The following is a 71,436-nucleotide window of genomic DNA, read 5'->3' on the forward strand; positions in this document are numbered from 1 at the left end:
CATTCTCCTTCACCTTCTCCATCACCTTCTCCCTAGAAAATCTCATCCACATTAGTGGATTTGAGTATCACTTGTTCGGTTAGGATGCCTGTGACTTTAAGACCAATCAGTAGGTTTAGTGAGATGAGCCTCAAGTATAGGATAGCATCCATATTTCTTACCATGATCTACAGAACAGGAGTTGGTATGGGGAGGGAAGCTTGGCGTGCTGCAGTCCATGGGGCCGCAAAAAGTTGGACAGGACTGAGTGACTGAACTGAACTGAATAGAATTCCAGTTACAACCTGGTGACCTCTGTCCACCTTTCCTTTCCCATATGCCATCACTTCGTCCTTGGTTCATGAAGGGTCAGCTATGCTGTGTTCAGATTCATCAAGCTTATTTAATCTCATGGTCTTTGCAGTCACATTCACCCTCTCTGGAATATTCTTCCCTCTCTGAAATGTTTCTCGCCTGCATTTTTATATGGTTTAATCCTTCTCATCCTTTAGATCTCTGCCCAAGTATTATCTCCTAAAAGGTCCTTCCTTGACCATCTGACAAATCACATTGCATGTTTTACTGCATCTCTCCTGCATCAGTTTGTGATTTTCTCAACTCCGTTCCTAAACACCAGGCCCTTGTCTGGGACCTCTCCTGTCCTTTGTTGTTGTTTAGTCACTCAGTCGTGTCCGACTCTTTTGTAACCCCATGGACTATCGTCTGCCAGGAGCTCACCTGTTCTAGTCATCACTGAATCCCTGGTACATAGCCCAGTACCTAGTGCAAAGCAGGTTCTTAATACTTATTTGTTGAATGACTGAATGATTGTGGCCCTACAACACCTGGACATAGTCCATGTGTGGACCAATGAAAGAGTTTCTGGTGCTTCTGCCATGGGTGTTCCTGTTTTGGCTGCTCAACCTCCAAGCATCCTTCTTATTTTTTTAAAAAAATATTTATTTATTTGGCTACACTGGGTCTTAGTGGTAGCATGTGAACTCTTGGTTACAACATGTGGGATCTAGCATCCTAACCAGGGATTGAAACTGGGTACCTGCATTGAGAGTTTTGAGTCTTAGCCATTGGACCGCCAGGGAAGTTCTAAGCATCTTTCTTTTGAGGGAACCCAAATTAGGTGGTAGGTAGGATAGATGAAGGACCTTGCCCACTGTGGTGGGTTGAAGTGTGTCTCCCCCAAAAGTTATGTTGAAACTCAGACTCTTAGTACCTATGAATATGACCTGATTTGGAAATAGGGTCTTTGAAGATGTAAACAGTTGACATGAGGTTATATTGCAGTAGGGTGGGGATGTTATACTGGAGTAGAGTGGGCCTTTAATCTAATGAATGATATCATAAGAAGGCTGTGTGAAGAGACAGAGACATAGAGAGGTAAGACGGCTATGTGTAGAAAGAGGCATGGGCTGGAGTCATGCCTACAAGTTGAGGAATGCCAAAGCTTGCTGGAGGGCTTCCCTGGTGGCTCAGTGGCAAAGAATCCACCTGCCAATTCAGGACACACAAGTTCAATCCCTGGGCCGGGAAGATCTCCTGGAGAAGGAAATGGCAAGCCACTCCAGTGTTCTTGCTTGGGAATCCCATGAACAAGAGGAGCCTGGCAGGTGACAAACCATAGGGGTCGCAGAGTTGGACACAACTTACCAACGGAATGAGAACAATAACAAGGCTTGTTGGCAACTATTTAGAAGCTGGAAGAGGCAAGGAAGTTCCCCTCCTAGACCTTCTGTGGGGAGCATGACCCTGCCAAGCTTTTGGTTCAGAACTGCGAGAGGGTAAATTCCTATTCTTTTAAGCGACCCAGTTTGCGGTAATTTGTTATTGTAGCCCTAGAAGGCTAGTATAATGATATCTGTCCCTTTAAGTCTGGGGTCCCCTGCCTACTGCTGGCCTGTCTCTATGTAACATTTCCTATCCTTGTGCTCACTGGAAGGGAATCTGCCTGCCAATGTGGGAGTCACAAGAGACAAAGGTTCGATCCTTAGGTTGGGAAGATCCCCTGGAGGCAGAAATGGCAACCCACTCTAGTATTCTTGCCTGGGAAACCCCATGGACAGAGGAGCCCGGCAGGCTTTGCTCATGAGGTTGCAAAGAGTCAGACACGATTTAGTGACCACACACATGCACACACAAAATATACACAGCATAACATTTACCATTTTCACCATTTTTAAGTGTACAGTTCGGTGGCATAAGCACATTCACACTGTTGTGCAACTGTCACCACCATCCCTCTCCAGAACTGATTCATCTTCCCAAACTGAAACTGTCCCCATTAAACATGAAGTCCCCACTCCCCTCCCAGAGCCCCTGGCCCCCACTCTACCACTCTGTCTTTATGAATCTGACTGCTCTAGGGACTTCATATAAGTGGAATCATCAAATACTTGTCCTTTTGTCTCTGGTTTATTCACTTAGCATAGTGTCCTCAAGGTTCATCCACATTGTAACATGTAGGCATGATTCTAACTGTGAGCTAGGAAAAATATCCCCACTTCGAAAGTAATCCAAGAGCATTTTAATGGTGAGTATGAAGAGGATTTGGTGATTTTTTTTTTTGTTTCCTTCTAACCTTTCTGTATTTCCCCAATTTTTCTACAATGAATATGCATTATCTTGACAATAAAAAGGTCTTTAAAAAATTTACCCTCTGTTTATCTCTCCCTTTCTTGTGCTCCAAAGTCACTGTGGATGGTGACTGCAGCCATGAAATCAAAAGACGCTTGCTCTGTGGAAGGAAAGCTATGACAAACCCAGTGAAAGTGAAAGTCGCTCAATTGTGTCTGACTCTTTGCAACCCCATGGACTATAAAGTCTGTGGAATTCTCCAGGCCAGAATACTGGAGTGGGTAGCCTTTCCCTTCTCCAGCGGATCATCCCGACCCAGGAATCAAACTGGGATCTCCTGCATTGCAGACGGATTCTTTATGAACTGAGCTAATGACAAACCTAGACAACACATTGAAAAGCAGAGACATCACTTGGCTTACAAAGCTGTGGTTTTTCCACTAGTCATATATGGATATGAGATTTGGACCATAAGAAAGGCTGAGCGCTGAAAAATTGATGCTTTCAAGTTGTGGTGCTAGAGAAGACTCTTGAGAGTCCCTTGAACTGCAAGGAGATCAAACCAGTCAATCCTAAAGGAAATCAACCCTGATGCTGAAGCTCCAATACTTTGGCCACCTGATGCAAAGAGCCGACCCATTGGAAAAAACCCTGATGCTGGGAAAGATTGAAGGCAAAAAGAGAAGGGGGCAGCAAAGGATGAGATGGTTAGATGGCATCACTGACTCAGTAGACATGAATCTGAGCAAACTCTGGGTGATAGTGGAGGATACAGGGGCCTGGCGTGCTGCAGCCCCCGGGGTGGCAAAGAGTCAGACACGACTCGGTGACTGAACAACAGCAATAGTTCTGCTAGGGCTCCCCAGTTCCTGGATATACCACTGAAGGTAGTACTAGCTTCAGTCCACCCATTGCCCATTTATTTTTCTGTTGCTTCTTCTGAATATCTGTCTGAACAACAAGTCTCAGCAGGATGCAAATATACAAACTGGACAAGTTGAGGAGCGTTTGGTGAAGGTGTGGGAGGAGGGCTAGGAACCCACACTATCAAAGTCAGTTGCATCTGGGAGCAGTTATCCATACCTGGAAGAACATTCTGGAAAGAAGGGAGCAGTTACTTCTAGAATTTGGAAAGAGCTACCTGCCTGGACCTGTGTTCTACAGTCTAGGGGCACTGATATATGCAGTGAGCACGTGGGGAGGGACTTGAGGGAAAAACTACTGAGGTCTCACCCTCCACCCCCTGTCCTCCTGCAAGGGGCTCCCTTAGCCTGAACCCAACAAGAAGCCTCAGGTGGCACTACTGGTTAAGAACCTGCTTGCCAATGTAGGAGATGTAAGAGACATGGGTTCGATCCCTGGGTTGGGAAGATGCCCTGGAGGAGGGCACATCAACCCACTCCAGTATTCTTGCCTGGAGAATCTTATAGACAGAGGCGCCTGGTGGGCTACAGCCCATAGGATTGCAAAGAGCTGGACATGATCGAAGCTGCTCAGCATGCAACCTGAAGTCAGAGAGCAAAGGAACCTGTTGGTATGATCGATGAGGGTCAGCGTCCTAAGACCAGAATTAGAGGAGGATGGAGAGTGTCTCAGGAGGCTGTATGGAAGTTGTATGGTGCCGTTTCTCACTGAGATTGAGCTCTGAGTGCAGGACTGGACTTCCTTACCCAGTACAATGCTGGGCACCAAACAGGTGTTCACTGGACTTCCTGGTGGTCCAGTGGCTAAGACGCCACACTTCCAAAGCAGGGGGACTGGGTTTGATCGCTGGTCAGGGAACTAGATCTCACATGCCACAACTAAGAGTTTGCATTACATTCTGTATGCTGTAACAAAGACTGAAGATCCGGGTGCTGCAACTAAGACCCGGCATAGCCAAATAAATAAATAAATAAAAGTAAACATTAAAACAAACAAAATAAAACACCCAAAGGTGTTCATCAACATTGAATAAATAATCATGAACTACAAGGAGACTGGCTTTTTAATTGTAAAACACACAAGTTTTAACATTGTAACCACTTTTTCCATTTTTATTGACATATAATTGACATATAAGATTGTAGAAGTTTTGGCTTTCCAGGTGGCACTTGTGATAAAGAATCTGCCTGCTAATGCAGGAGATGCAAAAGACGTGGGTTTGATCCCATGGACAGAGGAGCCTGGTGGGCTACAGTTAATGGGGTTGTAAAGATTGGGACAGGACTGAGCAACTGAGTGAGCACGCATGTGTGCACGTGCTCACGCACACACACACATACACACACACAGTGGAAGTTTAAGGTGTACAATGTGTTGATTTGATACATATATTTGTTGCAAAATAATTTCCACCATAGCCGTTGTAACCATTTTAAAGGCATAAGTTAGTGATAAGTACACTCATGTTTTTTGTAGCTATCACCACTATCTAGCTCCAAAATTTTTTTGTCACCCCAAAAGGAAACCCCATACCCATAAAGCAATCAGTCCCCATCCCCTTCTTGCTCCAGCTCCTGGTAACCACTAATCTGCTTTCTTTCTCTACAGATTTACCTATTCTGAATATCTTTTATTATTATTTATCTATTTGGCTGCACTGGATCTTAGTTGTGGCATGTGGGATCTAGCTCCCTGACCAGGGATGGAACCTGGGCCTCCAGCATTGGGGACATAGAGTCTTACCCACTGGACCACCAGGGGAGTCCCAGATTTACCTACTCTGAATATCCTGTGTGAAAGTGTTAGTTGCTCAGTCGTATCCGACTGTTTGCGACTGCATGGACTGTAGCTCACCAGGCTCCTCTGTTCGTTGGATTCTCCAGGCTAGAATACTGGAGTGGGTTGCCATGTCCTTCTCCAGGGTATCTTTCTGACCCAGGGGTTGAACCCAGGTCTCCCATATTGTAGGTGGATTCTTTACCGTTTGAGCTATATGGGAAGCCAGATATCTTACATAAATATAAATGTTGACTGGATTTTGGAGGTAGGTAACTTATCCCTTCATTTCTGACTTTCTTCTTTGCTCCCCTGAAATTCTGCTTGTGGTTGCAGACACTTGGCTTGCTGAGCAGGCCACTCTGGTAAGGAGGGTGGGGTCGAAGGAAGGGGGGGCAGGGGGGGCTGGCCTTCCTCTTCCCCCTCCCAAGCTGCCAGCCGTAATGAGACACTCCCTCTCCCTTAATGACTCTGGGGGCTTCGGGGATGCCGCAGGCTAGCTCTGCCCTAATTAATTCATTGGCAGTGAGTGCTTCCTGCAGAGTAATTAGCCTCAATTCCTCCATCTCAAGCTCCTTGTGGCTCAGTCCCTGCTCAGGCCCTATCCCACCACTGGAGCAATCGTCTGGGACAACCTGGGGATGCTCTGTTTGGGTTGGCCTGGCTTCCTAATGCTGGGGCCAGAGCTGGTCAGGGTGGACCTGGGGTGGGCTCAAACTCTGGCTGCACCATTTATTAACAATGCCTCCTGTGACTTGACTTCTTTGAGCCCACTTTCCCACTACAAATGGGAGCCAGTAGCCTTTCCCTTCTTGAAAGAATGAAAGAGGGACTTCCCTGGGGATCCAGTGGCTAAGACTCTGTGCTCCCAATGCAGAGGGCCAGGGGTTTGATCCCTGGTCAGGGAACTAGATCCCATATACTGAAACTAAAGATCCTGAGTGCTGCAACTAAGACCTGGAGTACACACACACACACACAAACGAAAAAAGGATGGAAGAGATACTCACAGGGACAGGGCAAGAGTGAGGAAAACGAGGCACTTGTCTGTAAAATGTGGTGTGTTTGCATGCTCAGTCGCCCAGTTGTGTCCGACTATTTCCGACCTCATGGACTGTAGCCCACCAGGCTCCTCTGTCCATGAAATTTTCCAGGTAAGAACACTGGAGTAGGGTGCCATTTCCTTCTTAGGGGATCTTTCCCACCCAGGGATCAAACCTCGTCTCTTGCATCTCCTGTATTGGCAGGCAGATTCTTTATCACTGGGACACCCGGGAAGTCCAACTTGTTAGGGGGATCCAAGAAAACCTCTGTAATTAAGAAAAATCATATCAGAATATTATTACTGGAATATTAACTTTGAGAAGTGATAGATATGTTTATGGCCCTGATGGTGGTGATAGTTTCATGGGTCTCTGTTGAAGTTGTTTAGTTCAGATTTTTACCTGTTGTTATACCTCAATAAAATAGTTAAGAGAAATGAACAGGGCAATGAATCACAAGGGGAGTCTGTGTGTATCTGTAACTTTGAAATACTGAAATAAGTCAGATTTTTTTTCTTTACAAATTATTCTTTGAAAATCTAAAAAGAGTACTTATATGTATATGTATAATTGATTATTTCTGCTGTATACCTGAAACTAATACAACATTGTAAATCAACTACTTTCCAATAAAATGATTTAAAAAAATTTTAAAATAATTTAAAAATTATTCTTTGAAGATATGGTTATGTTATCGTTTCCCCATTCAGAGATAATAGGAGTGTTCTCTGATAGAAAAATAATATTCCAATTTTAATAATTAAAAAGTCACACAGGGACTTACCTGGTGGTCCAGCGGTTAAGATTCTGCACTTCCCATGCAGGGGGCCCAGTTTCAATCTCTGGTCAGGGAGCTAGATCCTGCATGCCACGAGTAAGAGCCTGCATGCCTTAACTAAAGCTCTCGTGTGCTGTGACTAAAACTGGGTGCGGTAAAAAAAAGTCACACAAAATTAATGCAAAAGTCCATGGTAAGCAAAATATCAAAATGTTTATTTTAAAGACAGAATCAGTACGGAGTGTTGAGTTGAGCTATATGGAAGTCTGAAGCACAAGGAAAAATCAGGAATTCTGATCTTGTCTTTATTTGAAATGCTGATAACTTGTTCATTGTGGAATTTTTGCATTAATTTGATTTTTAAAAACACTGCATTGAAATACTCTTGAGTTTTTCTGGGCATTTCTTTACTTTTCCTTAAATTAAGGTGAAATTCAAGCAACATGAAATTAACCATTTGAAAGAGTACAATTCAACTGCTCAGCCATAAAAAAGGATGAAATAATGCCATTTGCAATATTATTTGACTGCAACTAAAGATTATCATACTAAGTGAAATAAGTTAGGAAGAGAGAGGCTACATTTTCACAAAAGTGAAAGAAAGAGTCTGTAGCATCAAGGAAAACAGTGCTTGTTGTCCATGATAAAATCTGGACTTTTAAAGGAAAATTAGAATTTTGAAAAATTTGTATTTACTACTGTAATCTCGACAGCGTGCCAACACTTAAAGACTTTTCTGATGAGATTGGTAGTCATATTAACAAATGTTACTTTTTGATACTGAATAATGAAATGTGTTAACACTTGGATGATCTGTGTAATTCAGGTGACTCGTGAATGATGTTTCAAAATCATCCATAGGTAAAAAGATGCACTCCATGGATTGTAATGTTAATAGAGTAGTAAAGATTCAGTGACGGTTTCAGATTCTGCTTTGCAACTATCCTTTAAAACATGTCAAGCCTCGGTACAGTCTCAAAGAATAGGCCTAATAACCTAAAAAGCTGATTAAAATACTCCTCTTTTCCAATCATCTGGGTGTTTCTGCTTAGAGACACATTATTTGATACATATTGTTGATTCATTAACACTGAATTCACAGCCAACAGCACTGTAACTCACAACTGAATGAAGTTTATCTAACACATAGATTTTCTCCATGAAGCACAACGCAGTCTTTTTATGCTAAAGAACATTAGACAGCATTTTTGCACTAGGCCTGGGGCCATTCCAAACAGCAAAATCAACAAAAAGCACAACAATTGGAAAAATGCGGCACTAAACAGATAGTGGAAAGGACATTTTTTACAGTATGACGCTTGAAATAAGAAGGCAGAGGGTTGCCTTGTTTGACTTTAGCTATATATTTGACCTCAGCATGTCAACCAGTTCAAATTTTCCATCACTCTGTGCATGACCATGAAAGTGCCATGGATATTGATTTTAGGGTACATAAAAATTTTAGCAGGTCAGTGAATTTACAAATATGGAATTCTCACACAAGGAGGGTCAATTGTATGAGAATCTTGTTTTCTTTTTTTTTTTTTAAAGGTTTTAAAAATAACATTTATTTCTTAAAAGTTAACATGTGCATGATAGGAAACCAAAAAACACAAGAAGCAAAAAACAGTCACTCACAATCACAGGCTTTTTTGATTTGTCCTTCTAGGTCTCATTTGTGTATTTTCATAACTAAGCATCCATTATTATGTAATTAAAATCATGCAGTTATGTATCATGCTGTTTCACACATCATAAATATTTATCATTTCAAAGTCTCAAAACCATAAGCATTTCATAACCAAGAATACACTACACCAACTCAATCTGGAAGGAAAAAAAGGTAATCCTGCCTTTCTTGGTGACAAAAATTTCAGAAAAGACAAAAATGGCAAAAAGCCTCTAGATAAAGATATTGGCAGAGTTATGATTAAAATACTGGTGGTGGTGGTTTAGTCACTAAGTCGTGTCCAACTCTTGTGACCCCCAAAGACTATATCCTGCCAGGCTCCTCTGTCCATGAGATTCTCCAGGTGAGAATACTGGAGTGGGTTGCTACTTCCTTCTCCAGGGTATCTTCCCAGGAATCAAACCTGGGTCTCCTGCTCTGCAGGAAGATTCTTTACCGACTGAGCTACAAGGGAAGCCCTTTGTAAAATACTACCTTCCCTTAATGTTCAATTAAAAATGAGACATAAAATGGTTGAGTACACAAATTATAATGCTTGCTTTCTTTTTATTAAGCTAGACATTAAAGCAATTTGTAAAAGTGTAAAATATTTCTACTCTCATAGCTTTTTCCTTGTTTTGGAAAATATAGTTATTTTTCACAAAAATCTGCTATTTATGTTAACATGTAATGAGTTTATTTTTATCCTAAAATGAATATTTGAGCACGTTCAGTTTTAATTTCTAACACAGTAAAGATTAGTAAGTATAACATATAGACAAAAACTCTTTTGAATCCTCCATAATTTTTTTAGCTCTTTTTTTTAATAAAGACTTTTTGTTTTTTAATGTGGACCATTTAAAAAGTTTTTGTTGAATGTGTCACTATACTGCTTCTGTTTTATGTTTTGGTGTTTTGGCCACTAAGCAAGTGGGATCTTAACTCCCCAACCAGGGATTGAGCCTGTACCCCCTTCACTGGAAAGCAAAGTCTTAACCTTTGGACCACCAGGGAAGTACTCCTCTCCGTGATTTTTTTAATCAGTTGACAAAATTTCTTAGGATAGTTTTAGATTTACAGAAAAACTGAAAAGAGTGCAGCCGCTGCTGCCGCTGCTAAGTCACTTCAGTCGTTTCTGACTCTGTGCGACCCTATGGACAGCAGCCCACCAGGCTCTTCTGTCCACAGGATTCTCTAGGCAAGAATACTGGAGTGGGTTGCCATTTCCTTCTCCAAAAAGAGTGCAGAGAATTTCCATATCCTCTCACTAACCCACCCACCCCCAAATTTCCCCTATTATTATTCCCCTACTATTAATACCTCTCAGGTGGCTCCATGGTAAAGAATCCACCTGCCAATGCAGGAGACCTGTGTTCAATCCCTAAGTCCAGAAGATCCCCTGGAGAAGGAAATGGCAACTCATTCCAGTATTCTTGCCTGGGAAATACCATGAACAGAGGTGCCTGGAGGGCTATAATCCAAAGGGTTGAAAAGAGTCAGACATGACTGAACCACTGAGCACACAGGTATAAAAGTGGGCTTCCTTGGTGGCTCAGAAGTAAAGAATTTGCCTGCCATTGCAGGAGATGTGGGTTCCATCCCTGGGCCAGGGAAGATCCCCTGAAGAAGGAAATGGCAGTCCACTCAGTATTCTTGCCTGAAAAATCCCACAGAGAGAGGAGCCTGATGGACTACAGTCCATGGGGTCACAAAAGAGCTGGACACGACTGAGGGACTAAACAACAACTGGTGATTCTAAGGTACAGCTAAGTTTGAGAACTGCTTATCGATTAATAGAAGGTGCTGTGTCAAGAAGGAAAGTGGGGGCTATATGCACAGAGTTGGAACTGGCTTGACTGCTTGCTGGCTGTGTGATCTTGGTCCAGTTGCTGAACCTCTCTGAGAGCCTGTTCCCTCATCTGCAAATTGAGGGTAGTGATAGCTACTACATAGGAATGTGAAGATTAAATACGTGTAAAAGAGCCTGGTTAGACTAGGAGGTGGCCATAAACAATTGCTCGGGAATAATAATAGCAAACACATATTGGGGTTTTAATCATATGCCAAGCTCTGTGCTCAGCTCTTAAAAAATGGCAATTAGTAGGAGATATTGGAAGGGACCAAATCAGGGCCATTTGGGAAGAAAAGCAAAATGAACACTGCCCGGGGTATCCAAGAGAGCAAAGAATAATATTAATTACAAGGCTACCAGCAGTGATTTGCCTCCCACTTGCACAAGGCTTCATGCTGCACGGAGGATTTCCAGGCTCACGCGCACTTTAATTTTCTCAGCTTTAATCTTCTGTGGGGTTGGCAGAGTCACCTCCATTGTTTAAATGAGGAGACCAGGCTCAGAGAGGGAGAGGGGCTGACCCAAGCTCACACAGCGGCCAACTGGCCAAAGATGGAGCGTGCACCCGGAGGGAGAAGCCGGGCAGCCGAGTCCACGCCGCGCCTTCCCTAGACCTGCGCTGAGGATGCGGGCGCGGGCCCAGTGATGCCGAGGCCTGGTCCCCGCGCTCTCCAGGGATGGTCGGGAGTCTGGAGGGCTCGGGAGGCGGCGGGAGGCCGGGGCTCGGAGGCGCGGCTCCGAGCTGGGGGCGGGGGCTAGACGCGAGAGAGGCCACTCACCCCTCCCCAAACACGCGATGCCCTTTCTCCCGCGCGGCTGCGGAACCTGGGCTGGGCGCGGGGGAGGCGGGGGTTATCCCGGAGGGGATCCCGCCCCCCCCCCACCTCCAACTGCCCGGCGCCCCCACACCCACGTGAACGCGGGGCCGGCGCGGATCCCACCAGCTGCACAGCGCGTCGCGGCTCCGCGCCGGTACCTCGGCCTTTTTGGTTCTGGAGCGGGCGCTGCGCGGTCTCTGGCGGGTCCCCGCTGCCCGGGCCGGGCGCTTCGCTGGGCTCCGGCACCTGCATCCCCGCGCAGCGCGCAGGCGGACGCGCGGGCAGGCCGCCCCCGCCGCTCCCGGCGCTGGTGAGTGCGAGCCCCGCGGCTCCGCGAGGGCGGGGGCTCTGAGATTTTGGGCAGGCGGGATCCGGGGCCGGCTGGGCCTATCATGGGGGCAGGCGGGTGGGGCCCCCCTTTCGCCCATGTTCTCATCTGTCGGCTGCTCTTTGTCTCAGCTGCTCCCTGCCCCGTGGAGTCGTAGCCTCCGCTCCTCTCCTGTAGCCTTGGTGAGTTTCCTGTCTCCTTGGTTACCCATCTCCGCTGTTGCCCATCCTGTCCCTCTTATCCGTGGCCTCTACCCGTGGCCACGTTTCCGTCTTTGCCTGGTGCCTGGTCCCTTTCCAAGGCTTGGTTCCCTTCCCCATCAGGGGGTTTATTCCTCCAATCCGGAGGGACCTGGCTGTGACTGAGACGTTGGCCACCGCTGCGGGGGGACTGGGTCCGAATTTGTATGAGAGGTGGTGGTGGTGATGGTGTGTGAGACCGAATTTTGAGTAGGAGTGCCAACCCACAGAGATGTGTGAGGCTGAATGTTTAAATGTGGGGAGGAATTTCGATGTCTGAAGTTTTGTGTCTTGTGTCCCAAGTTGTGTGTGTGTGTGTGTGTGTGTGTTATGCATCTGTCTGTATAGAGCTTCATTTACAAGGGGAGTTGTGCAAGATCCTGAAGGGGTGTGTGTGTGTGTGTGTGTATGGAGCTGTGTGTCTGGGGAGGACTGTGGGGTTTTGTGTCTGATGGCATGCATGAATGTCAAGTGTGTGTATGTTTGTGTGTGTAGGAATTGTATGACATGTTGCATGAATAGGGCTGCATTTCTTTTTTTTTTTTTAAATTGAAGTAAAGCTGATGTACAATATTACATAAATTACAGGTATACAATACAGTAGGGGCTTCCCAGGTGGCGCAGTGGTAAAGAATCTGCCTGCCAAACTGGAGATGCGGGTTTGATCCCTGGGTCAGGAAGAACCGCAGGAGAAGGAAGTGAATCTGCTCCAGTATTTTTGCCTGGAAAATCCCATGGACAGAGGAGCCTGGTGGGTTACAGTCCATGGGGTCGCAAAGAGTTGGGAACAACTGAGTGACTGAGCACCCATACAATATAGTGATTCACAATTTTTAAAGATTTACTTCATTCATAGTTATTACGAAGTGTTGGCTATATTCCCTATGTTGTACAATATATCCTTATGTCCTATTTTATACACAATAGTTTGTACATATAACTTCCTACCCCTGAGTTGCGGCTCCCCCCTTCGCTCTCCCCACTGGTAACCACTGATTTGTCCTCTATACCTGTGAGTCTGTCTCTCTAGTTTGTTGTGTTTTCTAGATTCCACATGTAAGTAATATGCAGTGTTTGTCTTTCTCTGTCTGACATATTTCACTTAGTAAAATGCCTGGAGTTGCATTTCGGAAGTTGTGTGTGTTGCCTGTCGAACAGTTCTGTGTGTGTGAGACTGTGTGTCTTTGTGCAGTTGTGTATATGCCAGTTGTACACAAGACGTGTGTGAGGTTGTGTGTTCAAGTGCGTGTGTGTAATGTATGTGATTTCCTCCTTCTCCTTCTCTCCCTTCACTCACTCACTCAGGCTAGCAGAGTATTGAGATAAAATGTATGGAAAGCATCCTCGTTTGCCCACTGTAGTTTGCTTCAGCTTTAGAATGTAGAAGCTCCTTCTTCTCCTCCTTGGTTCTGAGAGAAGGGTGGCTTTCACATCTCATCACATCTGAAAGTCTGGAGGTTGGGGGAAACAGGTGGGGCCCTTGTCTTTGAACTCCTGCAGATACTGGGGACACTGGGAGGGTCATTTCCTTATCAGGAGCCTAAGAAGCAGGGCCAAGAGAAGGCCCAGGACCAGGAAAGACTAGGCAAGAGAGAACAGATTGTGAGGGGAGAAGCCCCCAGGGGTCCAAGAGAGACTGAGAAGGGGCCAAGTGGAGGCCAAATTCCTGGGAAAAACCAGTTCAAGTCAAGTATTGCTTGGCAAGTAATGCAGTTAGGACTGAGCAAGACTGATGAGAAGACTCTCTTTCCTGTCAATGTTTTTCTCTGTCTTCAGTCATATGTCTGTTGCATTGATGCTTTTTATTAACCGTGGTTGTCATCTGTTTCATGCTCACTAGGTGCTCTTCTAAGTGTCACATGAATCGAGTCATCAAATCACATAGAAAGTGACCAGGTCCTGTAAGGTGGAGTTGGATTTGAAACAAAGAGCTCATGTGTGTTCTTCCTTTACAGCAGGGTTCTGCAAAAATTTTCAGTAAAGGACCAAAAACAGTATATGGACATCCATAAGATCTCTTTTGTCCAAACAACCCAACTCCACCACTGTAGCATGAAAGTAGCTGTAGAGAATAAAGAAATGAGCATGGCTATGTGCCAATAAAACTTTATTTACAAAAACAAGCAGCGGGCCAGAGTTGACCCTTGGACAATGGCTTGTCCATCCCTGCTGTTTCTCTTAAGGAAGACACAGGAAATAGACAAACTGACTGGATTTTTTTGTGATGAGTTCACATCTCAGCCGAATAATTCCTTTCAACCCATGGGCAAACATCACAATACTTCTTGGTGACTGGGAACATGCATCTTAGAGATGAGGGAGTAATCACACATTTGGTTTCCTGTCTGGGATTTTTCACAGCCAGCTGAAAAACACCATCGTGATTTCAAGATCCTTTGGAGCAAGATCCCAACTGGGGTTTGACTTTGGAACTAGGACTTAGAGCTGAAGGAAGCAGAGCCTGGAAAGCTGAGGCAGTTACCCTATCCCTGGGATATGCGGGCTGCATAAGAGGACAAGAAAGGCAGTGATCTCAGAAGTAGCTGCTCAGCCAGTGGCTTCACCGCTCCCCGCAACCCCGAAAAAAGTTCAGGAAACCACCTACTGGCCTATCTCTGATAGTTTCCCACTTGATCTGGATGGATTCAGGCACTGGGGTTGGGATTAGCGCTTGGGGAAAGGATGGCGAGGAGAAGAATCTGAAACCATGATCAGAGAGTAGCTGAGGAAAGCCAAGTTCTACAGTCATCCAGGCAACCCGAATATGCACAGCTCAGCACAGGATACAATATTTACTGCCTTCCTTTGGTTTGGAGACTTTTTTTTCCCTCTAGGAGTCAGATGAATCTAGTGTGCCTGTCAGGAAACTGACAGCACACTCGAAAAGGGGAGTTGAAAATTAAGGACTATTTACAAGGTTAAACCAGTAAAGTTGGTGCAACACTCAGGGAACAGCAAGAATATGGGAGTGGCAGGGAGGGAGCAAGAGGGAGACCTGGAGAGAGCTGTGGCTATAACAAAAATAGTCTTTATTATTTTTTAAATTGAAATACATATTGATATATAACATTGGATACATTTAAGATGTACACCTTGTTGTTTTGATATATTTATATGCTGTATAATATTGGTTTGGTCTGAAAAGTTCCTTTGGGTTTTCCCATATAACGTTATGGAAAAATCTGAGTGAACTTTTTGGCCAACACAGAAATATGATTGCCACTATAGCAAGAGCATTTTTATCATGCCAAGGGAGCTACAAACCCTCAGTGGGAAAAGATACTCTCTTTAACAAATGATGTTGGGAAAGCTGGTTAAACACGTGCAGAATAATAAAATCTGACCCCATTTTATACTGGGCTTCCCTGGTGGCTCAGGGGTAAATAATCTGCCTGCCAATGCAGGAGATGTAGGTTTGATGCCTGGGTTGGGAAGATCACTTCGAGAAGGAAATGGCAACCCATTCCAGGATTCTTGTCTGGGAAATCCTATGGACAGAGGAGCCTGGTGGGCTACAGTCCGTGGAGTCACAAAAGAGTTGAACGTGAATTAGTGACTAAACAACAATTTTATGCCACTTACAAAAGTTAACTTGAAAATGGGTTCAGTTCAATTCAGTCACTCAGTTGTGTCCGACTCTTTGTGACCCCATGGACTGCAGCACGCCAGGCCTCCCTGTCCATCACCAACTCCTGGAGTTTACTCAAACTCATGTCCATTGAGTCGGTGATGCCATCCAACCATCTCATCCTCTGTCGTCCGCTTTTCCTCCTGCCTTCAATCTTTCCCAGAATCAGGATCTTTTCCAGTTAGTCAGTTCTTTGCATCAGGTGGCCGAAGGATTGGAGTTTCAGCTTCAGCATCAGTCCTTCTGATGAACATTCAGGACTGATTTCCTTTAGGATGGACTGGTTGGATCTCCTTGTGGAGTCTTCTCCAACACCACAGTTCAAAAGCATCAATTCTTCTGTGCTCAGCTTTCTTTTTAGTTCAACTCTCACATCCATACATGACTATTGGAAAAACCATAGCTTTGACTAGATGGACCTTTGTTGGAAAGGTAATGTCTCTGCTCTGCTTTTTAATATAGGTTGGTCATAGCTTTTCTTCCAAGGAGCAAGCATCTTTTAGTTTCATGGCTGCAGTCACCATCTGCAGTGATTTTGGAGCCCCCCAAAATAAAGTCCCTCACTGTTTCCCCATCTATTTGCCATGAAGCAATGGGACCGGATGGATTGATTGAATGGATATAAGACTTAAATATATGACCTGAAACCATAAAACTGTTAGAAGAAAATGTTAGAAAGAAGTTCCCCTACACTGGTCCCATCAATGAGGTTTTTTTTTTTTTTTTTTTTTGATATGACAGCAAAAACACAAACAAAAGCAAAAATCAACAAGTGGTACTACATCAAACTTAAAAGCTTCTGTATGCAAAAAAACCAAAACCAAAACAACAGCAAAATGAAAAGGCAATCTACAGAAGGGGAGAAAAACTTTGTAGATCATACATTGGATAGGGGTTAATATCCAAAATATATAAAGATCTCATACAACTCAATAAGAAAAATCAATCTGAAAAATGGGTAGAGGAACTAGATAGTCATTTTCCAAAGAAGATGTCCAAATGTCCGACAGCTGCAGAATATTGTCTGATGGGAGCTGTGGCCTTATGTCAAGGAATATGTGCCTGTGTATGTGCTCACTTGTGTCCAACTCTTTGCTGCCCCATGGACTGTAGCCTGCCAGGCTCCTCTGTATAGGGGATTTTCCAGGCAAGATTACTGGAGTGGGTTGCCATTTCCTCTTCCAGGGGATCTTCCTGACCCAAGGATCGAATCCACATCTCTTGCATCTCCTGCATTGGCAGGTGGGTTCCTCACTACTGCATGACCTGGGAAGCCAGTCACTGCCAAACATGAGGCTGGCAGGGGGAGCTGGAAGAATGTTCCATCTCCATCTTTTCCCACTTTCCATTCTGCTGTTTTCCACTGGCCTGACTGAAATGGCAAGGGAGCCAGGGCAATGCTATCTCTAGTGGTTAGCCTTTTGCCTGGGAATGAATCTAGAGGGTTAACAGAATTTCCAGTATGCCTATGATAGGGCCACTGCCATTTGCTGTGAGGTCATATAGGCAAGTCTGCTTATCTTTCCAGATTAGGAGGTGTCCAGGGCCCACAATACTTTTAGGGACCATGCAAATGTTTATGCTTATTTTTTTTATTTTTATTTTTGCTGAGCCTCATGGCATGTGGGATCTTAGTTCCTTGACCAGAGAACAAACCCATGCTCCCCAAAAAGTGGAAGGCAGAATCTTAACCACTGAACCACCAGGGAAATTCCTGTTTGTGCTTCTTTTAAAATTACAATAAAGAATTTAACTTTCCAGGTTGAAGAAAATCTTTTAATATATAATCTTAATATATTCATTTAAAAAACTGGAGTGAAATGTACACAGAACAACTATCCATTTTAAAATGGCATTCAGGGGCATTTAGTTCATTTGCAACATTGTACAGCAATCACCTTTATCAAGCTCCAAAATAATATATTCACTTTTATACCAATGCAGTTGTAAAATATTTTTTAGAAGTTTATTTATTTTTAATTAAAGGATAATTGCAATATTGTGTTGGTTTCTGCCATACATCAACATGAATCGGCCATAGGTATACATATGTGCCCTCCCTATTGAACCTCCTTTCAACCTCCCACCCACCCCATCACACCCCTGTAGGTTAATTTTGATGTATGTTTTAATGGAGGAAGGGACTACAAAGGCAAATGTTCCTCAGACTCATGAAAGTCACAATTTCCAGGCTGCCCTGTGCATAAATGGTATTGGTAAAAGGATAGGTAAGTTTTAATTTCTATATGCATTTTATTTAATGTGTATTAAAATATAATCAGCATTTCAGTGCTCGCTTTGGCAGCACATATACTAAAATTGGAACGATACAGAGAAGATTAGCATGGCCCCTGCGCAAGGATGACACGCAAATTCATGAAGCGTTCCATATTTTTCCAGATCTGAAAGAGACACGTGCACCCCAGTGTTCACTGCAGCACTGTTTATAATAGCCAGGACATGGAAGCAACCTAGATGCCCATCGGCAGACGAATGGATAAGGAAGCTGTGGTATATATACACCATGGAATATTACTCAGCCATTAAAAAGAATTCATTTGAATCAGTTCTAATGAGATGGATGAAACTGGAGCCCATTATACAGAGTGAAGTAAGCCAGAAAGATAAAGACCAATACAGTATACTAACACATATATATGGAATTTAGAAAGATGGTAACGATAACCCTATATGCAAAACAGAAAAAGAGACACAGATGTACAGAACAGACTTTTGGACTCTGTGGGAGAAGGCGAGGGTGGGATGTTTCAAGAGAACAGCATCGAAACATGTATATTATCTAGGGTGAAACAGATCACCAGCCCAGGCTGGATGCATGAGACAAGTGCTCGGGCCTGGTGCACTGGGAAGACCCAGAGGAATCGGGTGGAGAGGGAGGTGGGAGGGGGGATCGGGATGGGGAATACATGTGAATCCATGGCTGATTCATGTCAATGTATGGCAAAACCCACTACAATATTGTAAAGTAATTAGCCTCCAACTAGTAAAAATAAATGGAAAAAAAAATTAAAAAAATATAATCAGCATTTCAAGTAATAATCTAAGTTTTCCAGTTTACATTTATTTGTTTTCTTTTTAACTTTTAATTTTGTATTGGAGTATAGCCAATTAACAATGTTGTGATAGTTTCAGGTGAAGAGCAAAGGGACTCAGCCATCCATGTATTCATTCTTCCCCAAACTCCCCTCCCGTCCAGGCTACTGCATAACATTGAGCAGAGTTCCCTGTGCTATACAGTAGGGCCTTGTTGGTTATCCATTTTAAATATAGCAGAGTGTACATGTCCATCCCAAACTCCCTAACTATCCCTTCTCCCCAACTTTCCCCAGCGGCACCTGTACGTTTGTTCTCTGTCTGTGAGCCTTTCTGTTTTGTGAGTTCCCTTGTAGATTTATTAGATAGTAAAATGACATGTGCTCAGTCGTGTCCGGCTCTTTGCGATCCTATGGACCATAGCCCGCCAGGCTCCTCTGTCTATGGGATTCTCCAGGCAAGAATACTGGAGTGGGTTGCCGTGCCCTCCTCCAGGCGATCTTCCCAACGCAGGGATCAAACCCACGTCTCCTGCATTAGCAGATGGGTTCTTTACCACTAGCGCCACCTGGGAAGTGACATGGATTTGGCTGAATGTAAAGTGAAGATATGGAAATCTAAAGTTTGGGAAACAGTATCTGGCACTCCAGAGTGACTCTGAACTTCCCATTTTTGTTAGAAAAAGGATCCTGAGGAGGCGCTGGGGTCACGAAAGATCACCATTTTCATCCCATGGGACTCTCCCTCTCCCTGTTGCCCACTTGGGCATTCACGCAGAGGAGCTCCGTTTATTGGGCACCAATAAATGCAGGCATCTGCTGATTCTGTCGTGGAAAGCCCGTTTGGTGGCACCTCTCATGCTTCCCAGGTGACTCAGTGGTAAAGAATCTGCCTGCAGTGCTGGAGATGCAGGAGACATGGGTTCGATCCCTGGGTCAAGAAGATCCCCGGAGCAGGAAATGGCAACCCACTCCAGTATTCTTGCCTGGGGGATCCCATGGACGAGGCTACAGTGCATGGGGTGGCAAAGAGTCGGACATGGCTGAGCACAGCAAAGCAACTAGGCCAAACATGAAATCGCGTTAATTTGGGGTGCTAGCCCCAAAGTACCTTATTTAAGGCTCTTTGTGAAACTGGTGCTTGGCAGAGGCTTCTTAGTTTGGTTTGTGAGCCGGGGAAGCTCCCAATTACTTGTAACGATCTCGTAAGAAGGTAAAGAGTCTGCCTGCAATTTGGTAGACCCAGGTTCGATGGGTTGGGAAGATCGTCCCTGGGTCAGGAAGATTGCCTGAAGGAGGAAATGACAACCCACTCCAGTATTTTTGCCTGGAGAACTCCTTGGACAGAGGAGCTTGGTGGGCTACAGTCCATCTGGTCTCAAAGAGTTGGACAGGACTGAGCCATTAACACTTTCACTTTTCATGAACTAAGGAGGGGGCCAGAGATACAGAATGGCAAAATCGTCCCTGAAATTGTGATCAGCTTCTTTTTCTCTCCCACCCATGCCTGGGAGTGGTTCTGGAGATCTTGATCCTTGAACTCCAGACGGTGTTCTCAGGCAGCCCAGCATGGGCACATCCCCCTGGTCCCGCTGTCTCCCGGAGTTCCTCACCAGCTTCTTCTGCCCTTCCCTTTCTACCCACATTCGCCTTCTGTCTCATCCCTCACCAGGCCTGCTCCCTCTGTCCCCCACAGATAGACGATGAGCAGCCATGGCAACAGCCTCTTTCTGCGGGAGAGTGGCCAGCGGCTGGGCCGGGTGGGCTGGCTGCAGCGGCTGCAGGAGAGCCTGCAGCAGAGAGCGCTGCGCACGCGCCTGCGCCTCCAGACCATGACGCGCGAGCACGTGCTCCGGTTCCTGTGCAGGAATGCCTTCATCCTGCTGACCGTCAGTGCCGTGGTCATTGGTGAGTCACGGGAGGGGCGGGCTCTGCCCTTGGAGGCAGAGGACTCGAGGGATACCCCCTGCACTCACGTTTCTTCCCTCCACTTACTTATTCTCACCTGCACGCGTGCCCAAGTCCACCATTCCGCCTCCCCATGATATACACAAGTGGGTACACACTCCTGCAAACACGGCTGTGTATGCAATGTCTCATGGATATGCAAGTGTACGCACATGCATAAATATACACTATGCAAATGCACACTTTCTGCATATGAACACACAACGTATACTTTCTGCATGTGAACACAGACACGAACACATTTTTATGCATGTACAAAATTTACGGGTGCAAACACATAAACTCACATACTTGTACACCTATAGTAGAACTTACAAACATGTTCACACACACATATGCGTTATTCTGCTCACACATGGGCTCACTGGAAAGCTTAAATACATGTATACCCCCATGCTTGAAAACAGTAACACACACATATGTCACACCTAGGTGCACACGTAGGAAAAACATGCACGTCTCATGTATGTGGGCCCTCACATACAGGCACAGATACATATGCACAAGTGACATGGTGTTTAGCTGCTAAGTCATGTCCAACTCTTCTGTGACCCCATGTACTGTAGCCTGCCAGACTCCTCTGTCCATGGAATTTCCCAGGCAAGAACACTGGAGTGGGTTGCCATTTCCTTCTCCAGGGGATCTTCCCGACCCAGGGATCGAACCCGAATGTCCTGCACTGGCAGGTGGAATTCTTTACCACTGAGTCACCAAGGAAGCCAACACATACAAGTAACACCTATACGCACACATAGGAAAGACATGTACATGTCATGTACATGGGCCCTCATATACAGGCACAGATACATGTGCACAAGTGAGCATACACTGTCACATATGTGTACATAGGTACACAGGAGTGTGTAGACATACACACACATGCCAAAGCAGTAGCACATAAATTCATTCATTCCACAATGTACACACCAACACACACTCATCAAATGTTTCTCTTTTCTTTTATCTCCATCCGCACACACACAGACCCTTCTTGGGACGGATGGCCCCTCCTTGGGGCTCAGTGACCAAATTCAACTCTATGCATCCTTCATTCTGGCCCTAGGGGTCAGCCTGGCCTTTGCCCTGCGCCCATACCAGCTCAGCTACCGCCAGATCAAGTACTTCTCTTTCCCTGGAGAGCTCCTCATGAGGATGCTGCAGATGCTGGTGCTGCCCCTCATTGTCTCCAGCCTGGTCACAGGTGAGAGAACCCAGGCTGGGGCTGGCCTCCAAGACCCATCTGAGTCCAGCCTCACACCTTGAGCCAAGGCTGTTCCAAGCATGGGACCACCTCCCCAACTCAGGACCTCAAACATGGAGCATGCACCTCTCTCTGAGTCCTTGACCAAAGCCCCAGTCCCAATCAGAGCTGGGTTCTAGAACCTGTATGACCTAGATGACTTGTCTCAGTAATGTTCCTGTACTTTTCCTTGGAGGTAAAATACCAGCCTGTTGGGGGCTTAGAGGTGAAGGGAAGGCTGTTGTGGGGCCGCCAGGAAAGGTACCTGGGATATGGTGTGGATGGTCATGGAGTGGGCTGTAGATGAAGGTGTTTGAGACGGAGGTTACAAAATAGTGGGTGGAGAAAGTGAAAGTGAAAGTCGCTCAGTTGTGTCTGACTGCTTGTGACCACACGGACTATACAGTCCTTGGGATTCTCCAGGCCAGAATACTGGAGTGGGTAGCCTTTCCTTTCTCGAGGGGATCTTCCCAGCCCAGGGATCGAACCCAGGTCTCCTTCACTGCAGGTGGATTCTTTACAAACTGAGCCACAAGGGAAGCCCTGGTGGGTGGAGGGTAGGATGGAAGTATAGACGGCCTATGCAGGGCTTGGTAAACTGTTTCTATGAAGGGCCAGGGAGAGCACATTTTCAGTTTCAAGGGCCATGTGGTCTCTGTTGCAACTCTTCACCTCTCTTGTGCAAAAGCAGCAGCAGATTAGTAAGTAAACAAATGGACATTGTTGTGTTCCAATAAAACTTTATTTACAGATATAGGCAGCAGGCCATATTTGGCCCATGAGTGGTCAGTGCCCAAGCACCAGCTTTGGGGGGTGGGGTGGTGATGCTAAAGGCATAGAAGAATGATTTCTTGGATTGGGTTTCCCTAGCCACAGAGCCTGAGATGGGGATGTTTGCACAAGTGATTTATTGAGGGATAAAATAGTTTTCAAGAGAAACCTATGAGGAAGTGAGATGAGCAGGATGGGGTGGATAAAGAAGCTAAGCAGACATAGCTTCAGAGGAAAGCAGGTCTCTCAGCCTGATCCCATGGGGAGCTCTGGAGAAGGTTTAACACTACAGAATCGTTCTCCACAACTCTGCCTCCCTCTAAATCAAAGGAGCTGAGGTTTTGAATCCCTGTACCAATCAGTCATTTCTCCCAGCCTCCCCTGGGGCCTTTGTGGGTGAGTAACTCCTGCTGTGCTGAGAGCAATATTCAAGAGAAGGGGCAAGCATGAGTCGTTAGCAGCCAGCATGCTCAGCTGTGGAAAGATCAGTGTATCAGCCTGGTAAAGGGTGTCTGGATGGGGTACCAAGCGTATATACTACATACAGATAGTGTATAGTGAGGTGGGTTGAAGGGAGGTATGATTCTTGGGGTGGATAGTAGGATAAAGTGAGGAATGCAAATGAAGTTATGGTGCAAAATAGGGGTAATTAGAGGATGGAGTAGGGGTTGAAAATGTTGGCTTGGAGTAGAAGGAAGGTTAGTGAAGTGGTGCTTGGGATAAAGGATGGAGTGGAAGGTGTATTTGGAACACAGAATGGGAGTTGGAGGATGGCGATGTGGGTGGAAGGATGGGGGTGGGTCATGGGAGGAGGGTTGGGTCACGGGAGGAGGGTTGGTTGTGGCAGTATGGGGACTGAGGAGCAAGAGGATGGGAGAGCGGGTGGTGGGGTGTGGATGGGGATCCTTGGGGCTGCATCACCTGTCCTCCAGGTATGGCGTCCCTGGATAACAAGGCAACAGGGCGGATGGGGATGCGGGCAGCTGTGTACTACATGGTGACTACGGTCATCGCGGTCTTCATCGGCATTCTCATGGTCACCATCATCCACCCTGGGAAGGGCTCCAAGGAGGGGCTGCACCGAGAGGGTCGGATCGAGACCATCCCCACGGCTGATGCCTTCATGGACCTGGTCAGGTGACGTCCTTTCTAATGTTGATGGGAATTCCAGCCCTACGTGTAACAACCTTTACTCATGGGGAGACCTGTGGGGAGACAGGCGGACCCAGTCAGGAAATACAACACCCAAGTTGAGCCTAGTTTTAGAATAATAGTGCATGCTCAGTCATGTCCAACTCTTTTTGTGAGTTCCTGGCCTGTAGGTAGCCTGCCAAGCTCCTCTGGCCATGGAATATTTCAGGCAAGAATACTGGAGTGGGTTGCTGTTTCCTTCTCCTGGGGATCTTACCGACCTAGGGATCGAACCTACATCTCTTATGTCTCCTGCATTGGCAGGCAGATTCTTTACCACTGGTGCCCACCTGGGTTTTCTTGGCACCCAATTTTTGTCCTGGGCGGTGGTAGTGGTTTAGTCACCAAGTTGTGTCTGACTCTTTGGCGACCCTGTGAACTATAGCTCACTATAGTGAGGCTCTCAGAACTATAGGCTCTTCTGTCCATGGAATTTCCCAGGCAAGAATACTGGAGTGGGTTGCCATTTCCTTCTCCAGGGAATCTTCTCAACTCAGGGATGGAACCTGGGTCTCCTGCATTGCAGGTGGATTCTTTGCTGACTGAACCACCAGGGAAGCCCACAAATCCCCTGAGATTGATTTTGCTTTCTTCCAGAATGTGGTCTTTTGATCCTTAGGCTCAGAAAGCTGTAGTTGCACCTTCTTGGTATGGACTCAGGACAAATGGTTTTTGTTTGGTATTCCAGAGATGCACTGGAAGGTGAATAATTCTCTTGGAGTAGCAAGATTTTGCCTGCCAGTGTCAAGACTGGCCACAGGTCTCCCCTAGTGACTTAATTTGGGGAAAGCTAGTGTTGGAAGAGTTCAGGAGCTTTCTGTGTTGTTTTGGAGACATCACTGTATGTGAAGTCCCTGAGATGGCATAGTGTCTTAACCTAGGGCTCAGACAGACTGCATTTGGGGTCCATCTACCCCTCCCCCCGAGTTAGCAGCTGTGTGGCGTTGGGTAACTTGCATAAGTCTTTTTTGCTTTGGTTTCTTTGTATGTAAAATGGGGGAGAATCAGTAATACTTTTAGGGTTGTGTGCATACATGCATGCTTAGTTGCTCGGTCATGTCTGAGTCTTTTTGACCCCATGGACTGTAGCCTGACAAGTTCCTCTGTCCATGTGATTCTCCAGGGTTAGTGTGATGTTTAAATCAGATCCTAGAGGTAAGGCACTTCGCTCAGTGTTCAAATGTTGTCTGCTGTTAATATTGTTGCTGTTATTATTATTGCTGTGATCACTCTAGATTCTTTTCCAAGGTCTAACCACGTCCATTTATCTGATGTTTTTCTGCAGAAACATGTTTCCGCCCAACCTTGTGGAGGCCTGCTTCAAACAGGTCAGGGGGAAAAGACATTGTCTGATCAAGGAGGTTTGGGGGGTTGGGGGAGCTTGCTGCTGAGTGAATGGTCCAGGAGTGAGGGATGGGAAGAAGGACAGGACAGAGTACTGTTCAGGGTTTTTGAAAGAGTCTGAAAGGAAGAATGTGCTTCCTAATGGTGTGGCGATCAAGGGAAGGTTAGAGACAAGGACTTAGGCCAACCCAAGGCTGCCTGGGGATGGTAATGGAGAAGGATCCAGGGCTTCTGATCATACACTGTTGAGGAGACAGGCCCCCAAAATCTGTCTGAACATTGCTCATGCAAAATCTATACTCATTCTCCCATGCACTGGTTGTTCACTTCCTCATTTATTTATTGATGCACTCAATCTACTATGCATTCATCTGTGGCCTGATATCTCCATATTTCAGTTTAAGACGCAGTACAGCACGAGGCTGGTTACCAGGACTGTCGTGAGGACAGACAATGGGTCTGAGCTGGGCACCTCTATGCCACCATTGTCCTCACTGGAGAATGGGACCGGCCTCCTGGAAAACGTCACGCGAGCCTTGGGCGCCCTGCAGGAGGTGCTGAGCTTTGAGGAGACCGTGCCTGTGCCTGGCTCAGCCAATGGCATCAACGCCTTGGGCCTTGTGGTCTTCTCAGTGGCCTTTGGGCTGGTCATTGGCGGCATGAAACACAAGGGCCGAGTCCTGCGGGACTTCTTCGACAGCCTCAATGAGGCTATTATGAGGCTGGTGGGCATCATTATCTGGTGAGTGCTGGGCTGTGATGGGGGCAGGGAGTGATGGTGACGGTACATGGGAAGGATGTCAGGACCGGGAAGTCAGGCTGTGGGTTAGCTACTGAAATGGTTGTGGGGAGCCTTTGGCCAAAGTCATCTGTATATGTGTTGGTTAATTCACTCAGCCACTCATTCCTTCACTCCTTTGTGCAATGGTTTATTCACTCATTCACTCCCCTATTCATCTATGTATTCACTCATCTATTCATTTGCACTCATGCTTCTGTGCATTGTTCATTCACTCCATCATTCATCTATTCATCTGCTCATTCTTCTGTGGATTAGCCACATTATCCATTCACTCATTTATTTATGTATCTTCATTCTTCTATGCATTGGTTTATTCATTTCCTCATTCATTTGTTCATTTTTCTGTGTATAAGTTAATTCACTCATTCATATATTCATTCACTAACTCATCCATGCATTAGTTAATCCATTAATTAATTGTTTGATTGATTTCCTCACTAAGTCATTTATTCATTCAGACTCATTCTTTGACTGACTTGTTCATCTCTACATTTGTTATTTTATCATTCAATCAAATATTCCCTGCATTCATTCATCTGTTTGCTTAACCCACTCATTCATTCACACACCCATCATTCATGTTTCATTTGCTCATTTTCTTATTCATTTATCCACTCTCTAATTATTCCTTAATTGACACATTCATTCATTCACTCTTTAAATCCCATCACTCTTTCAGCAGACATTTTCCCAGGCAGACTTTGTTTCGAACTCTGGAATACAGAGATAACTTGAATTCAGTCCTTGTCTTCAAAGAGCTCGCAAAGTCTTAGAGGAGACAGATGCATGTTAGATAAATATGATACAAGGTTGAAGGTTCTAGAGTCAAGAGACATTTAGAAAGTATAGGGAATATGATTGACAGAGCCATGGATAAAGAAGATGTGGTACTTACACACAATGGAATATTACTCAGCCATTAAAAAGAATGACATAATGCCATTTGCAGCAACATGAGACCTAGAGAATGTCATACTGAGTGAAGTCAGTCAGAGAAAGAGAAAAACATGACATCCCATATATGTGGAATCTAAAAAGAAATGATACAAATGATCTTACTTACAAAACAGAAAAAAACTCTCAGACTAAGAAAACGAAATTATGATTATCAGGGGACAGGATAGTAAGGGAGTTGGGGATGGACTTGTACACACTGCTGTATTGAAAGTGGATAACCAGCAAGGACCTCCTGTGGAGCACATGGAACTCTGCTCATTGTGACATGGCAGTCTGGGTGGGAGGGGAGTTTGGGATACATGGATACATGTATGTGTGTGGCTGAGTCCCTTTACCGTTCAGCTGAAACTACCACAGAATAGTTAATCGGCTAGAACCAGTACAAAATAAAAGCTTCAAAAGAAAAAAAATAGCATAAGGAATGCAGAAAAGTGAGCCGCCAGTGAAGTATATGCAGTGAACTCTGCCTGGGAGGGTGAGGAGAAAGTCATGGAGAAGTCCACCTCTTAGTTGGGTCTTGAAAGGTGAGTAGGAGTCCAACAGGACATGAAGAAGGAAGAGGTACTTCAAGTAGAGGGAACAGAACATGCAAAGCTTGAAGGAATCTGAGTTGTCTGGGGAATGGTGAGGAGTTCAAGAAGGTGGGAGCATACGTTGGGAATAGTGGTGGAAGATGTGAACAAGGCTGTCTTCCCAAATTGGGGAAGAGTTTGTCCGTCCTCCCAAATCAGGTGAAAGTGGCCGGGAGGGGCTTGGGGCTAAGTTGAGAGCTTGGGAAAGCATCAGGGTGCAGAGTGTCTATTTGTATCTTGAGCAAAGAAGCAAGGCCTGGGGATTGGGGTGGGGAGAGGGAGTGGCAGACAGTAACGAGTGCTCGCAGCATCTACTGTATCTTCACTATTCAGAACTTAGCACTAAAATATTTAAAGAAATTGATTTCAAATGAAAATTAAAGGGCAAATGTTAAAAAAATTTTTTTGATTAAAAACAAAAGTCATGGATACAGAGTGGTCTCCCCAGCCAGGCTCAAGGTGGTCTCTGCCTTGTAATTCAGTTGGCATTCTTTGAAAACAAATTATTTATTTTTGGCTGAGCTGGGTCTTTGTTGCTGTACACGGGCTTTCCCTAGTTGCGGCGAGTGGGGGCCACTCTGCAGCTGGGCACAGGCTTCTCACTGTGGTGGCTTCCTTTGTTGCAGAACATGGGCTCCAGGGCACGTTGAGCACCCTTCGGTAGTTGTGGCCCGCTGGGCTCAGTAGTTGCAGCCTGCGGTGTCTAGAGTGCAGGCTCATTACTTGTGGCCCATGGGCTCAGTTGCCCCGCAGCATGCGGGATCTTTCTAAATCAGGGACTGAACTGATGTCCCTTGAATTGCAAGGCAGATTTTTAACCACTGGACCACCAGGGAAGCCCTGGTTGTCACCCTTTTTCAAGTGCTGTTACTTCAAGAGGTTACGACAAAAAATAGACAAAGCAAAACCCAAGAGGAAAGCAAAACAGGACTGGAAGCAGGTACAAGAGAAGGAAGCAAAAAACTTACAACATAAATATATTAAAGTGAATCCAGGACTGAACCAGAAGACTCTTAGTATGTTTGTATGCATTGCACATAACCACTTTGTCATTAGGAACAAAAGTTTCAGAAGTGGAGGGGACGGGGACTGTGGGGCCAGTAAGCTCACTCCACTGTGTTCACAATTGGGCTTCTGAGGCTGCGCAGGAGGGAGAAGTCCCCCTCTCCCCTTTCTTACCCACTTGGGTCCAGTTAACCCCATGAGGTCCAATGCCCTGGAGCCCTCCAGCTGCTTTTCCAAGATCTCAACTTAGCTTGGAAGGGAAGCTTATCAAGGATAAGCAAGAAGATTGAAAAGAAGTATTGAAAACTCAACTGAATTGGGAACCGTGAGTTTTATAGTGGTATTTGGCATGTTTTGGAAAATATCCATATGTCACAATAGTAAAGAATCTGCCTGCCAATGCAGGAGATGCAGGAGTTGCAGGTTCAATCCCTGGGTTTGGAAGATCCCCTAGAGTAGGAAATGGCAACCCACTCCAGTATTCTAGCCTGGAAAATTTCATGGGTAGAGGAGCCTGGTGGGTTTCATTCCATGGGATCACAAAGAGTCAGACATGACTGAGCAAGCACGCACGTACACTATATGTGCCAGGTAGCTGAGTATGGAAGGAAAGAAATCATGTACAGTAGATCCAGATTTGAGGAATTTTGTAGAAGATGAGAAGGAAGGATGGAGGTGAGGAGTTTGGGAATATTCCTAGACACAGAGTTGGAGACAATTCAGCAATCACCCACCAGGGCTAACCTTGAGCTCAGAAATGTCTGAAGGTGTCTCCTGTATCCTTATTTCCACAGCCTAAGCTTGGGTCTCATCATTTCTGTTCTAAGCTGTTGCACCAACTTCCCAAGTGGTCCTCACCTCCTCTAGTACATCCTCCATGACAATGAACAAGTGTAGACTTCAATTTCTAAAGAGAGAATTAACAGAGGAAGCCAGGGGATGGGTTAATTAGGGCACTGTTGGCAGAAACTCATAAAACTAAGCAATGAGCTGATTTGAGGGGAAAACAGGTGAGCCCCTGTTGAACTTGCTTCTTCTGTCTCCTCCACTATCTTTTTCACTCACTGCTCCAGTCACACTGGTCTTCTCTCTGCTCCTCCTATACTCCTAGCTCACGTTCACCTCTGGGTCTTTGCACTGTTCCTGCAGTGCTTTCCCCTCAGATACGCATGGTTGCTTTTCATCATTCAGGTCTCAGTGCAAATGTCACCTCTTCCAAGAAGCCCTCCCTGACCACTCCTCCTTAGAGCCCCACTCAAAAGTGACTCTCTTTTGCAGCTATCACACACTGAGGTTTTTAAGGACATATTTCTCTGTGTGCTGCATATTTCACCCATTAGAATGTAAGTACCAAGAGGGCAGGGACCATGTGACTGGAACACAGTAGGTGCTCAATGGATATTTGCTGAGAAAATGAATAAATAGGTAATTTAATAAGACAGGTTGTTTATAGTTCATTTTTATTGGCATATAGTTGGTTTACAATGTTGTGTTAGTTTCAGATGTACAGCAGAGTGAGTCAGTTATATACAATATACATAGATATATCCACTCTTTTTTAGATTCTGTTACCATGTAGGTCATCACAGAGTATTGAACAGAGTTCCCTGTGCTATACAGTAGGTTTTTATTCAGTTCAGTTCAGTCGCTCAGTCGTGTCCGACTCTTGTCCATTTTATATATAGTAGTGTGCATATGTTAATCCCACTCTTCCAATTTATTCCTCCCTTTTCACTTTGGGAACCATAAGTTTGTTATTTACATCTGCAACACAATTTCTGTTTTGTAAATAGGTTCATTTGTACCATTTGTAAAGATCCCACATATATGTGATATCATAGGATATTTGAGAGAAACTGTTTTGAGATGTCTGTGGGAAATCCAGGTGAAATAGCTCAGGGCTGGTGAATGAGTGAGGATAAGCACTTTTAGGGAAGAGAATAGGGACATACGAGTTACAAATATGGGAAATGAGGGAAGTTAGAGGGTCAGAGATAGGGAGTATCTGGGCACAGCCTCAGGAAGAAGTCCTGAAGACAGCGATTATTGGGAGGTCTTTGAACTGGGGAGTGACTGAAGGAGAGCCCTTATGAGAATATATCTTGGAGTTGCAGGACTGAGGCTGAGCTGTGGATAAGCAGGAAGAAAAGAGGGGATATGTTCATGGAAACCTGCCCCATAGGTTATTGTGTGGGGGAGGTTGGAGGGGAGTCAGGTGCTGTATGGTGGGTGTTGCCTGGCTCCAGGGTCTATATGGGCTGCTAGTTCCAGGGGAGGTCATGAGGAAGGCCTGACAGGTGTCTGGCTTGGCCCAGGTATGCACCCGTGGGTATCCTGTTCCTGATTGCTGGCAAGATCTTAGAGATGGAAGACATGGCTGTCCTGGGGGGTCAGCTGGGCATGTACACCCTGACTGTCATCGTGGGTTTGTTCGTTCATGCCTGTGGTATCCTGCCTCTCATCTACTTCCTCATCACCCACCGGAACCCTTTCCCCTTCATTGGAGGAATACTGCAGGCTCTCATCACCGCCATGGGCACGTCTTCCAGGTATGACCTTGACCCCCACTGCTGGTGCCTTTCCTAGCTTCACTCTTTGTCTTTCCCAGGATCTCCTGGGAGTCCTGCCCTCTCTACCACTTCAGAACCTCGTCTGGGCTGTTGAGTAGTGTCAGCGGCTCTTTGAAGGTGGCTCAAGATCTCCTGGAGGAGGAAATGGCAATCCACTCCAGTATTATTGACTGAACAATCCCCTGGACAGAGGAGCCTGGCAGGCTACAGTCCATAGGGTCACAAAGAGTCAGACATGACTGAAGTGATTAGCACTCAACACCTGGGCACTGATCTTTGTCATGCGCTGGCTTTTGTGACTCTTTTTCCCTCTTTTTCTGTTTCTCTATTTAATATGGACAGAGAGCCAGCTACCAATTTTGAGGTTAGGACAAAGGTTCCAACATGCCTCCTGATCTCAGTCATTTTCTAGCTCATAGGGTCTTATCTTGCCTTGAGATGGCCTCTGGGAGATCTCTTGGCTTCTTTTATTTTGTGGTTTCAGGGGGTTCATAAGAAGCTCCCCTTTCTCTCATCAACCAAATTCAAAACAATCTGAGATGTATCACTAAAGCCAACCAGATGGAAGAAGAATATAATTTTTATTGCTTATACACTGAAGAATGTGCCTCTTGATCTGTGGTCGAGTAGGATTGGCTCGCTTGTACCCCCAGAGTTAAACTCACCAGGTTGCCACAGGCATGGATACCTAAACATCCTCTCTGTGGGTCCAAGCTTCTCTTTGCATGATATAAAGCTGACCAGACAGAGCACATGTTTTATGGATCAGCTGATTCCAAGTGGGGAGAAAGACTGAGAAGGCTAGTATAGCTGAGGTCAGTCCCCAAGTAAACACGGGAAGTGGGGAATAGGAGTCTTCTGTAATACCCTTCTCTTAGCCCTGAGAGGTGGTAACTTAGAAGACCTTTCCTCTTCTTTCTGGGAGTGGATAGTTAGAGTGAACTAGTGGCATGAACCAGTGACCTGAACTAGTGTGTAGTAAGTAGCCTTAAGCTATTGACTTTAGGTGGGTTAAGAGACCTGAGCCTGGGGGATGTCACTGCTGTGTGCTCCCTGTATCATGAAGAGTCCCTCTCCCCCATGCACAGTTATCAGCCCCTGAAATGTTATACATCTGCCATCTTCCCCTCACTCTAGTTCCCAGCCTGCCTCCCAACGTTCTCAAGGGGAGCCCTCCTTGGGCCCATGACTACCCCCTATCCTCAGCCCCTGGGGCTCTCTTCCCCAGCTCTGCGACACTGCCCATCACCTTCCGCTGTCTGGAGGAGGGCCTCGGTGTGGACCGCCGCATCACCAGGTTCGTACTGCCCGTGGGGGCCACCGTCAACATGGACGGCACCGCCCTCTATGAGGCCCTGGCCGCCATCTTCATCGCCCAAGTCAACAACTACGAGCTCAACCTGGGCCAGATCACAACTATCAGGTGAGTTGGCCTTGGCTGGAATCTGCCAACAGGTGAGACCTGAGAAGTCATTAGCTTGGCTACGCGGGGGGGGGGGGGGGGGGGGGGGGGGGAGGGCGGCGGGTGGGAGGTGGATGGTGTTGGAGGGAAGGGAGCCTTTGTATATTGGATGGGGGTGTGTGTTGGGGGCTGCAGGAAAAAATAAGACATGGTTCCTGCACTCAGGGAAGATCTAGTCTAAGGAAAAGACACTGATGATAGTAATGCTGATGACAGTGATGATGATGATGGTGTAGATTATGTTGGTGATAGTGGAGATGATGTGGATGGTGTTGATCATGGTGATGGTGGTGATAATGGTTTTGGTGGTGACGATGATGGCCAACATTTATGAAATTCTTGCCATGTACCATCTCAGTCACTCCATGGACTGTACCCCATGGACTGTAGCCTGCCAGGCTCCTCTGTCCATGGGATTCTCCATGGGATTCTCCAGGTAAGAATACTGGAGTGGGTTGCCATGCCCTCCGGGTGATCTTCCCAGGGATCGAGTCTGTATCTCTTACATCTACTGCATTGGCAGGTGGGTTCTTACCACTAACGCCACCTGGGAGACCCAGCAGCTTCTCACTAGCTGTCTTATTAACACCTGGTGGTGTGTATATATTGATGTTACTCTCTCAGTTCGTTAGCCTACTCTTGATTCAGTCTGACCCTCTACTTGGTGGTGGACCACCATCTCTTTCATTTTCTAGGTGTCATACATTTTAGTTTTCCTAAGCCATATACATGTAAGTGTATATGTTTTTTCACTCACTCAGTGCCATAGATGGTCTTCTTTTGACTCTAAATGTAGCCCACCTTCCAGAGTGTCCTTCCTGGAATCAGGACCTCTCTCTACTGACCCACCTACTTCTAGCACATGGGTGTGTGGGGGACTCAAGCTTCTGCTTCATGGCTGCTGCCCCGGTTGATTCTTCTGCCCTCTTCCAGCCCCCAGAGGCGGCTGGTTAAATCCTTGCTTTTACACCTAGGGAGACTAAAGGAGCAAAGAAAGAAACATTGAGGAAACTGCAGAGAGCATTGGGATCACCTCTCACATTGCTCTCTCTGGGTGAGGCACGGGGTGGCATGGGTTTGTTGTTGGTTAGTCGCTCAGTTATGTTTGACTCTTTGCGACACCCCTGGCCTGTAGCCCACCAGGCTCCTCTGTCCATAGGATTCTCCAGGCAAGAATACCGGAGTGGGTTGCCACTTCCTCCTCCAGGGGATCTTCCCGGCCCAGGGATCGAACCCATGTATCCTGCCTTGCAGGTGACTTCTTTACCACTGAACCACGAGGGAAGCAGGGTGGCATGGGTGTGACATCCCTAAACACTCATGCCATGCTGACTGCTTGCTTTCCTTTGCATCTGTGGACAAAAAATGTCACTGGTCTTTTCAGTAAACAAAGATTGTCACTCTGCCGTCAGCTATTGACCTCTGCAGCTGCCCCCAAAGGTGCCCCTTGGGGGCAATTCAGGATGGAGCAAAGCAGACTACTGGCCCTGAATAGTTCAGATGCACATCTGGAAATGATATCAATGGGCCAGACTCTCATATTGTCCCATACATAGAAAAGCACTCAAATCACTGACTTGAGATGTCTGGTGTTTTTAATTTAAATCTTAATTGGAGGATGATTTTTAAAATTGATTTTCAATTTTTATTGGAAGGATAATCGCTTTACAATGCTGTGTTGGTTTCTGCTGTATGACAGTGTGGACCAGCTATAAGTAAACGCAGATCCCCTCCATTGGAGCCCCCCTCCCACTCTCCCTCCCCCACCCCAGCCCTCTATGTCTCCACAGAGGCACTGAGCCGAGCTCCTTGTGGTACACGGCAGCTTCCCACTAGCTATCTGTGTCACACAGAGTAGTGTATATATGTCAGGGCTACTCTCTTGTTTTTTTTAATTTTTATTTTTGTGTTTAGCAGTAATCTGTTAGAGGTTTCCTGACAGGTTTTTATTTTTCTCTCTTTTTTTTTTTTCAACAAAAACTCCTTCCTCCTTAATCTCTTCAGAACCTTTCCTCAGAGGTACCAGAGTGGCTGTCACTCTGGGTCGGTAAGGTCCCGGAATAAAATGTAACTCTCAGCTTTGAGGGGTGTATCTGGTGGCTCCGTGGTGAAGAATCTGCCTGCCAATGCAGGAGATGGGGGTTTAATTCCTGGGTTGGGAAGATCCCCTGGAGAAGGAAATGGCAACTCACTCAAGTATTCTTGCCTGGGAAATACCATGGAGAGAGGAGCGTGGTGGGCAGCGGTCCATGGGGTTGCAAAGAGTCAGACACAACTGAGCAACTAAACAACAACAACAACAACAAAAACAACTCAGCTTAAAAAAAAAACCCACCTGCTCTTGCATCTGCAATATGAACTGTTTAAAACGTCCATCATTGGATGAAACTCCAGCCAGATCCCAATAAAAGACGAGGGTGTATGTCTGCACTGGCTTTCTATAAAAGTCGCTCTGGATTTGCTCTTCATTTTGGGGATCTGACGCCTTCCCTTCTTTTGTGTCTCTCCTAACTCTCCCTCATTTCTCCCTTCCCCCTGCCTGCATCCCTGTGTCCTCTCTCCCCCTGCAGTATCACAGCTACTGCAGCCAGCGTTGGGGCTGCTGGCATCCCCCAGGCAGGTCTGGTCACCATGGTGATTGTGCTCACCTCGGTCGGCCTGCCCACTGAAGACATCACGCTCATCATCGCTGTGGACTGGTTCCTGTGAGTGTTCTTCAGACTCTTCTACTCTCTCTCCTCAAATCCCCTGCTTTTCCTGTAGGACTCCCAATGATTGGGCTCTTATTCCAGCAAGGACAGAACTTTAGAATTTTAGAATCAAAAGAGGGCCTTGGAGAACATCCCGAGCAGTATGGACCCCAAATTCCATAGAGTTAATAGTTGGAAGTAGGGAAGTAAGCCACGAGGGGCTTTACCCGTCTTCCAGAAAAGCCCCATGGCACCTGCCTTGTGTAGAAATCACAAAAAGAAGGTGATCCATGGGGCAGAGCTGACTTGCAAATTAAAAAAAAAAATTCTCAACTTTTATTTTAAAAATTTTATTTATTTATTTGACTGTGCCAAGTCTTAGCTGGGGCATGTGGGTCTTCTAGCTTTGTTGTGGCATTTGAACTCTTAGTTTTGGCATGTGGGATCTAGTTCCCTGACCAGGGATTGAACCTGGGCCCCCTGCTTTGGGAGTGAAGAGTCTTAGCCACTGGACCACCAGAGAAGTCCCTCAACTTTTGTGTGTGTGTTCATGTCCCCTCAGTTGTGTCCGACTCTTTGTGACCCCATGGACGGTAGCCCGCCAGGCTCCTCTGTCCATGGAACTCTTCAGGCAAGAATACTGGAGTGGCTTACCATGCCCTCCTCCAGGAGTTCTTCCTGATCTAGGGATTGAACCCCTCCCTATCTCTTATGTCTCCTACACTGGCAGGCAGATTCTTTACCACTAGTGCCACTGGCGGAGCCCCCCTCAACTTTTATTTTTTAATTAATTATTTTTGGCTGTGCTGCCAAGCTTGTTGAATCTTAGTTCCTTGAAAGGGGATTGAACCCAAGCCCTGGCAGTGAAATCTGAGTTCTAACAACTGGAATGCCAGGGAATTTCCTCAACTTTTAATAATAGGAGGTTTACATACAAAAATCTGGACTTTTATCTCCACCTTGGTGCTCTCGCCTGGATCTCCCTCCCATTTAGACGGTTTCCAGCAGGGTCTTATTTACTCACAGTGGTTACCTTCCTCATTCTGTATGCTGTTCAGCTCATAACCCCTAATTTTCTTTTTTAAAAGGAATTAATTTACTTAAAAAATTGGAGTTTAATTGCTTTACAATGTTTCTGCTGTCCAGCAACATGAATCGGCTGCGGGTGTACATATATCCTTTCCCTCCTTCCCCTCCCTCCTTCCCCCTCCCTCCTTCCCCCTCCCTCCTTTCCCCTCCCTCCTGCCCCCTCCCTTCTTCCCCTCCCTCCTTCCCCCTCCCTCCTTTCCCTCCCTCCTTCCCCCTCCCTCCTTTCCCCTCCCTCCTTCCCCCTCCCTCCTTTCCCCTCCCTCCTTCCCCCTCCCTCCTTTCCCCTCCCTCCTTTCCCTCCCTCCTTCCCCCTCCCTCCTTTCCCCTCCCTCCTGCCCCCTCCCTTCTTCCCCTCCCTCCTTCCCCCTCCCTCCTGTCCCTCTAGGTTATCACAGAGCACTGAGCTGGGCTCCCTGTGCTACACGGCAGGTTCCCAGTTCAGTTCAGTTCAGTTCAGTCGCTTAGTCATGTCTGACTCTTTGCCACCCCATGGACTGCAGCACACCAGGCCTCCCTGTCCATCACCAACTCCTGGCGTTTACTCAAACTCATGTCCATGGAGTCAGTAGTGGTGCCATCCAACCGTCTCATCCTCTGTCATCCCCTTCTCTTCCTACCTTCAATCTTTCCCAGCATCAGGGTCTTTTCAAATGAATCAGTTTTTTGCATCAGGTGGCCAAAGTATTGGAGTTTCAGCTTCAACATCAGTCCTTCCAGTGAATATTCAGGACTGATTTTCTTTAGGATGGACTGGTTGGATCTCCTTGCAGTCCAAGGGACTCTCAAGAGTCCAACACCGCAGTTCAAAAGTATCAATTCTTTGGCGCTCAGCTTTCTGTATAGCCCAACTCTCACATCCATACATGACTACTGGAAAAACCATATCTTTGACTAGATGGACCTTTGTTGGCAAAGTACTGTGTCTGTTTTTGGTTCCCACTAGCTATCTATTTTACACAAAGTTGTGTATATATGTCGGTGCTACTGTCTCAACTCATCCCACCCTCTTTCCCCCGCTGTGTCCACGTGTCCATTCTCTGCATCTGTGTTTCTATTCCTGCCCTGCAAATAAGTTCATCAGTACCACTTTTCTAGATTCCATATATATGTCCATACCCCTAATTTGCTATATCATACATTTACGTTAAAAAAAAGAATTGCACTGCTGAGAACTAATATGAGCACATCAGAGCTTGGTCCAACCTGTGTTGGACTGGAGCATGAGCCCTCACTCCAGGGCATGAGGAGCCCCCAGCTGCTGCACCGTCTTTGTGGAGTGCCTCAAGCCTTGATTAATGGCGGCTTCTCTCTCCCCTCCCCTCTGCAGTGACCGACTTCGCACAATGACCAACGTGCTGGGGGACTCTATCGGAGCAGCCGTCATTGAACATCTGTCTCAGCGGGAGCTGGAGCTGCAGGAAGCTGAACTCACCCTCCCCAGCCTGGGGAAGCCCTACAAGTCGCTCATGGCACATGAGAAAGGGGCGTCCAGGGGGCGGGGGGGAAACGAGAGTGCCATGTGAGAGCCCCCTGCCCTGCCACCCAGAGAGGAGGGAAGGGGGTCCGGGAGGGGGTTCCTGGGGAAGAACCACTGCCCGAGTGACTGTGCACTGAACACCATGTTCTTTCCAGCATGTTTGGGGGGAAACTGAGATAAAGGAGCAGGAATGAAAGATGTCTAAGGTGTCTGTTTCTCTCTGGGCATATACTGAAAATTTGTGGGGGAGGCCATGAGCAAGGCAGAGGAGGAGATCTTTGCCCTGGGATTAGGGATAAGAGAAGCTTCAGGTTCAACAAGATGAGGGGTCAGCTCATGTTCCTCATTTTCTCAAAGAGTGGTGGAACTCAGTGTTGTTGTTGTTCAGGTTGCTAAGTTGTGTCCAACTCTACGACTCTGTAGACTGAAGCACAACCAGGCTCCTCTGTCTTCCACTGTCTCCTGAAGTTTGCTCAAATTCATGTCCATTGGATTGGTGATGCTATCTAACCATCTCATCCTCTGCTGTCCACTTTTGCTTTTTCCTTCAATCTTTCCCAGCATCAGGGTCTTTTCCAGTGAGGCTGCTCTTTGCATCAGGTGGCCAAAATATTGGAGCTTCAGCATCAGTCCTTCAAGTGTGTATTCAGGGTTGATTTCCTTTAGGATTGACTGGTTTGATCTCCTTCCTGTCCAAGGGACTCTCAAGAGTCTTCTCCAGCACCACAGTTCCAAAACATCAACTTTTTGGTGCTCAGCCTTCTTCATGGTTCAACTCTCACATCCGTACATGACTACTGGAAAAACGATAGCTTTGACTATATGGACCTTTGCTGACAAAGTGGTGTCTCTGCTTTTTAATACACTGTCTAGCTTTAAAACAATATCCATGGCCTCTGTGTGGGGAGTCCCCATGACCACCTTCAGATTTGATGATGTACCAGAAGGACTCATAGAACTTGAAAAAGCTGGGATACTCTCATTTATGGTTTACTGCACTGAAAAGAGACACTGAAATCAGCAAAGGTAAAAGATGCAGGGGACAGGGTCCAGGAGAGGGCAGGTGTGAGCTTCCACTTGTCCTGTCTCAGGGAAATTGCATGACTAGCCCTTTATTCTTTCAGCAATGAGGTGTGACAACACGTGTGAAATATTGCCAACCATGGAAGCCCACCTGAACCTTGGTGTCCAGAGTTTTTATCCAGGTGTGTCACGTAGGCATGGGGTCCCTGCTGGCCTTCACAGCTCATTCTTGAGTCCCTCCAGTGTTAGTCGCTCAGTCATGTTCGACTCTTGGCAATCCCATGGACTGCAGCCCACCAGGCTCCTCTGGCTGTGGGATTCTCCAGGTAAGAATACTAGAGTAGGTAGCCATTCCCTTCTCCAGGGCATCTTCCTGACCCAGAGATTGCAGGCTTCCTGCAGTAGCAGGTGGATTCTTTACCATCTGAGGCACTAGGGAAGCCTGAGTCCCTCCAGAGGTCAGACTAATATAGCATTGCCCTGGGTCCCAGGTGAACAAAGCCTGGCTTCCCCGGTGGCTCAGTGGGTAAAGAATCTGCCTGCAATGCAGGGGACACAGGAGGCACAGGTTTGATCCCTGGGTCAGAAAGATCCCCTGGAGCAGAGAATGGCAACCCACTCCAGCATTCTTGCTTGGAAAATCCCATGGATTGGTGGTCCACAGCAGACACGAATGAGCCATTCAGCACACACAGCGTTGCCCTGGGTCCCAGGTGAACAGAAACAGGCATTCGCCATCAACCAGACTACCTGGCATGGATTAAGGCCCCAGGTGAACAAAGACACTTTTATCAGGCAGGATATTCCAGGGGTTCAGAGGTCATGTTTCAGGAAGCAGTCCAGGGCCAGTCCTTTCTTTGGGCTTTGAGCACCCCTTATCCTCTGAGTTAAACCTTTTACTTCATACACCCCATTGTTGGGAACTGGGGAAGCAGGTCCCATGGAGATGAGTAATGGGGACTTGTAACCCCAGCACTTGACGCCTGGGACTAATTGTCCTGGACATTCCCAGGCTGGCCCCAGGGGGCTCCTTATATGTAAGGATGGATGTTGGAGTTTAACCATTATTTTCTTGCAGGCTAATGAACCAGGTGGGAAATTACATGAGACCTTACTCGATGTGTGGGGAGAACAAGGAAAAACAGAAGATAACATGATTATAGCTGCTATAAATATAACTCAACTCCATGATCCTTTTGTCTAAGAAATATAATATTAATTTTTTCTAAATCAAGCTTCACTTGAGCACTTACCTCTCCCAAAGGCAGGGGGAGGATAGGGTGGGAAATTCAAACATGGGTAGGCTTTGGGATGCTCCATCCTCCATTTCTTAAAGGTTTTAAGAGAACTCTTGAGCATAAGCAACTGAGAGAACTTGGGAGAAGCGCTTCAGAAATCTTTAATCTATTTAATCTATCTCACCATGGAACCAAAATCACTGTGAATGGTGACTGCAGCCATGAAATTAAAAGATGCTTGCTCCTTGGAAGAAAAGCTACAACAAACCTAGACAGCATATTAATAAAGCAGAGACATCACTTTGCCAACAAAGGTCTGTGTAATCAAAGCTATGGTTTTTCCAGTGGTCATGTACAGGTGTGAGAGTTGGACCATAAGGAAGCTGAGGGCCAAAGAATTGATGCCTTCAAATTGTGATGTTGGAGAAGACTCTTGAGAGTCCCTTGGACAGCAAGGAAATCAAATCAGTCAATCCTAAAGGAAATCAACCCTGAATATTCATTGGAAGGATTGATACTGAAGCTGAAGCTCCACTACTTTGGCCACCTGACGTGAAGAGTCAATTCATTGGAAAAGACTGTGCTGCTGGCAAAGATTGAGGGCAAGAGGAGAAGGGAGCAACAGAGGATGGGAGTTGGATGGCATCATTGACTCAATGGACATGAGTTTGAGCAAACTCTGGGAGCTGGTGACAGACAGGGAAGCCTGGTGTGCTGTAGTTTGTGGGGTCACAAAGAGCCAGACATGACTTAGTGACTGAACAACAACAATTGGAGACAATTATGGTAAGAGTTTAGAAATATTCCGTGAGAAGACAAGAAGCTCATCCACTTATATTCAATGCTACAATGGACCTTGGGGAACTTTGCATGAGATGCCAGTGTTAAACTAGAATTTCAGCTTTTATCTCCATCCATCCCATGGTCAGTGTTCTGCGTCCCCAGAAGGCTCCTGTGGAAGCAGTGTACGCTAGCTCTTTAGGGCTGCTGTGACAAAGTACCACAGATTGAGTGTCTTAAACAATAGAATATTTTTTTCTCATCATTTTGGAGGTTAGAAGTCCTAGATCGAGGAGTTCCCTGGTGGTCCAGTGGCTAAGACTCTGTACTTGCAATGCAGGGGGTCCTGGGTTCTATCCCTGGTCAGGGAACTAGAGCCCACATTCTGTAACTGAGAGTTCTCATGCTCCAGTGAAGATCAAAGATCCTGCGTGCCACAACTAAGACCCAGGGCAGCCAAATAAATAAACATTTACAAAATGAAGTCACACCTTTTCATGAAGATGGCACCAAAGGTGAAGAAGGAAGCCCCTGCCCCTCCAAAAGTCAAAGCCAAAGCAAAGGCTTTTAAGGCCAAGAAAGCAGTGTTGAAAGGTGTCCACAGTCACAAAAAAGAGAAGATCTGGAGGTTACCCACCTTTTGGCAGCCAAAAATACTGCTGCTCAGGAGGCAGCCCAAATATCCTCTGAAGAGCACCCGGAGGAGAAACAAACTTGACCACTATGCCATCATCAAGTTCCTGCTCACCACTGAGTCAGCCATGAAGAGAATAATTGGTATTCACTGTGGATGTCAAGGCCAACAAGCACTAAATTAAACAGGCTGTGAAGAAGCTCTATGGCATTGATGTGGCTGAGGTCAATACCCTGATCAGGCCTGATGGAGCGAAGAGGGCATATGTTCCACTGGCTTCTAACTATGATGCTTTGGATGTTGCCAGCAAAATTGGGGTCACCTAAACTGAGTCCAGCTGGATAATTCCAAATATAAAAGTTTTCACTGTGTTAAAAAACAACAACAAAAAACAACGAAGTCATGGATGAAGATGCCAGCAATGTTAGCTTCTTTTGAGGCCTCTCTCCGTGGCTTGTAGGTGGTTGTCTTCTCCTTGTAGATGGTCTTCCCTCTGTGTGTGTCTGAGTCTTAATCTCTTCTTCTTAAGGAAACCAGTCAAATTAGAGTAGGGCCCACCTGAATGAACTCATTTTAACTTGCATGCATTCTCAGTTGCTTCAGTTGTGTCTGAGTCTTAGGGACCCTGTGGACCATAGCCCCAGAGGCGGCTCTCTCCATGGGATTCTCCAGGCAAGAATACTGGAGTGAGTTGCCACGCCCTCCTCCTGGGGATCTTCCTGGCCCAGGGACTGAACCCCCATCTCTTATATTTCCCACGTTAGTAGGTAGGTTCTTTACCACTAGTGCCACCTGGGAAGCTTATTACTATGGCCTGTAGACCCCATCTTGAAACTCAGTCACATTCCCAGGTATAGGGGTTTAGGACTTCAGCATATGAATATTGTAGAGGACACAACTCAGGTCATCACACAAAGTGTGACCTACTGTCAAGGGATCCATGCCTCCATCGCCTCCAATCCTTGGAACCCCTTCCAGCTCTATTTTCTCTATAAGCCTGCATTTTAAAGAATAAAGAAACTTGGGAAAGATAGATCATTTTTTTTGGGGGGGGGGGGAGTTGTGGTTTGGATTTGATTTTATCCCATGGGTAGAAGGAAGTATAGATCTTTAAAAAATTTTTTATTTTGTATTTGATTATGATTAAGGGGCTTCCCAGGTTTCTCAGTGGTAAAGAATTTGCCTGCCAATGCAGGAGATGCGGGTTTGATCCCTGGGTTGGGAAGATCTCCTAGAAATGGCAACCACACCAACATTCTTGACTGGAGGATCCCATGGACAGAGGAGCCTGGTGGGCTATAGTCTGTAGTGTTGCAAGCAGTCTGAGACGACTGAAGCAACTTAGCGCATAGTTGATGTGGGTTTCCCTTGTGGCTCGGATGGTAAAGAATCTGCAATGCAGGAGATCTGGGTTCAATCCCTGGGTTGAGAAGATCCCCTGGAGAAGGAAATGGCAACCTGCTCCAGTATTCTTGCCTGGAAAATTCCATGGACAGAAGGGCCTAGCGGGCTACAGTCTATGGGGTTGCAAAGAGTTAGACAAGAGTGAGCACCCATAGCCATAGTCATCATAGCTGATTAACAATGTGATAGATTCAGTGGATAGCAAAGGGACTCAGCCATACATACACATGTATCCACTCTCCCCCAAATTCCCCTCCCATCCAGGCTGCCACATAACATTGAGCAGAGTTCCCTGTGCTACACAGTATGACCTTGTTGGCTATCCATTTTAGATATAGCAGTGTGTACATGTTCATCCCAAACTCCCTAACTATCCCTCCCCTACATTGGAAATACAGATGATTTTTTCGGGGGAATTGTGGATTGGGTTAGATAATCTTTTCATTCTTTCAATCATTCATACCAGCAAGAATGAGACAAATTTATCTCTGACCACAGTTTTCTGTTGTAAAATATGTGACCTGCTTTCTGGGTTTATCCTGAGAAGAGAAGATGGACTGTAACTTGAGGTGTGATCAAAGGCAGTCTGGAAGCTGCAAGCAAGAGATGGAAACTTATGAGGATGGAATAAAGGCTATGTCCGCTTGTGTTGCTTCTGACCTCAGTGATGAGGGATCCTGCAGAACCCAGAGCCCTTTGTCATGGAGATAAACGGACACACTTGGCCCAAGAGGTAGAGAGACTCAAAGAGGTTCTCAGGAAATGTAGAACAGTTGTAGGTCCATCTGCAGGTTCATGTGCACGTGTGCTAAGTTGCTTCAGTCATGTCTGATTCTTTGTGACCCCATGGACTGTAGCCTGCCAGGCTCCTCAGCCCATGGGATTTCCCAGGCAAAAATATTGGAGTGGGTTGCCATTTCCTTCTCCAGGGGATCTTCCTGACCCAGGAATCAAACCCGTGTCTTTTATTTCTTCTGCACTGGCAGCGGGTTCTTTACCAGCAATGCCTCCTGGGAGGCTCCTTTTTGAAGCTCTGGATTTTATTAAGGTCTTCTGTTTTGGCAAGCTGTGGGTCCTTTAATGGACCGGAACCTGGTGGTCCAGAGTCGACGATGAGAGAGTGGAAGAAGGAAAGAAGCTAATATTCCCTGGGTTACGCAGCCGGCTTTCGCGTTCCAGGCAATCAGCCAGTAAGAGAGAGATAAAGAGAAAGAGAGGAATAGAAAGAAAGAAAGACATGGGGACCAAAGCTCTGATGGAGCAAATGTGTTTTAATCAACATGGCATGGGCATATATACTGTCTTACAAGGTAGTTATTCTCAGCAAAGATAAAGATTAAAATTCCAGACTTACAAAACACAAGGCGATCCCTATTAAAGAGAGAAGAGGGTACTTATCACCATAATGAGAAACTAACAAAGGAAATGCCTGGATTCCTCAGTCCCAGGGAAAGGCGTGCCTCTCCTCTTAATTCCTGAATATTCAGGAATTAATAAGGGCCAAAGGTTTCCTGACAGATCTGTAACAGCACACGGGAAGCCTCCTGTTAAATGCTTCTTGACAATTCCCCCTATTTTATTACATTTGTTAAAAAATCCTGACCAAATGAGTTGGGTTAGTATTAACCAACCTTATAGAAAGGTGACGATAAACAACAAATACGGTTATCAAGACAATCACCAAAGTTACAGTTCCAGATTCGATGCTGTGGGTAATACTTTGAAACCATCCTCGTGGGTCTAGCCCGGATAATTTGTTCAGCTAAAGTTTCCAAATTAGTGGAAGAGGACAGATATTTAGAAAAAGTTTCAAAGATTTTCTTTTGCAGTAATTGTACATTCAGAGAGGCATTATCATGTAAATGAAATTTGATTTTGTTCCCAGTTGTAGGTACTATGATTGAAATGAACAGGAGTAACACAAAATTGGCAACTAATACAATTTACAGATTAAATTGTAGGTGGGACACAGGCCTGTATAAAATATGACTGATTATAGCAAAAGAAATAGTTACTATGACCACGACTGGTCCCTGTGAAATGTCCGGTCCGAGTCCCAAGTTCTTTGGTGCTGGCAGCAAGTTTCCATATGTTTTATATGTCTATAGTTCAGGCCTAATTTGTTTATTGAGGATGATTTGAGGAGGAGGAGGAGGAGGAGGGTGTCATTCCACTGTCAAGCCAGCCAAGGAGTCCTTTGTCATGGTAATGTTTCAACGTAGTGTTAGTAACCTTTTAAGCCACTTAAGCAGCATAATACATAATGTTTTTTGTTCTTTCCCTAACTCTTTTCCTAAAGTTTCAGTAGTATAAACATGGTTCAGACAGAAAAAGGGCGGCGATGTCTGAAAGTCTTCTTTTGGAGGTAGGACGAAAGCCTAAGTTTGTCGGCTGACTTTTATGCATAATTCTGCTGGGCCCATACTTAAAGGAAGGACTTCATAACCTAAAGAAATGTTAATTAGTTTTCCCTCCTCCCCAGGGTGTGAGGGTTCCAGGGAGGGGGCATATGGGTGGAGTCATTGGTTGATACAATCGGTCTTTTCTCCATCCATTTTATGACCTGTAATAAAGGGGGGTTGGGTAAGTAAGTTAGTTAACCCGGCCCGAGTGGGGGTCGCGCAGGCCAACAGAGCTTAGCGATAAGAAGGTTTTCAGGACTCTGAGGCATTCCCTGTTGAGAAATCAGATTTTTAACTTGATTAGTGAGGGTTTTTATTTATTTCGTATTTATTTATATGACTCCAAGTGGGGAGATCATAGGGTTGATGTTGCCGAGGGCGGTGCTTTCTGGAGATCTTTAGAGCCGCCATGGCCCGTATTGGAATTTCTTTCTCCTGGGGTTCTTGTTGTTTCATCTCCATTTTGAATGTCGGGGCCTCCCTTGGGTCGAATTTTCCGAGGAAAAAGTTTGTTGGCTCCATCTGGGGAAATACAAGCATATCCCTTTCCCCGTAAGATTAATTTCCCAGATTTCTATTGATTATTGAACCTGTCTTGGTACCAAATGCGCAGAGGAAGAGAAGTGTCCTTCAATTCCTTGAAATGTCTTTCTGCTCTTGTTAAAAGATTTCCCTGTGGTAGGCTTAAAGAATTTAAAACAAATAAAGCTGTATTAATAATAGTTATAGGTTTAGAAAATATCTTACGTTGGACTCTGGTAACATCTGCTTTAGATAAGGAAGACAGTAGTATACCTGTGTATTCCCCCTTCTTTAATTTTTTCTATTTGTAACTTTACTGTGTGATGTGTTTGTTCGACTGTGTCTTGTGCCTGTGGATTATAAGGAATACCTGTAATATGTTTAATAGAAAAAGATGGTAAAAATTGTTTAAAGTGTCTAGAAATATAGGAAGGGCCATTGTCTGTTTTAATAGAACTAGGAGTTTATGGTGGAGGTTTCTATATTTCTTAATACAAAAACTGAATATTTAGAATCAGAGACTATATTAATGTGGTAAGGATGTAGGCAAATAACTTGAATAAGAGCATATAATTTATTTTGTTGAGCAGAATGGAATTTAGTATAAAAGACTTTATATTTTTTAAAGAACCTGAATGAAGCTTTCACGTTTTTAGTCTCATCTATATAAAGGAAATGTGAGAAATAATAAATCAGTGTTTTTGAAGAAATTCCACAGCTTACCAGAAGGATAATGAAATGAAATTTCTCTAAACTATTTTAGAAAAGCGAATTGGAAATCGGTAGAAGTTTGTAATGTGTTCTCAAATTGAGATTTATATGTAATAAAGTTTTATTAAAGTATAAAGGAGATAGAGAAAGCCTCTGATATAGGCATCAGAAGTGGGTAGAAAGAGTGCCCCCTTGCTAGTCTTTAGCCAGGTGTCATATAACTAAGGTGAGTTGTCCCAGGCCACAAAATGATTGACATGAATCTTGAAGAAAGGCAGGTTTCCAAGCAAATACAGTTTCATTAACATAGCTTAAGAGAATATTTGCATGAGTAGCACATTAACATAGCTTAAGACAAACATTTCCATAAGAAAAAGGCACTGGTTAACTCAGGGTTTGAGAATAGTTAACTTCAAGTGAACCCAGGTGTCTATAATGACAGCAACACAATATTTTAAGAGAAACTTCTTTTTAAATTAGTATAGAGAAGGAAAAAAAAAAAAAAGAAATATTATTAGTTTGTTTCCTCCTGCTGCTTAAGAGAAATAAAAATGTCTGACACTTGCAGCTTATTTTCTCCATTTGGAGACCCCTGGCCTTCCTGCCTGTTAAGTCAGACTAGATTGGCCAAGTGAAAGACCGAAGGTTTGTGGGGGCAGGGCCCCAAAAAATCCAGTAGGTATTCTAGAGGGGACTGCTTGAGGGTAAAGGAGAAAGTCATTTAGGGCTGATATATCCACAGCAGCACTGCCAGATGTTGAGGGTTTGAGGGAAAAGGTGGAATTTGCCCCTGGTTTTTGTTGAAGGGGACCTGGGCGGTCTCCTGCTTGGAGTTTCCTGGAATAGGTTTCCCTTCAATATTAAATTTAGATTTATACTCTTTGGCCCAATGCATTCCTCTATGGCAGTGAGGGCAGATTTATTTTATTTTTTTTTTTAATTAGCTTTCTTAGGGCAGTCTCTTTTTAAATGGTACTTATCTCCACATGTAAAGCATCCTTCATTTTCCTTTTCTTAAGGCAGCAACCATTGCTTTAGCTAGCATTTGCATCTTTTGAGTTTCTGATCCTATATTGTGACAAGCCTTCAAATAATAAAAAATAGTCCCTGTATCATGAATTGGGGCTATAGCCCTTTGACATTCCTGATTTGCATTTTCATAAGCAAGTAATTTCTCTAGTTGCTTTTTAGCTTCTTCTCCAATTACTGTATGGGAAATAGCAGTTTCTAATCTAGCTAAGAAATCAGCATATGTTTCATTAGGTCCCTGCAATATTTTAGTGTAGCTACCTGTAGGCTCCCCTTGAGGAGTAATTCTATCCCAGGCTTCAAGGGCCACTGTTTTTAATTATCATGCAACAAGGAGGGCATCGTATTTGAGCTTCTATGGTGTCAAATTGTCCAGTGCCAGTTACCATTCCAAAAGTAATTTGGTTTTGGGGAGCGCCAACTCGAGCATTTCTGTTAGCATGATCTCTGGCTATATCTTGAAACCACATTGTCCATTGAAGATACTATCCTGGTTTAAGGAGAGCCTTTATTAAAATTTGCCAATCATAGGGAATAAAGGTGCCAATAGAAGACACCATAGCATTTAGAATCTCTCTAGTAAAAGGCGAATGTGGGCCATGCATAGTTACAGCCTTTTTCATTTGTTGCTTGTGAAAAAAGTTAATACCTTCATATTGAGGTGTTATTTGCCCTTGAGTATCAGCATTTCTTAAAACTGTAAAGGCAGAAAAACCATTGGCTTCAGAGACCTGTGGTTGCAAAGCCAGCAATTCAGAGAGCCTCTGTTGAGAAGGGGGTAGATTATTGTCATTCAGAAAAGTGTTGTCGGTTTTAATGTTAAAAGGTGTCTTAAGGGAGTTGTTGCCAAAATCATTAAGTTCTATCAAGGGAGAGACTTTGGGATTTGTGCCTGCTGGCAGAGGAGGAGAGCTTGGAGCAACCGGAGCAGGGTTAGTAGGAAAATTCTGAAATATCTTATGTTGTTCTAATTGGGCCTTTTGTAAGGTATCATCGTCTAATTCATATCCATGTAACAAGTGTTCTGCCTGTTGCTGAATATCAGGAGGGCTAGAAATACCTTGAAATACCAGCTTCAATGAGAGCCCATAGGGGCCAGAAATCTATCGGAATATTTTTTTCCCTGTCTGACGGCTCATTCAACATTCTCTTTGACCCGATGCCAAATTTCTAAATCAAAACTACTTTCATCAGGGAACCAAGGGTTACATTCAACCACTGTCTGAAGGCAAGCCTCTATCCGCTGGCGTGAAACTGAAATTCCCTGAACTTTAAATAAGTGATAAAGTAAAGTAGAAGAGTGAGGGGGCTTTCCAGCCGATGGACCCATGTCTTAGTACTTACTGGCCTCAATAGGCCCTGGGGGTCACTCCGACCGAGTCTTACCACGTGTACCAGAGTCCCCGTTCAGGCTCCACTTGTTGGTCCTTTAATGGATGGGAACCTGGAGGTCCAGAGTCGACGATGAGAAAATGAAAGAAGGAAAGAGGCTAATATTCCCTGGGTTACACAGCCGGCCTTTGTGCTCCAGGGAATCAGCCAGAAATAGAGAGATAAAGAGAAAGAGGAAGAGAAAGAAAGAAAGAAAGACACGGGGACCAAAGCTCTGATGGAGCAAAGGTGTTTTAATCAACATGGCGTGGGCGTATATACTGTCTTACAAGGTAGTTATTCTCAGCAAAGATAAAGATTAAAATTCCAGACTTAGAAAACACAAGGCAATCCCTATTAAAGAGAGAAGAGGGTGCTTATCACCATAATGAGAAACTAACAAAGGAAATGCCTGGATTCCTCAGTCCCAGGGAAAGGCGTGCCTCTCCTCTTAATTCCTGAATATTCAGGAATTAATAAGGGCCAAAGGTTTCCTGACAGATCCATAACAGCACACGGGAAGCCTCCTGTTAAATGCTTCCTGACAGCAAGCTCCTTCGACACCATGCTGGGGAGAAGTGTGGTGCAATCTTATTCTTTACCACTAGTGCCCCCTGAATGGCCTCTGCAGCTTCATGCCAGTGGGCAAATCAGCAGGCCTTCAGCAGTGTGTGTGTGTGTGTGTGTGTGTGTGTGTGTGTGTGTGCACAAATGGCAGCTGATTCCTGTAACCCTCCAAATACACTAAGAATCTTCCTTAGAGTCTGTATTAGTTCCCTATGGCTGCTGTTACACATTACCACAATGTGGGTGCCTTATAGGGCTTCCCCAGCAGCTCAGCGGTGAACAATCTGCCTGCAATGCAGGAGACTCGGGTTTGATTCCCGTGTCGGGAAGATCCTGTGGTGGAGGAGGGCATGACAGTCCATTCCAGTATTCACTCCTGGAGAATCCCAGTGGTCAGAGGAGACTGGTGGGCTATTGTCCTTCAGGTTGCAAAGAGTCAAACATGACTGAAGCAACGAACAGAAATTGTTTTCTTACATTTCTGAAGCCTGAAAATCCAAAATCAAGATGTCAGTAGGGCTGTACTCCCCCCTGAAGGCTTTAGGGCAGGGATCCCTAAGCTTTTGGGCTTCTCAGGTGGCGCCAGTGTTAAAGAACCCACCTGCCAATGCAGGAGACATAGGAGATGTGGGTTCAATCCTTGGGTCAGGAAGATTCCTTGGAGGAGGGCATGACAACCCGCTCCAATATTCTTGCCTGGAGAATCCCATGGACAGAGGAACCTGGCGGGCTGTGGTTCATTGGGTCTCAAAGAAGCAGACATGACTGAATTGACTTAGCACGCATGCACCCCAACCTTTTTGGCACCAGGGACTGGTTTCGTGGAAGACAGTATTTCCATAGACCTGGGCTTGGGGGCATGTTTCCAGGATGATTCAAGCACGTTATATTTATTGAGTTTGTTGAGCAGGAGGCGGAACTCATGTGGCAATGCAAGCAAAGGGGAGCACCTGTAAATACAGGTGAAGCTTCACTTGCTGGCCTGCTGCTCACCTCCTGCTGTATGGCCCAGTTCCTAACAGACCATAGACTGGTATGGGTTCATGGCCTGGGGGTTGGGAACCCCTGCTTTAGGAGAGAATCAATCCTTGCTTCTTCCCACTTCTTGTGGCTCCAAGAGTTTCTTGCCTTGTGGCCACGTCACTCCAATTTCTGCCTTTATATTATAGGATTTTCTCTTCTTTATGTCTTCTGTATCTTTTAATTTTTTTGGATAAAACTTTTTTCTTTATTTTTCTTTATTCATTTATGTGGCTGCATCAAGTCTTAGTTGCGACATGCAGGATCTTTGTTGCGGCACAGGGTCTCTCTAGCTGTGGCAAGTTGGCTCAGTAGTTGTAGCATGGGCTTTCGTTGTTCCACGGCTTGTGGAATCTTAGTTCACCAACCAGGGATCAAACTCAAATCCTCTGCATTTCAAGATGGATTCTTAACCATTGGACCATCAGGAAAGTCCCTCTCCTGTATCTTCTAAGGAACTGTCATTGGATTTAGGGCACACCCAAGTAATCCACAGTTATCTCACCTCAAGATCCTTAACTTAATTAAAGTGGCAAAGAAGCTTTTTCTAAAAAGGTCACATTCACAGGTTCTGGGTAGGCATATCTTTTGCGGTGTTGCCTATAAAGCCACTATGTGGTACAGGAAATGTAGCTCAGTCTAGTTAAGACAAAGATTTTAGTGGCCCCAGGGAATAGAGCCGTGAGTCAGACAAGAGAAAACAGCCATAAAAGGTGTATTTATCAAGCCAGTTACCACTATCATCAACTGGTGGGCTTCTGCTGGGGAAAGACAGGGAGCCAGTACAAATATATATGCTACAGACTTATCTTACCCAATGTGCAAGTGATTTACACACCAACTCCTGTTGGTCTCTGGTTAAGAGGTGATTCCTGGGACATTAATTCTCTGAACACGGGCAGGGCAGACTAGAGAAATCCCTTAGGCAAAGGATGCAGATATGAAAGTTGGAAGCCCTACAGAATGTACTAAAATGATAAATGATGAAGGAATATCTTCTATATTATATTTCTCCATTCCACCTTCCTGGGATGCAGCTGCAGTGGCTGCAAGGGCAGAAGCCACTTTGTGACCATGAGGGTGGAAGACCCATGCTAGAGACACAGCAGCAAAGCACAAGGATCTTGAGTACTTGAAGGTCAGCTTTGAACTGTTTAGCTCTGGACTTCATGTTTCAGAAATGGAATATACATCACTAAGTTTTGATGCGACTGAAAGTTATTCAGAAAAAAGGCACGTCTTCCAGTTGATTTCATTCACACAGCCTCAGGAAACATCTCTGTAAATGAGTTTGCAAGGCAACATTTTCCTAATAGGTATACATCCCATCACTGTGAGGATATATATTAAAAACATAAGATTTAGTTTATTTTTTAAGAAATTTAAATTATGATTAAATGTAACAGAAAAGATCAGGTTCAATTTATATGAAGTTAAAATTCATATGGTTACAAATTGAAAAAGGGAACCAAAGATATATTATGAAGGAAAATAGGGCTGTGAAGACCCAAGGAAAGTTTTTCTTTAAAACATGAGTATTAGGAAAGATAAAAACATTAAGTGAAGGAAGCCAGGATTTCTGGTCCCCAATGTTTTGTGCCCAGTTACTTATGAGAGCCCTCTGAAGGCCCTGTGAATGAGACACGGTGCCCTGCTAATGAGCCGCACAAGGGCCCCCTTCATGTCCCTGCTCCTCAGACTGTAGATGAAGGGGTTCAGCATGGGCGTGACCGTGGTGTACATCACAGAGGCCACCAGACTTGTCCTAGAGGATGAAGTGACTGCAGAACTGAGGTAGACCCCTAGGCCTGTGCCATAGAACAAGGAGACCACTGAGAAGTGAGACCCACAGGTAGAAAAAGCTTTGTATTTGCTCCTGACTGATGACATTCTCAGGATGGAGGAGAAAATCTGATAGTAAGAAAAGAGGATCCCAGAGAGAGGAAATACACCTAGGGTAATAGTCAGAAAATAGACCACTGTGTGATTGATGAGGGTGTCAGAACAGGCAAGATTCAGGACTGCAGGAAAATCACAGAAAAAGTGTGGGATCTTCATGCTTCTGCAGAAAGACAGCTTCAAAAGGGTTAAGGTCATGAGCATGGAGGCTGTGACGCCGAGGCCCCAGGACCCCAGAGCCAGCAGCCCACAGACCCGGGGGCTCATGATGACCATGTAGTGCAGGGGGTGACAGATGGCCACGAAGCGGTCATAGGCCATCACAGTCAACAGTAAATTGTCCAGGCATCCAAACAAAATGAAAAAGAATGCCTGGCTGAGGCAGCCTCCATAGGTGATAACTTTGCTCTGTGTCTGGAGGTTCAGCAGCATCTTTGGGACGGTGGTGGAGGTGAAACCGATGTCTGCAAAGGACAGGTTGGAGAGGAAGAAGTACATGGGGGTGTGGAGGTGGGAGTCTGAGATGACGGCTAAGATGATGGCCAGGTTCCCAGTGAATGTGACCAGGTACATGGACAGAAACAGCCGGAAGAGGAGAGGCTGCAGGTCTGGGTCCTCTGAGAATCCCAGGAGGAGAAAGTTTCTGACTCCTGTTTGGTTTCCCCTTTCCATGAGTCTGCTGGGCTAGCCAACAAGGAGGAAAAAAGGAATACAAAATTTACCCCAAATAAATATTCCCCAGAGAGACAGAAATATCCTTAATCCAAACCCAGGGAGATCATAAAGTCATTCATTTTGGCTAAGGATTGACTTTCTTTGATGACAAATTGTGGTTACTGTGGACATCTAGAAAAATTGTCTCAAGTGCAGCACTTCTCAAGCTGTGGTTCCTGAGCAACATCAGCAACCCCTAGAAACGTTAGAAATACACCTTTTATAGGCTTGTCTGATCTGCATGTGTGCTCAGTTGCTCAGTTGTGTGTCTGACTCTTGGCAACCCCATGGACTGACTGTAGCTGCCAGACCCCTCTGTCCATGGGATTTCCCAGCAAGAATACTGGAGTCCCTGGTGGCTCAGACGGTAAAGCGTCTGCATGCAATGTGGGAGACCCAGGTTTGATCCCTGGGTTGGGAAGATCTCCTGGAGAAGGAAATGGCAACCCACTCCAGTATTCTTGCCTGGAGAATTCTGTGGATTGAGGAGCCTGGTAAGCTCCAGTCCACGGGGTCACAAAGAGTCGGACAAGACTGAACGACTTCTAAAAAAAAAAAAAATATTGGAGTGGGTTGCAATTTCTTCCTCCAAGAGATCTTTCCAACCCAGGTATAGAACCTGCATCTCCTGTATCTCATGCATTGGCAGGTGGATTCTTTTCCACTGAGTCATCTCTGACCTACTGAATCAGATTCTCTGGGTGTGAAGCCAGCACTTGGTGCTTCAACAGGCCCTCATGGAAATTCTGACACATACAGGTTTGAGAAGCACCGCTCTAGTGCTTGCCTGCATCCCCAAACAATCATCCCTTTCCTGGAATCCCTGATGACTACTCTTGAGCGTTCTGCTCAGTGCTTATGGGAATGGGGAATTCCCTAACTCTAGGCAGCTCTTCTCACTCATTGAGAGTTTCTTAGATCCTCTGGACCTTGGGTGCTCCTTTTGCTAAAAAAGGAAAGACCCTAATATTTATATTTCATTTATATTATCAACATCCCTATATAAATTCAATCAAAATTGAATTTCTAAATATAGACTCCTAGAGTTTCTAAATATTGAGTTTATCCTCACATAAATCATCTTTTATTTTTAGCTTTGAGAGGGTGCGTGCTTAGTCGTGTCTGACTCTTTGAGACCCTGTGGGTCTGTAGCCCACCAGGCTCCTCTGTCCATGGAATTTTCCAGGCAGGAATACTGAAGTAGGTTGCCATTAGCAAATGGCAAATGGAAATCCCCTCCCAAAGGGATCTTCCCAACCCAGGGATGGAACCTGAGTCTCCTGAATTGGCTGGTGGATTTTTTACCACTGAGCAACCTTTGAAACCCATAAAAACATACCTATCATCTCCAAAAATGTCCTTGTATTCTTTTGTGTGGTATGAATACAATCTATTCCTCTAACATATTTTAAAGAGTACAATATTGTATTATTAACTCTATTTACTATGTTATATCCATGGAGAAGGAAACGGCAACCCACTCCAGTATTCCTGCCTGGAAAATTCCATGGACAGAGGAGCCTGGTGGGTTACAATTGATGGGGTTACAAGTCAGACACGACTTATTGACTAGATCACCACCACCACCATGTTATATACCAGATCTCTAGAATTTATTCATTTTGCATAACAAATCTTGATACGCTGAATAAGAATTCCCTATCTCCTTTCCCTTCCAGCCAATAATTCCAATCAATATTCTACTGTATGCTTCCATGAGTCTGATGATTTTAGATGCCTCATGTAAGTGGAATCACACACTATTTGTTCTTTTCTGTCTGGCTTGTTTCACTTATTATAATGTCCTCTAGATTCATCTGAGGTGTTGCAAATAGCAGGATTTCTACATGGCATTTTAATGTGTTTTAGGTTTAATGTTATTAATAATGATATTCCCTCACATTGTATCCTTGATATCACTATTACATTAGGAAAACCTTAGGTTTTTCTGTATTTATAAGATGTTGTGGGCATTTTCTGACTTCCCTGGTGGCTCAGACTGTAAAATGTCTTCCTACAATGTGGGAGACCCACGTTCAAGCCCTGGGTCAGGAAGATCTCCTGGAGAAGGAAATGGCAACCCACTCCAGTATTCTTGCCTGGAAAATCCCATGGATGGAGGAGCCTGGTGGGCTACAAGTCCATGGGGTCACAAAGAGTCGAACACGACTGAGTGACTTCACTCATGGGCATTTTCTAGACTCTTTTATTAATTAAAATTTTTTTTCTAATATTTATATGCTTTCTCCAAATAGTATTAATTTACAATATCTATTTGTCTTTAGGTCTTCTTGCATTGCTATAAAACTCCACAACACTGTTCAAATTTATGTTGAGTTGGAATTCTTATTATTTTTCCTTTATTTCAAGGGAATAATTCTAGGGTTTTTATTTAATATGATGTTTATCATAATTTAGGATATATCTATGTGTATTTTATCATCTTAACTTGCATTTTTTTATTTCTATGTGTTTTAAAGGGCCTTTTCAAGATACAAATAAGTGTTTCACAATTGATTAATAATTTAGAAAAAACAGTGTTAAATGTTATCTCCATATTCTCTAATAAATTTCAAATGTCGAGTGTGGAGATAGGAACCATATAAGCTATCAGAGGAAAATAAATAGAATACATAGATAATACAATTTATACATGAATATATGTAATCTTGAGCTTCCCAGGTGGCGCTAGTGGTAAAGAACCTACTGCCAGTGCAAGAGATGTAAGAGGCACCAGTTCAGTCGCTGGGTTGGAAAGATCCCCTGGAGAAGGACATGACAACCTACTCCAGTGTTCTTACCTGGAGAATCCCATGGACAGAGGAGCCTGGCAGGTTGTAGTCCATGGGGTCGCATAGAGTCGGACATGCCTAAAGTGACTTAGCATACACACATGCATATGTAATCTTTAAAAGTAGATGTTCTCTATGAATAAAAAGTCTTTGATGGAAATAAGGGAAGAAAAGATCAATAATTGGACAACAAATTGAAAAATTATTAATGAGAAATGTGCCATGAAGAAAGCTGGAATGCAAAAGATAATTATTTGACTAATAAAATTAGTGTCTTCAACCTATAAAGCCTTAATTATAAATCATAGAAACATTAATATATTACCTGGGAAAAAGGCATAGGATATTAAAAATTTATTAAAAAGTATAATAAATGTTTGAGAATTTTTTTCTAGTATTAACCTATGAGGATGAAAGTAAAATAAGATACCTTTTCACTGAGGTAATTAAGAAGCCACTGAGAAAAATAAAGACTAGGAATGCAAAATTTCATCAAGTGGAAAGAGAAAGAGCACTTCACACACTGCTATGAGATGGTAATTGATCTGTATTTTCTGGAGTGGAGGAATTAAATCAGTGTACAGATCTTTTATAAGTTTCCTTGTACAAATCCAAGAAAAATGATCAACAAGATATACCAAAACGTGGACAAGAGTCATCTTGGAGTGATAAAATGAGTCTGGATTTTTCAACTCATTTTCTTCTATTACATCTTTCAAAAATTACAAATGAACACACATTTATTCTATCCTCAAGAAATAAACATTTAAAGATTTGGAAGGCATTGTTAATGCAAGTTACACACAACAAAGCTAGGTAAAGCAGAAAATTAAGGTATAAGCAGAGTTAAGGAATTAAAGAGAAGAACAGGTCTAAAGTTAAGACAATCCAGAGCTAATTCTTCGGCAAAAGCAAACAGACAGGCAAAATTAGTCTAATGAAGGAAATAAGAAAGAAAACAGTAATGCCTAAAATTAGCAATGAGAAAAATAAACATAGATGTAAGGAAATGCTCAATTTTGCAAGAAAATGTTATTTAAAACTTGGCATAAAAAACTAGAAAATCTCTAAGAAATTAATTTATTTCTGGGAAAATATTGGTGTCCAAAGTTGACTCAGAATGGAGGATAATAGATCAATAATTAAGGAGGGAATTAAGCAAACAACAAGATTTACCTCCAAAAATGCTGTTGTGGGACCTGAGGGCAGGAACAAAAGAATTCTCCTTTAAATATTAAAGAAGAAAAGAAAGTTTATCATCACTATTATCAATTCTGAGGAAGTTCTAGCCAATGCAGTACAAGGAGAAAAGATACAAGAGATGTAAGTATCAAAAAAGTAATTCTTTGTTTGAAGATGATGGATTTGCTGAAGATAATAAATTGGCAACTGAAAACCTCTTTTTAAAAAAATTTATTTTTAATTAGAGGAAGAAAACCTCTTTGGACTGAAAATGATTTTAGTAAGGCAGTTGATACAAAACAAATATGTAAAAACCAACAGTCACCTTAAAGTAACATTCAGTGGTGTTCAGATGTTTTGCAACCATTGCTTCTATAGAGTTTTGAAACATTTTCACCACTATGAGAACTCTCTGTGCTATCTCTGTAACTTTCTTTAAAATTTCTCTAAAATTATTCAAAAATAAAAATTAACATAAAAAGTGGATACAAGAGAAAAATAACCCCAGCAGTGTTCATATGTGCAGTTAAATCTCTCAGAAAATAGATCACAATCATTTCACATATTAACAAAAATGTAAGCCTCTTAGAACAGGGACTGGGAATTTGCAAATACACAATAAATGAAAGTGATACATTTACTAAATAAGTCAAATGACTTGAGGACCTCCATGCTTCAAGTATTTGTATGTCAAGTATTTGTCAAGCTAAGTTTTGTATGTCATAGCTCATTTTATCATCATCATTATTGTTTTGATTTAACAAATGAATATATGTAAACGGTATACAATAATTATTAACATGTATAGATATTCACTGGGTGATGGAGACAAAAAAATTCTTGTGCATTATCTCCTTTAATTTAATTTTCATATTAACCTCACAAAGTGGATACTATTATTATCCTCATTTTATAAATGTGGTAACTGAGGCAGAGAAAAATTCAGTAACTTAATATCACACAGCCGTTTGAATGGGCTGAATGGGTTTGTAAGGCACAGTGGTAAAGAATCTGCCAGTCAATGCAAGAGACACAAGAGACCTGGGTTCAGTACCTGGGTTGGGAAGATCCTCTGGAGTAAGAAATGGCAACCTGCTCCAGTATTCTTGCCTGGAAAATTCCATGGCCAGAGGAGCCTAGTGGGCTACAGTCCACGGGGTTGCAGAGTTGTACATGACTGAGCATGCACACACATATATTAAGTGCTACATAGGAAGAATCCCAGAGAATGCTTCTTGTTTGAGTGAGTGAATAAATGAGTAAGATTTGGTAGATAAAAGAATACAGGAGAATCAGATGGATAATGGAAGCACATAGCTCCTGAGAAACAGCTAGGATGGTTGGGTAAAAAATATGAAGAGATGTCGGGAGCTTAAACAAGGTCAGTTTCCATTAGGAAAGACAGAGATTCTCAGAATTGGGTTCCAGAAGAGAGAGGAAGGAACCTGAGTGAAAGAGAGATTTTGAGAGACTCAGGACTTGAACTGTGCAGAGTGTTTTAAGTAAATGGACTCTTACCAACTGTGTTATCCTCATTTGTGCCACCCAAATGAATACTCTGAGAGTTCTGCCTGCCTCCATACCTGTTTCCCATAGCACACACTCTGATGTCTTCAATGAGCCTCTAGTTCCTTGGATCCTTTCATTCCTGGGTGATGGATCCTCAACTCAGCTCCAGTGAAGTGCAAGGAGGTGGCATCAGCCATCCATTCTCTGAAAGGGCACAGCTGAACTTACTCCTTTCTGGGACTGTGGAGCCGTACTGAGAGGAGTGAGGGGCATATTTACCATTTCTGTAGCTTCAGAGGTTGAATTCTCACAACTGCTCATTAAGTTAATTGTTCCATTGCTACTCTGCTCTGAGCAATTTGGTTCCCATGAGTGTGGAAGCCAAACCAGAAAGGAGCTTCTTTTCTGCTAACTTTGTCCCCATGGGAACACCCTTCCCCATGCACCTTAGTCAACAATGTCCTTAGTCCTCCAGGATCTGATCTCCACTATCTTTTCCCACAAGCAGTTCCTCAACATCTGAGATGGAATTTCTTTGTCTATCAAGGGCATGATGGCACATTTTTCACGATCATGTGAATGTCAAGCAGCTTAACTTGGAATTATGAACAAGGCTGTGGGTCACACTCAACTACCAACAAAACCAGACCAATGACTTTGCCACAACTTCTGTTCCTACTGCTGAAAGGGCAATCTGGAGAAGGTTCCAGGAATACAACAGGACAAATAGTGTGAGAACTGGATTGACTGGCTGTTCAGGCAGACTCTGTGGGAATATATGGCTTTTTAGGGTCAAAACTTGACTTCAGGGTCAAGTTCATTGGATGGTCCTCAACACTCTAGTCCAGAGAGAATGGACTATCTTGAACAATTCATAAAAGAGTGACTTTGTTTTCTATATATCTCTCTTTTTTAAAATAAATATTTATTTTTTAACTGAAGGATAATTGCTTTACAGAGTTTTGTTGTTCTCTGTCAAACATCGCCATGAATCAGCCATTGGTATACGCATCTTTTATAAGTGAAATCTAAAAAATAAAACAAACTAGTGAATATAACTAAAAAGAACAGACTCACAGACACAGAATTTTTTTTTTTTTTTTTCTTTTTTTGACTGCACTGCTCAGCACATAGAACTTCCTTGACCATGGATTGAACCCATGCCCTCTCCACTGAAAGTGTGGAGTCTTAACCTGTGGATCACCAGGGAATTCTGGACTCAAAGACATAGGGAACAAATCAGTGGCCAACAGTGGGAAGAGGGAAGGGAGAGGGGCAAGACAGGGGCAAAGGATTAAGAGGTACAAACTACCATGCATAAGATAAGCCACAAAGATATACTTTAGAGCACAAGGAATATAGCCAATGTTCTATGCTAACAGTGAATGAACTATACCCTTTAAATTTGTGACTTGCTATGTTGTACACCTGAAACTTAAATAATATTTTTTTGCAAAGTTTAAACTTTTATTTTGTATTGGGGTATAGTCATTTAACAATGTTGTGGTTGTTTTAGGTGAACAGCAAAGGAACTCAGCCTTATGTATCAGTTCAGTTCAGTCGCTCAGTTGTGTCTGACTCTTTGTGACCCCAGGGACTGCAGCACGCCAGGCTTCCCTGTCCATCACCAACTCCTGGAGCCTGCTCAAACTCATGTCCATCGAGTTGGTGATGCCATCCAACCATCTCATCCACTGCCTTATGTATACATGTATCCATTCTCCCCCAAAACCCCATCCCATCCAGGCTGGTACATGACATTGAGCAGAGTTCCATGTGCTATGCACTAAGTCCTTGTTTGTTATCCATTTGGAATATGGCAGTGTGTACATGACTTTCCCAAACTCCCTTACTATCCCTTCCCCTGGCAACCATAAGTTCATTTTCTAAGTCCACGAGTCTCTTTCTGTTTTGTAAGTAAGTTCATTGGTATCATTTTAGATTCCACATATAAGAGATGCAATGCAATATTTCTCCTTCTCTGTCTGACTTACTTCACTCAGTATGACCCTCTCTAGGTTCATCCATGTTGCTGCACACAGCATTAGTTCATTCTTTTTAATGGCTGAGTAATATTCCACTGTATGTATGTACCACTTCTTCTTTATCCATTCCTCTGCTGATGGACATTTAGGTTGCTTGCATGTCTTGTCTATTATAGACAGTGCTGCAATGAACACTGGTGTGCATGTATCCTTTCAGATCATATTTTTCCCTGGATATATGCCCAAGAGTGGGATTGCAGAGTCATGTGGTAGCTCTATTATTAATTTTTAAAGGAATCTCCATACTGTTCTCCATAGTGACTGTACCAATTTACATTCCCACCAACAACATAGGAGGGTTCCCTTCTCTTCATGCTCTCTCCAGCATTTGTTGTCTGTGGATTTTTTTGATGATGGCCATTCTGACAGGTATGAGGTGATATCTCATTGTAGTTTTGGTTTGCATTTCTCTAATAACTAGTGATGTTGGATATCTTTTCATGTGTCTGTTGGTCATCTGTATGTCCTCTTTGGAGAGATGTTTATTTAGGTCTTCTACTCATTTTTTGAGTGAGCTTGAAGCTTATGTAATATTGTTAATAAACTACACCTCAATAAAAAAGTAAAAAAAGAACACCAGTATATAATAAGGGAGTAACTTTTATAACCCAAATAAAATATTAAAATAAAAAAAAATCAGTAGGATATTTAGGGCATCCTCCTCTTGAATGACAGTAGCCACAGCTACTGAGCCTGCGTGCCCTAGAGTCCGTGCTCCATGACAAGAGAAGCCAGTGCAATGAGAAGCCTGAGCACTGCAACGAAGAGCAGTCCCCGCTTGCCACAACAAGAGAAAACCCAAGTGCAACAGGGAAGTTCAGTGCAACCAAAAATAATAAATAAATTTTAAAAAAGCCTTAAGAAATGATGTTTCCAAGTTTCTTCTTTGTTCACATATTATTTAAATAATGGATTTTAGTTTTTCACTGTCATCATTCTTTTTTTTTAATTTTTTAAATTTTATTTTTATTTTTTATTTATTTATTTATTTTGTATTAGTTGGAGGCTAATTACTTCACAACATTTCAGTGGGTTTTGTCATATATTGATATGAATCAGCCATAGAGTTACACGTATTCCCCATCCCGATCCCCCCTCCCACCTCCCTCTCCACCCGATTCCTCTGGGTCTTCCCAGTGCACCAGGCTGGAGCACTTGTCTCATGCATCCCACCTGGGCTGGTGATCTGTTTCACCATAGATAGTATACATGCTGTTCTTTTGAAATATCCCACCCTCACCTTCTCCCACAGAGTTCAAAAGTCTGTTCTGTACTTCTGTGTCTCTTTTTCTGTTTTGCATATAGGGTTATCGTTACCATCTTTCTAAATTCCATATATATGTGTTAGTATGCTGTAATGTTCTTTATTTTTCTGGCTTACTTCACTCTGTATAATGGGCTCCAGTTTCATCCATCTCATTAGAACTGATTCAAATGAATTCTTTTTAATGGCTGAGTAACATTCCATGGTGTATATGTACAACAGCTTCCTTATCCATTCGTCTGCTGATGGGCATCTAGGTTGCTTCCATATCCTGGCTATTATAAACAGTGCTGTGATGAACATTGGGGTGCACGTGTCTCTTTCAGATCTGGTTTCCTCAGTGTGTATGCCCAGAAGTGGGATTGCTGGGTCATATGGCAGTTCTATTTCCAGTTTTTTAAGAAATCTCCACACTGTTTTCCATAGTGGCTGTACTAGTTTGCATTCCCACCAACAGTGTAAGAGGGTTCCCTTTTCTCCACACCCTCTCCAGCATTTACTGCTTGTAGACTTTTGGATAGCAGCCATCCTGACTGGTGTGTAATGGTACCTCATTGTGGTTTTGATTTGCATTTCTCTAATAATGAGTGATGTTGAGCATCTTTTCATGTGTTTGTTAGCCATCTGTATGTCTGCTTTGGAGAATTGTCTGTTTAGTTCTTTGGTCCATTTTTTGATTGGGTCATTTATTTTTCTGGAATTGAGCTCCAGGAGTTGCTTGTATATTTTTGAGATTAATCCTTTGTCTGTTTCTTCATTTGCTATTATTTTCTCCCAATCTGAGGGCTGTCTTTTCACCTTACTTATAGTTTCCTTTGTAGTGCAAAAGCTTTTAAGTTTCATTAGGTCCCATTTGTTTAGTTTTGCTTATATTTCCAATATTCTGGGAGGTGGGTCATAGAGGATCCTGCTGTGATTTATGTTGGACAGTGTTTTGCCTCTGTTCTCCTCTAGGAGTTTTATAGTTTCTGGTCTTACATTTAGATCTTTAATCCATTTTGAGTTTATTTTTGTGTATGGTGTTAGAAAGTGTTCTAGTTTCATTCTTTTACAAGTGGTTGACCAGTTTTCCCAGCACCACTTGTTAAAGAGGTTGTCTTTTTTCCATTGTATATCCTTGCCTCCTTTGTCAAAGATAAGGTGTCCATAGGTTCGTGGATTTATCTCTGGGCTTTCTATTCTGTTCCATTGATCTATATTTCTGTCTTTGTGCTAGCACCATACTGTCTTGATTCACTGTCATCATTCTTGTAGTCTATCCAGTCTCCTTTCCTTCTTTTGACTGTTACACAAAATAGAGTCAAATCTGGGATTCTGCTTTTCTATTTGTACAGGCATTTTTATGGTCCACTCTTATCATGTGTAAAAAATATTTTGCTGGAGAAGGAAAAGGCAACACAGTCCAGTAGTCTTGCCTAGAGAATTCCATGGACAGAGGAGCCTGGTGAGCTATCATTCATAGGGTCTCAGAGTCAGACACGAGTGAACATTCATGCACACAATGGGTGATGGGGGGAGGGGGAATGGTTTCAGAATGATTCAAGCACATTACATTTATTGTGCACTTTATTTCTATTGTTACTATATCAGCTCCACCTGAGATCATCAGGCATTAGATCCTGGAGCTTGGGGACTCCTGCTTTAGCTCATTCCCTTGGGGATTTTGCACATGGAAAATTTTCATATGTTCTCTTTCCCTTTGGAAGACACTTTCCCATGGTTCTCAATGAGGATGATTTGGCCCCTTATGGAGTATATGAAGACATTTTTAGTCCTTGCAACTTGGCTGGTGATGTATCTTATCCAGGGATATGACTAAACATCCTCCAATGTACAAGAATAGCCCCTATAGCAAAGAATGACCCAAACCCAAATATCAATGATGCCAAGGTTGAGAAATTCTGCTCCACATTATACATCCTCTTTCTTCCTGGGGTATACTGAGCTTTATGACCTAGTCCTAATGGATGGCAGTGTACATGGGGAGAAATTGGCTTAATAATATTGGGACAAAAAGCTGGAGCATTACAAAAATTACTCTTGTATGTAATAAGAGCTGAAATTTGTTTAGGACTTGCCACCTGCATTCCTTATGCTGAAGCTTTGCCATTTTATTCCATTTAAATCTCTTGTCACCCTTCTGAGGCATGCCTTGTTATAGGTTCATTTCAGATAGAGCAACTTAAGCACATGGGGATTGAATATTCTTTGGATAAAGAAATTGTGGTACATATACACAATGGAATATTACTCAGCCATAAAAAAGAACACAGTTGACTCAGGTCTAATAAGGTGGATAAACCTAGAGCCTGTTATACAGGGTGAAATAAGTCAGAAAGAGAAAGACAAATATCATATATTAACACATATACATGGAATCTAGAAAGATGGTACTGATAAACCTATTTGTAGGGCAGCAATGGAGACACAGATATCGCACAGACTTGTGGACACAGTGAGGGAAGGAGAGGGTGTGATGAACTGAGTGAATAGCATTGAAACATATACATTACCAGATGTAAAATTAGAATAGCCAGTGGAAATTTACTGTATGATACAGGAAGCTCACATCTGATGCTTTGTGATAACCTAGAGTTGGGGGAGGGATGGGCGGTGGGAGAGAGGTGCAAGAGAGAGGGAAGATACCTATACGTATGGCTGATTCATGTTATATATAGCAGAAACCAACACAATATTGTAGAGCAAGTATCCTCCAATTAAAAATAATTAAGTTTTTTAAAAGAAAAAAAATCTAAGAAAGATAAAAATAATGCAACAAAATATATTTATCTTATCACCATCTACTAAGATGGCATCACTGTTTGAATTCAGGAAAATTTTAGGGCTCTCTCTGGTGGCGCAGTGGCAAAGGATCCACCTGCCAATGCAGGAAACTCAAGAGACTTGAGTTCAGTCCCTGAGTTGGGAAGATCCCCTGGGGGAGGAAATGGCAACCCACTCTAGTGTTCTTGCCTGGAGAATCTGATGGACAGAAGAGCCTGAGAAGCTACACTCCACCGGGTCACAAAAAGAGTCGGACACGATCGAACACACACACACACACACTCCACCCATCCTCCTGAAAACACACACCTCTCCATCTCTAGTCTACACTTGTTCCCAGTGTCCTGAGGATGGACAGTTAGCTTGCTTTTCCACCCTTGCCTCTCTCAAGAGATCCATTCCAACTTCAGAACTAAGTGCACCGAAAAATTAAGAGTCCACACTCCTAAGTGTTCTGTTCCATTGCTCTTGATCACATGTGTCCAGGCTCCAGGTCATTGTTGTCACTGGGGAGACAACGTGTTGCAGAGAAGCTTTCTTAGAGCTCTTTTCATGTCCCTGTTCCTCAGGCTGTAGATGAAAGGATTCAGCATGGGGGTGATCACGGTGTACAGGACGGAGACAAACGCCCCTGTTTGAGAGTCATGTGTCCATGTGGAGCTGAGGTAGACCCCAAGGCAGGTTCCATAGAACAAGGAGACCACTGAGAGGTGAGACCCACAAGTGGAAAACGCTTTATACTTCCCTCCTGTCGTTGAGATCCTCAGTACAGAGCAAACAATTCGAGAATAAGAGAGAATGATGCCAGTGAGAGGAAAAAAGCCCATAACGCCTGTCACAAGATACAATACAACATTGTTGATGAAGGTGTCAGAGCAGGCAAGCTTGAGGACCTCAGGGAGTTCACAGAAGTAGTGCTGGATGTCAACGATGGCGCAGAAAGAGAGCCGGGACATGGTTAAACTCTCAGGAAGGGCCCCCAGAACGCTGATGAGCCAGGTTAGAAGGAGCAACTGTGCACAAAGCCGCACGTTCATGATGACCGTGTAGTGCAGGGGGTGGCAGATGGCCACAAAGCGGTCATAGGCCATCACGGTCAGGAGTAAGTTGTCCAAAAGTCCAAAAACTGTGAAAAAGTACAGCTGGGTGATGCAGCCTGCGTAGGTAATGGGTTTGCTCTGGGTCTGGATGTTCAGGAGCATCTTTGGGATGGTGGTGGAGGTGAAACAGATGTCAGACAATGACAGGTTGGAGAGAAAGAGGTACATGGGGGTGTGGAGGTGGGAGTCTGTGATGATGGCCAGGATGATGAGCCCGTTCCCAAAGATGGTGACCAGGTACAGAGAGAGGAAGAGCCCAAAGAGAACAGACTGAATCTCTGGCTTCTCAGAAAGTCCCAGGAGGAGAAATACTGGGAGCTGTGAGTGGTTTCCTGGTTGCATGTGAAAGAGTGTCTGCCAAGAGAGAAGCAGAAGCAAGATTAAATCGGTGATCAACAGGCATTTTAGAAATGTGGTCGCTTTAAGCTTGAACATAATATATTGATGAGACATGCTTTTGCTTAATGGTCTCTTCTCTCTTGTCTGTCACTTTGGGGCCTCCTAATGCCATCGTCTTCTCCTGTGTTGTCACCAGTAGCTAGAAAAGTTTCACATGAAAACTAATTTTGCACCTAAAGAAGATCTCATTTGTTTGAATACCTTGACCCTTGGTCACCCAGTCTTCTCAGATGCCTTTGTACTTTATTTGTACTTTATTATTAAATTTGTACTTTATTATTAAACACCTTTATAATAAAATAATTATTTTATTTAAATTATTATTCATTTTATTTAATAATCATTAATTTATAATTAATTAATCAATGCCATTAATCATTAATTTTATTTAAATTTTTACTTTAAATACTAATTAGAAAGGCATAGATCTGTGTATAATTTCCATAAACTATGATAATGATATGGTGTTTTCTACTCACTTGATTAAAATGTATAATGGACAATCATGAAATAAGGTATGGAGTTATCAATTTTTTCCCAGAAAAAAATTGCTAATTTTGAAATCTCACAAAACCTGTTTGAAATACATAAAAATTATCTGGAGGCACATGAGAATAAGTGTTCCAGTGAATTTTCTAGAGCTATTTTAATCATGATACTGAAAGCCAATAGCCTTCTACAGTAGCAGCGGTATAAGAAAAACCATAGACTAATCTCTGATTAGCATATTATTTAAAAAGCTCAAAGAAAATAGCAATAAAATATAAAAACATTTAGCAATTTGTCATGCAAACCAAATACTATGCCCAGGTACCACTTAATCCTAGAAAGCAATCAGTATTTCACATTGGTAATGTATTTATTGCAGTAGAGCAAATAAATAGGAAAAAATCATCCAAAAAATTGGATAGTCTAATTGAATGCCAAAGATACTGCTTGAAAGGACTTCTGAGGAAACTAAACAGGTTTCATTACTATGAAAATAGCTTCCCTGGTCATCAGCTTCTATCAACCCACACATGAAAATATTTGAGAAATCTACATGAAGATCATACAGAAGACAAATACGTGTGTCACTACCACTACCCAATGCTGTTCTGAAATTTCAAACCAGTATGACCAAAGAATAAGATAGCAATCCTATGGTCACATCTTGGGTAAACGTAAATTGATCACATTTTCAGATGATAAACTGGCTACCTAAAATCAGTCGGAGAGCTATTACAACTAAGAAGTCATTCTGGTGAAACTAGATTGAAATACAAACATGCATCATTTTCTTTCCCATTTCCAGCAATAAACAGATGCATAATAGAAAAAAAAAAAACATTCTATTTGAAATTGTACAAAAATAGGGCTTCCCTGGTGGCTCAGGCGGTAAAGAACCTGCCTGCAACGAGGGAGACCCAGGTTCAACCCCTGGGTTAGGAAGATCCCCTGGAAAAGGGAATGGCTACTTACTCTAGTATTTTTGCCTGGAGAGTTCCATAGACAGAGGAAACAGTGGGCTACAGTCCCAAAGGGACTGGGCAAAGGGCCAGACACAACTGAGTGACTGACACATATGACATACACAGACTAACGTCTGGCTCATTGAAGGCACTTAAGAAATGATATAAATAGCAATTAATATTTATTAAACTTACCAGGTACAGGAATCCTGCTAATCTCTTCCCCTGAATGGTCTCATTTCATCTCCCTGGAAACAAATGGGATGAGAGTGCTGTCATTCATGTACATCACAGAGACAACTGAAAGTGGCTGTGTGTGCTCGCTGAAATGTATGAGTTAATGAGGCGTGTGGCCCCTCTGATGTGCAAGTTACAGTAAGCCGAGCAGGAGGAGAATGGGCACTGGGTAAAATGTTAGGGGAAGACCAGTGTAGCCCAGGAGAAAACTAGGAGAGAGATGGTTCCTGATGAGTTAGGAGAGGGTTGTAGAAATAACGTGGGAATGAGCAGAAGGCAAGGGAGATGAGGAGAGAGAAGAGGCTGTAATTAAACTCGAGCATTCCTTCTTGGTTAGCACTTGAACATTTCAGAATCATTTTTAATCTATAGATGTGTCCAATTTTCTTACTCCTGACAGTGCTCCTGGGGAAATTTCTCCCTTCTATTTCCCAAAGATGCTCTGTGCTGTTATTTCCAATCTGATGGACTCATCCCAGGAAGGTGAATCGTGGAGCCAGCAGCTGTGTCTCCAACATCAGGGAGCTGGAACCAGGCACCTGGAGAAGGGAATGGCAACCCACTCCAGTATTCTTGCCTGGAGACTCCCATGGACAGTTCGTGGGGTCACAAAGAGTTGGACACGACTGAACAACTAACAACACATGGATCTCTAGACCAGGGTGATGTTTCTAGGAAGCAAGACAGAATGTCTTTTCCCCCTCATATTTGTGAACTGAAGGTGAGGGGCAAAGTTTATTGTACTCCAGAAGCTGAATTCTCAAAGCTTCTCATTAAAATTTTTTATTTTTGTAAGCTTGGGGCAATATAACTGCAGGAATATGGGGACTATAATCAAAATGAAAAAAATTTCAATTATGTCCTCAGGGGTAGATGTTGGAAGAATGTGTCTTCTCCCACTGGGACCATTAAAACCTTTTTTATTATGGAAAATTCAAACACATACAGAAGTGAAGAGTAGTGAAGAGTGTAATGAACACTCACCAACTCATCAATGGGTTTCACAAGTTACTGACCTGTAACCTGGTCACACGACTCCTGTTCACACGAGATGATTATTTTTAAGCAATTCCCACATATTTTACCTATTAATATTCAAGCAACTTCAGCATGTGTCTCTAAAAGAAAAGGATAATTAAAAAACCAGATAGCCCCATCACTATTGAAATCTAGTTAGTTCTTAAATTATGACCAGCAAGAACAAATTGACCCCAGATCGTAAGATGTATATGTAAATATTTTGATTATTATTCTTTTTTAAAATTAATTTTTATTGGAGTCACTTTTCAATGTGGTGTTAAGTACTACTATACAACAAAATGAATCAGCTATGTGTATACATATATCCCCTATTTTTCAGATTTCCATCTCATTTAGGTCCCACAGAGCATCGAGTAGAGTTCCCCGTGCTATATAGTAGGTTCTAATTTGTTATGTATTTTATACATAGTAGTGTATATATATCTGTCTCAATCTCCCAATTTATCCTCCTTCCTCCCCTCTCTCCCCCCAGTATCCCTATATGTCAGCTGTGTGTCTGTTTCTGCTTTGCAAATAAATTCATCTATAACATTTTTCTAGATTCCAAGTAACAGCAATATTATATGCTATTTGTTTTTCTCTTTCTGACTTATATCTCTCTATATGACAGTCTCCAGGTCCATCCAATCCTCTGCAAATGGCACTATTTCATTCCTTTTTATGGCTGAGTAGTATTCCACTGTGTGTGTGTGTGTGTGTGTGTGTGTATACACCACATTTTATTTACCCCCTCTTCTGCTATTTGTATGTAATTTTGAAAGAAAAGCATTTCACTTATTTTGAAGGCTGTGATACATTCAGTAGTTGATCCTTCTACCTGAAGTTTCTTCAGTGTCATCAAATAACATACACCTAAAAAAGACTTTGTTTCATAGTAAGATAAAAAGATTAGCCTGGGTTATCCAGGTTAGTGAAATGTAATAATGAGATCCTCTAAATACTGAATGAGAATAAGAAAATTGAGGCCAAAGAGCATTTAATATGCTATGCTGCTGGTTTTGAAGATTGAGAAAGGATCATGAACCAAGGAATGTAAGTGGCTACCAGAAAGTCATTTAGGAGGGAAATGCATTCTCTTCTGGAGCTTCTATTTTTTTTTTTTTTTAATTTTTTTATTAGTTGGAGGCTAATTACTTCACAACATTTCAGGGGGTTTTGTCATATATTGATATGAATCAACCATAGAGTTACACATATTCCCCATACTGATCCCCCCTCCCACCTCCCTCTCCATCCGACCTTCTGGAGCTTCTAGATGGATCCCAGCACTGCAAACATGTGGACTTTAGCCCATTGAGACCCATTCCAGTTTGAGCTTTGGATCTGTAGAACTTCAAGTTATTATCTATTTATATCTATCTATGGACAGAGGTTCATAACATTGTACAGGAAGTGGTGATCAAAACCATCCCCAAGAAAAAGAAATGTAAAAAGACAAAATGGATGTCTGAGGAGGGCTTAGAAATAGCTGAGAAAAGAAGAGAAGCTAAAGCAAAGGAGGAAAGGAGAGACATAACCATCTGAATGTAGAGTTCCAAAGAATAGCAAGGAGGGATAAGAAAGCCTTCCTAAGTCATCAATGAAAAGAAATAGAGGAAAACAATAGAATGGGAAAGACTAAGGATCTCTTCAAGAAAATTAGAGATACCAAGGGCACATTTCATGCAAAGATGATCACAATAAAAGAAATGGTATGGACCTAACAGAAGCAGCAGATATTAAGAAGAGATGGCAAGAATACACAGTAGAACTATACAAAAAGTCTTAAATGACCCAGATAACCACGTTGGTGTGATCACTCACCTAGAGCCAGACATCCTGGAGTGTGAAGTCAAGTGGGCCTTAGGAAGCATCACTATGAACAAAGCTAGTGGAGGTGATGGAATTCCAGCTGAGCTAGTTCAAATCCTAAAAGATGATGCTGAGAAAGTGCTGCACTCGGGGGAGGAGCCAAGATGGCGGAGGAGTAGGACGGGGAGACCACTTTCTCTCCTACAAATTCATCAAAAGAATAACTGAACGCAGAGCAAACTTCGCAAAACAACTTCTGATCGCTAGCTGAGGTCATCAGGCGCCCAGAAAAGCAGCCCATTGTCTTCGAAAGGAGGTAGGACAAAATATAAAAGATAAAAAGTGAGACAAAAGAGCTAAGGACGGACATCCGTCCCGGGAAGGGAGTCTTAGGTGGCATTGCTTAGGGTAGGGTCCGGGCCTGAGTGCCCTGAGGACAATCAGAGGGAGCTTCTGTGAGTTGCCAACTTGAACTGTGGGAGACCAAAAGAGAGAGAGAGAAAATTAACCGGCCGAACACACTGCCGGCCGTTCGCAGAACAGAGACCGAGAAAGTCCAGAGAAGAGCTCACAGGCTGCGGACCGGCCCAGCCCCGCCGGAGGCAGGAGGCAGGGGGGAGGGGAAGGTCGCGGCGAGACACAGGGCGCAGGCACCCGACCGGCGCAGGCGGGGACTCGGGCTGGGGACGCGGAGGGCAGAAGGCGCGCGCACC

The 71,436-nt window shown here is 43.9% G+C and overlaps 3 protein-coding genes, 1 non-coding gene and 1 pseudogene across 5 annotated transcripts; 3 read left to right on the forward strand and 2 right to left on the reverse strand.

The window, feature by feature from the left end:
* The first annotated feature begins 17,912 nt into the window (after window positions 1–17,912).
* Window positions 17,913–18,019, forward strand: LOC133062935 (U6 spliceosomal RNA). The gene has a single exon (XR_009694255.1). It is a non-coding gene; the product is annotated as a U6 spliceosomal RNA (small nuclear RNA).
* Window positions 18,020–20,379: 2,360 nt separating this feature from the next.
* SLC1A6 (solute carrier family 1 member 6) lies at window positions 20,380–37,860 on the forward strand. Of its 2 annotated transcripts, XM_061149200.1 has the most exons (9): window positions 20,380–20,584; window positions 21,708–21,845; window positions 23,588–23,792; window positions 25,132–25,174; window positions 25,589–25,932; window positions 30,842–31,075; window positions 32,325–32,519; window positions 35,129–35,263; window positions 37,665–37,860. In XM_061149200.1, exons 1-9 carry the CDS (start codon window positions 20,380–20,382, stop codon window positions 37,858–37,860), a joined length of 1,695 nt encoding a protein of 564 aa, XP_061005183.1. The 2 variants fall into 2 exon arrangements, with proteins under 2 accessions (XP_061005183.1, XP_061005184.1); XM_061149201.1 differs by lacking the exons at window positions 23,588–23,792; window positions 30,842–31,075; window positions 32,325–32,519; window positions 35,129–35,263; window positions 37,665–37,860 and having other exon boundaries at window positions 25,589–25,719.
* Window positions 37,861–41,352: 3,492 nt separating this feature from the next.
* On the forward strand, window positions 41,353–41,815 carry LOC133061575 (large ribosomal subunit protein uL23-like; annotated as a pseudogene).
* A 10,308-nt stretch (window positions 41,816–52,123) lies between these two features.
* LOC133061576 (olfactory receptor 7C2-like) lies at window positions 52,124–53,086 on the reverse strand. The gene has a single exon (XM_061149550.1). It carries the CDS (start codon window positions 53,084–53,086, stop codon window positions 52,124–52,126), a length of 963 nt encoding a protein of 320 aa, XP_061005533.1.
* A 12,121-nt stretch (window positions 53,087–65,207) lies between these two features.
* Window positions 65,208–66,146, reverse strand: LOC133061577 (olfactory receptor 7C1-like). The gene has a single exon (XM_061149551.1). It carries the CDS (start codon window positions 66,144–66,146, stop codon window positions 65,208–65,210), a length of 939 nt encoding a protein of 312 aa, XP_061005534.1.
* Between the last annotated feature and the right edge of the window lie 5,290 nt (window positions 66,147–71,436).

This window comes from Dama dama, chromosome 9 (assembly GCF_033118175.1).
Source record: "Dama dama isolate Ldn47 chromosome 9, ASM3311817v1, whole genome shotgun sequence".
Lineage (NCBI taxonomy): Eukaryota > Metazoa > Chordata > Mammalia > Artiodactyla > Cervidae > Dama > Dama dama.

Excerpts from the sequence above, each read along its gene's own strand:
- SLC1A6 (XM_061149200.1), top strand. The coding sequence starts at position 20,380 with ATGAGCAGCCATGGCAACAGCCTCTTTCTGCGGGAGAGTGGCCAGCGG. Across the intron at positions 20,585-21,707 it reads CGTCAGTGCCGTGGTCATTG|GGGTCAGCCTGGCCTTTGCC; the intron begins GTGAGTCACGGG and ends TTCTGGCCCTAG. Across the intron at positions 31,076-32,324 it reads GCCATGGGCACGTCTTCCAG|CTCTGCGACACTGCCCATCA; the intron begins GTATGACCTTGA and ends TCTCTTCCCCAG.
- LOC133061576 (XM_061149550.1), bottom strand. The coding sequence starts at position 53,086 with ATGGAAAGGGGAAACCAAACAGGAGTCAGAAACTTTCTCCTCCTGGGA.
- LOC133061577 (XM_061149551.1), bottom strand. The coding sequence starts at position 66,146 with ATGCAACCAGGAAACCACTCACAGCTCCCAGTATTTCTCCTCCTGGGA.